The 72089-nt window shown below is 46.7% G+C and overlaps 3 protein-coding genes across 3 annotated transcripts in view; 2 read left to right on the top strand and 1 right to left on the bottom strand.

Annotated features, from left to right (window-relative positions):
• Positions 1 to 1599: 1599 nt before the first annotated feature.
• On the top strand, positions 1600 to 42023 carry LOC139831598 (uncharacterized). Its single transcript, XM_071820896.1, has 7 exons — positions 1600 to 2734; positions 4008 to 4436; positions 4551 to 4773; positions 5165 to 5505; positions 5644 to 5832; positions 40015 to 40211; positions 41790 to 42023. Exons 1-7 carry the CDS (start codon positions 1600 to 1602, stop codon positions 42021 to 42023), a joined length of 2748 nt encoding a protein of 915 aa, XP_071676997.1.
• Positions 42024 to 62845: 20822 nt separating this feature from the next.
• LOC127304814 (phosphoglycerate mutase-like protein 4) lies at positions 62846 to 64484 on the top strand. Its single transcript, XM_051335394.2, has 5 exons — positions 62846 to 63157; positions 63243 to 63353; positions 63475 to 63597; positions 63783 to 63858; positions 63966 to 64484. The coding sequence occupies exons 1-5, from the start codon at positions 62978 to 62980 to the stop codon at positions 64184 to 64186; spliced, it is 711 nt and encodes a 236-aa protein (XP_051191354.1). The 5' UTR covers positions 62846 to 62977; the 3' UTR covers positions 64187 to 64484.
• A 6031-nt stretch (positions 64485 to 70515) lies between these two features.
• Positions 70516 to 72089, bottom strand: part of LOC127299912 (putative transcriptional regulator tpeD) — a 2164-nt gene continuing 590 nt past the window's right edge. The window contains exons 2-4 of the mRNA XM_051329946.2: positions 71407 to 72089; positions 70964 to 71320; positions 70516 to 70877 (exon numbers count right to left, since the gene is read on the bottom strand). The exon at positions 71407 to 72089 is cut by the window's right edge and continues 395 nt beyond it. Of these exons, the coding sequence (XP_051185906.1) occupies positions 70655 to 70877; positions 70964 to 71320; positions 71407 to 72089 (1263 nt within the window). The 3' untranslated portion in view covers positions 70516 to 70654. The remainder of the gene's footprint in view (positions 70878 to 70963; positions 71321 to 71406) is intronic.

The raw sequence follows: 72089 nt of genomic DNA on the forward strand, positions 1-72089 counted from the left end.
TGACGACGTCCTTCTCCCCGTTCTAGCGGGCAGCGGATGTAGTAGATCCTCCTCGGAATCCCGCCAGCACGACGGCGTGGTGACGGTGGTGGTGGAGATCTCCGGCAGGGCTTCGCCGTAAGCGCTGCGGGAGAAGAAGGAGGATGGAGTAGCTAGGGTTTGGGAGAGAGGGGGATTGGGGCGCCGGCTTGGTGCCCCTTGGTGGTGCGGCCAAGGTGTAGCCAGCCCTCTCCCTCTCCCTCTCTTTATATAGATGGAACCCCCAAGGGTTTGCCCAAAATCCGAATAAGAGTCCAAGTCAAAACCTTCCATATGGGTGAAACCTAGGGGAAGTGGGACTCCTCCCTTTCCTTCCCCTATAGCCGGTCATGGAGGTGGAGTCCACCATGGACTTCACTTTCCCCTTTGGCTGGCCGGCTAGGGTTGGTGGAGTCCATCCGGGACTCCACCTTCCATGGTGATTTCTTCCAGAAGGTTCTAGAACATTCTAGTGCCTTCCATAAATGCACCGGATCATTTCCAAACTTGGAAAGTGACTTCCTATATATGAATCTTATTCTACGGACCATTCCGGAACTCCTCGTGATGCCCTGGATCCCATCCGAGACTCCGAACAACATTCGAACACCATTCCATATGCCATATCTACTTAAAACGACATCAAACCTTAAGTGTGTCACCCTACGGTTCAAGAACTATGCGGACATGATCGAGACTCCTCTCTGATCAATAATTAATAGCGGGACCTGGAGATCCATAATAGCTCCCACATATTCAACGATGACTTCGTGATCGAAAGAACCATTCACATAAAATAACAATTACCTTTTTCTCGCGATATTTTACTTATCCGAAGTTTGATCGTCGGTATCTCCATACCTAGTTCAACCTCGTTACCGATAAGTACTCTTTACTCGTACCATGATATGGTATCCCTTGTGAAACAGTCACATGCTTGCAAGATAATTAGATATCATTTCACCGAGAGGGCCCAAAGTATATCTATCCGTCATTAGGATGGACAAATCCCACTATTGATATAAGTGCCTCAACCCTATACTTTCCGAACACGTAATGCCACCTTTATAACTACCCATTTACGCAGTAGTGTTTGGTGTCATCAAAGCATCCGTCCGGTATAGGTGATTAACAAGATCTCATGGTTGAAGGATTAAGTTACTATGTAAATTAAAGCTTGAAGCATATAGAACTAAATGACTTGATCATATGTTACGCTTACTATGGGTGTATCTCCATCACATCATTCAGCTAATGATATGATCTTGTTATTAATAACATCCAATGTTCATGATCAGGAAACCATGATCATCTATTAATCAACAAGCTAGTTTAACAAGAGGCTTACTAGGGACTCCTTTATGTTTACAAAACACACAAGTATTAATGTTTCTGGTTAATACAATTATATCATGGGATGTAAACATTTATCATGAACACTAAGATATAACAATAAACACTTTTATTATTGCCTCTTGGGCATATCTTCAACATGGTGCTCCTCCTGCAACGAAGCTGACCCGTGAGAATTTTCTGTATTGGCAAGCTCAGGTGCTGCCTTCTCTCCGTGATGCCAGGGTCATGAGTCTCCTGGAGGGATCAGATTTGGCGCCGCCTGAAACTGTCGAGGCTGACGATGAGAATCAGAAGAAAATCACCATACCCAACCCGGCCTATGACACTTGGATTATGCGGGATCAACAAGTGGTTAGCTACCTGGTTAATTCCCTCTCTGAAGATGTTCTTCCGCAGGTGCTTGGTCTCACCCATGCTGCTAATGTTTGGACTGCGCTTCATGAGCTCTATTCCTCTCATTCCAAGTCCCGGGTTTCCACTATCCGTGGTGCACTCACCAACACAAAAAAGCTGGACCTGAGTGCTCAACAGTACATTACAAAGATGAAAGGCTTCGCTTCTGAACTTGTTGCTGTCGGGAAACCGGTTGATGATGATGAGCTTAAGGATTACATACTTAATGGTCTTGACGATTCCTACAATGGACTTGTTGCTGTGATCAATGCCCATCCCAATACCAAGCTCAATGATGCTTGCTCGCAGCTTCTCTCCTATGAAACTCGAGACAACATGCTTGCCTCCACTGGCCAGGCTTCAGGAACCTTTATGTCCTCGGTCAATGTTGCTCCACGGCGCCCGCCGCCATCCCCACCTATGCCACTTCGACCTACTCCACAACCTGCCCCATATATGCCGCCCCCGCCACAATATCCCTACTCTCCATATCCTCCATATCAGCCGGCTCCTACCTATCAGCAGCACATACCATATATGCCTCCTCCCATGTACCAGCCGCCCTATGCTCCCCAACCCTACATGCTGCCTTACATGCAACACACGGGCCCTCCACGCCCTCCTCCTTCGCAGCCTCCTCAGCAGGCTCAGCCTCCGTGTCAGGAACAACCTCGCCGTCCTAAAGGAGGTCGTGCCAAGAAGCCTGGGCGTCTTGCCTCTCCATGGCAGGAGGGGGTTCTTTGTCAGATCTGCAAAAAGGAAAGTCACTCTGCAAATGAATGTTGGTGGCGTTATGGTGATGATGATGATGATGGCACTCCCACTGACACAAAAGGTGCATATGGCGTTGACACAAATTGGTATATGGACACTAGTGCTACAAATCATGTTACTGGCCAGCTGAACAAACTCACAGTTCATGACACCTATCAGGGGAGGGATCAAGTTCACAATGCTAGTGGACAAGGTATGGACATTGCACACATTGGTCATTATGTTTTGCATACCCCTCATAGTGCTCTTCATCTTAAAAATATTCTCCATGTTCCGAGTGCTTCCATGAATTTACTTTCTGCTCATAAGATTTCCTTAGACAACAATGCTTTCATTGAAATTCACCCTTTCTTTTTCTTGATTAAGGATCAGGCAACACAACACGTCCTGTTTAGGGGTCCATGTCAAGGTGGCTTGTACCCCCTTGTCCCTGCCTCCACGCCTTCATCAAAGCATGCCCTAGTCACCATCAAGCCCACCTCCTCCACCTAGCATCGTCGTCTTGGACATCCATCCTCTTTTATTGTTCAACAAGTTATTAAGAAGAATAATTTATCATACTCTCCAGAAATAAATGCTCGTGTATGTGATCCTTGCCAACAGGCCAAGACTCATCAGCTACCCTATCCCATCTCCTCTAGTGTATCCATTGTTCCATTGGAACAGATCTTTTCTGATGTATGGGGACCAGCTCCTCTTTCTGTAGGCAAGCATTCATACTATGTAAGCTTCATTGATGATTTTAGCAAGTTTACTTGGATCTATTTACTAAAGAAATGATCTGAGGTGTACCAAGTCTTTCTCAATTTTTAGCAGTTTGTTGAATGAAAATTTGGTAGGAAAATTATTACTATGCAAACTGATTGGGGTGGTGAATATGAAAAACTCAATAGTTTCTTCCAAAAAGTGGGCATCTTCCTTTAAAATTCTGGGATGATGCTTTTCTCACAGCTACATACTTGATTAATCTCCTTCCTACAAAAGTACTTAACTTTGAGACACCTTCCCAGAAGCTTCTTCAAGTTTCTCCTAATTATGAACCACTTCGTATTTTTGGTTGTGCCTGTTGGCCCAATCTTCGTCCATACAGCAAACACAAACTCTCGTTTCGGTCTAAACAATGTGTTTTTCTTGGGTACAGTCCCCTTCACAAAGGAGTCAAATGTCTTGATGTAAATACTGGTCGTGTCTACATTTCTCGGGATGTTGTGTTTGATGAAAACATTTTTCCTTTTGCTTCCCTTCATCCCAATGGTGGTCGCCGTCTCCGTGAAGAAATTCTTCTTCTTCCAAATGATCCACCTCTGCCTTCAGCTTCTTCAGAAATAGCGGTGTGCATACTAATGATCATGTTTTGCAACTAGTTCCCGTTGTTAATCCTCCGCAGGTTCCCGTTGTACCCATGTCCACCGGAGACGTTGAAGAAACTAGCTGAAATTCTGGAGAAACTGACGAAAACTGCACAGCAAATGACACTGCCAGTCCACAGCATTTTACATCTGAAATCTGCAGCGATCCCGAGCAAGATTCTGGCCCAGAATCTGCCTTGGATCACGCGCGAGACATGCAGTCTCCCGCCCGTCAGAGTAGGCCTGCTCCCGCTGATGGACGTGCTGGGTTGGTCCCGCCGCTCGTCCCGTCGCTCCACTCCATGCCTGCCACATCGCCAGCCAGGTCCCATGCTGCTCCCACACGTGATGTTGTCGCCACTGCTGGCCCGGGTGCTGCAGCACCACATGCATCGTTTCCCTCTGCTGGTGACTCGGTCCCAGCCGACGTGATTGGAGATGCTGCAGCTGATGCTGCTGTGGAGGATCCCGATGCACATCACAATGATGACACTGCAGACAATGGTGACATGCATGGTATTCAGGCAGAAGCAGCAGCTGGTTCTGGTACTATTTCTCGTCAGGAGCCTCCAGCGCCACGCACTCGCTTACAAAAAGGCATTAAACAACCCAAAGTATATACTAATGGTACTCTCTGATATGCTCTTTTAACTTCTACAGGTGAACCTTCAAATCTTCGTGAGGCGCTCACTGACGAAAATTGGAAACTTGCTATGCAAGATGAATATGATGCTCTCATTGCTAACAAAACCTGGCACCTTGTGCCCCCATGCCGACATAGCAATATCATTGACTGCAAGTGGGTCTATCGTATCAAGAAGCATGTTGATGGTACTATTGACAAGTATAAGGCTCGTCTTGTCGCAAAAGGATTTAAACAACGGTATGGCCTTGATTATGAGGACACATTTAGCCCTGTGGTTAAAATTGCTACTATCAGATTGGTTCTCTCCATCTCAGTTTCTCGGGGTTGGAGTTTAAGGCAGTTGGATGTCAAGAATGCATTTTTACGTACATGGTATTCTGGAAGAGGATGTATACATGAAACAACCACCTGGTTTTGAGTCTTCCGCTAATCCAAACTATATTTGCAAGCTTGACAAAGCTCTTTATGGACTGAAACAGGCACCTCGAGCATGGTACTCTCGTCTAAGCTCTAAGTTAAGCACTCTTGGATTTGTTCCTTCTAAAGCTGATACTTCTTTGTTCCTCTTTGCTAAGTCAAGAGTTATCATTTTTCTCCTTATTTATGTTGATGATATCATTGTCACCAGTTCATCTGATACAGCCATATCTGCATTATTGAACAATCTGAGTTCTGAGTTTGCTCTCAAGGATCTAGGCAATCTTCACTTCTTTTTGGGTCTTGAAGTACATCAACGTGCTAATTTTTTGCTCTTGAATCAAGAGAAATATGCTACAGATTTGTTGGTCCGTGTTGGTATGAAAGACTATACACCATGTCCTACACCACTTGCTCTTAATGACAAGCTGTCCTTGCATGATGGATCACTTCTTGGCTCTGATGATAGTACAAATTACATAAGCATTGTTGGTGCACTTCAGTATTTAACTCTTACTAGACCTGATTTATCATTTTCAGTAAACAAAGTGTGTCAGTTTCTTCATGCTCCTACGACTGTTCATTGGACTGCAGTAAAATGAATATTACGATACATCAGTGGTACTCTCAAGGTTGGGCTCACTTTTCAGCATTCTTCATCTACATTGCTTAGTGCTTTCTCTGATGCAGACTGGGCTAGTGATCTTGATGATAGACGTTCTACATGTGGCTTTGCTATTTTCTTTGGTCCTAATCTTATTTCTTGGAGTGCTCGTAGACAAGATACTGTCTCAAGATCTAGTACTGAAGCAGAATACAAAGCACTGGCTAATGCTACTGCCGAACTTATCTGGGTTGAAGCACTGATACGAGAGCTTGGTATTTCACTTAAGGAGAAACCATGTTTATGGTGTGACAATCTTGGTGCTACTTTTCTATCTGCTAATCCCGTGTTTCATGCTCGCACCAAGCATATTGATAAGGGGTGGCCCGATCTTCTCAATAAGCAACGGTGGTGATGATGATCACGGGGTGATAGCAGCGGAGGAACACGACGATGTAGTGGAAGATAACTTGTATGACGCAACGAGATCTCTCGATTGGTCCCTGTCGCCAATGCAACAACTATCAACCCTGTAAGATATTCGCAACTCCACACACTTGTGCACGTAGCCGCCGACCACGAAGCGGTAAGTTGCAACCGTCTAATTCCCAATGGAACAGCAGATCACACAAGACTTTAACAGGATCTACACAATATCAAGCAATATGGTGTAGGGAATTCAATACTAGGGTTTATCTTAAACGTGGTCTGAAGTAGCTAGGGGATCGTCCAAGGCACTTATATAGGCGTCCGGGACGAGTTCTGGTCGAAAGATACAAGTAAAACCGACCCAGAATAGATCTGGTCGAGACAGACTCGGACTAGTCCGGTCTGGAATTCGGTTGACCGGGCCTGGACCAGGCTGACCGGTCTAAACCGGGCCAGGGACCGGGCGGCAACCGGAAAGGTCGCAAAACTCCGTCCGGTTGGCCCCAGTACGACGCCCGGTTGGCGCCGGGGTGAATCTGGTCTGCCGCCCGGTTGGACCGGGCCAGGGACCGGGCGGGCCGGCGTGCCGACCGGTCTGACCGGGTGCTGGACCGGCCTGGACTTCTTCTTCTCCTATCGCGCATGCCTCCCGCTCCTGCCTCGCGCGTCCATGAGATATCTTCAGGTCCAGCTCCATGTCCAGCCTCACGTCCTTCTTCACGTCCAGCTGCTCCTCTTCTCCTCGTGCGATGCTTGTCTCCTCTTCATACCTGATGATACATAAATAACAAGACTTAGGCAGTATAAAGTTCTCATCAATCAAGGTATCATTTAGAAACAAGTTCACCTGTTGCTTAAGTAGCTTCGCACGAGCCCTTGTAATAGGTCCAATCCGAACTTCATTGGACTTGAGCTTCACAGCAGGTTCATCTTCATTTATCAATGACGGAGGTAGTGGTGTAGTAGGGATGTCAACATCATCTTCTGGAGCATTAAGATCAACATCATCTCCAGTCTCATACTCATTGTCCTCATTGATAATCATGACTTCACGGTTTGGACAGTCTCTCCGAAAGTGACCTTTGCCACCACATGTGTGACAAGCCATATCACGGTTACGCGCAGTAGACACATTAGAGCCACTCGTACTTGCAGCAGATTCGGACTTCTTTGTGTTAGACACATTGGAGACCGGCTTACTAGGCGGAGTAGAGTAAGGGGCGGAGCGCGTCGAAGGCGCCGGCGCCGTAGATGGGGCCGCGCGGGGTGTGAAACGCCCAGCTCCTGAAGCTCGACCTTTAATCTTTGCTTCGTCAGCCAACTGTGATTCAGCTTCTCTTGCGTGATGTAACAATTGATTCATATTGGTGTAACTGTAGTGACGAACAATGCCTTTGATATCATACTTCAAGCCGTTGAAGAAACGCTGCATTGTCATCTCGAGAGACTCACGGACACGGCCACACTGCATAAGCATCTCCATCTCCATGTAGTATTCATCCACAGTCTTCACACCTTGTCTCAATAGAGTCAACTTATCATATATATTCCGCAAGTAATTTGTAGGCACAAAGCGAGAAGTCATTGCCTTCTTCATGGCACGCCATGTGCGTATAGGTTGCTCACCATCGTCATCTCAGTTACGAACAAAAGCATCCCACCAACGCAATGCATAGCCATCAAATTCGGAAGAAGCAAGCTTGATCTTCCTATCTTCAGTGTAGTTCGGATGTAAGTTCCATAACTTCTCAATCTTGAGCTCCCAAGTGAGGTATTCTTCAACATCAGCTCCTCCTTCAAACTTGGGTATGGAAAACTTAGGCTTACCCAAACCATCTTCCGCATCATGTCCATGACCATGGCGGTCAAGCGGAGCCCATCCTCGAGGACGATTACCACGTGGCGCACCACGAGCATTGTGTGCGTCATCTTGAAGCTCGGGATCTTCGTCTTGTTATTGTTATGCGGTCAAATTCTCAATAGCGAGGCGCATATCTGCAATATTGCGCTGTATATCCGTCACTTGATCAGCTATTGTGGTGACAGTCGCATTAGTAGCATCCAACTTTTGGTTGATCTCTTCAACCTTCCCATTAAGCACATCGTCCTGAGCGCGGAATTCACGTCGCATCTCATTACGAAGAGCTTCAAACTCCCTCCATGTGATGATATTTGCAGCACTCTTGTTCTCCTGGTTAACAATTTTGTGATCACTAGCAGACATGATTAGTATGTTAGTGCACTAAATCAAAAGTATATGGTGGTACTCTCACAACTCACTCAACAACTGATAAGAAAAGGAGATCTTACCATTCCAAAATAAATTAGTGTTGCTTACTGATGTCTACGCATGCTTCTATTCCTGTAGACAGTGTTGGGCCTCCAAGAGCAGAGGTTTGTAGAACAGCAGCAAGTTTTCCCTTAAGTGGATCACCCAAGGTTTATCGAACTCAGGGAGGAAGAGGTCAAAGATATCCCTCTCAAGCAACCCTGCAATCACGATACAAGAAGTCTCTTGTGTCCCCAACACACCTAATACACTTGTCAGATGTATAGGTGCACTAGTTCGGCGAAGAGATAGTGAAATACAAGTAGTATGGATGGTGGTAATATTGCAGGAAGTAAAGATGCAGTAAAAGAACATGTAGCAGAACAGTAAATAAACGGTTCCAGAAAATAGCTTGCTGGCGTGGGAGGCAATTCTCTGTGGTGTAACGTATTCGGAAACAAGGCCTAGGGATCATACTTTCACTAGTGGACATTCTCAACATTGATCACATAACTGAATAAACAAATACTACTTTCTCTACACTCTCTTGTTGGATGACAAACACCATTCATTGTGTAGGGCTACAAGAGCACCTCAATGCCGGAGTTAACAAGCTCCACAACATTCGATGTTCATATTTAAATAACCTTAGAGTGCATAATAGATCATTGCAATTATACCGAGAACTAACATAGCGCACACACTGTCACCATTACACTATGAAAGGGGGAATAGATCACATCAATACTATCATAGTAATAGTTAACTCCATAATCTACAAGAGATTACAATCATAACCTACGCCAAGTACTACATGATGCACACACTGTCACCATTACATCATGAAGGAGGAATAGACTACTTTAATAACATCACTAGAGTAGCACATAGATGATATTCAACTAGATCACAAAGCGCATGATCACATAAAGATCACATGGGAGAGAGAGATGAACCATATAGCTACCGGTACAGCCCTTAGCCTCGAGGGAGAACTACTCCCTCCTCATCATGGAGACAGCGATGGCGGTGAAGATGGTGGTGGAGATGCCTTCCGGGGGCACTTCCCCGTCCCGGCAGCGTGCCGGAACAGAGACTTCTCTCCCCCAGATCTTGGCTTCGCGATGGCGGCAGCTCTGGAAGGTTTCTCGTACCGTGGCTTATTCCTTTAGGGTTTTCGCGACGGAGTCCTTAAGTAGGCGGAAGGGCATCCTCGGAGGGGCCCTGGTGGGGCCACACAATAGGGGGCGCACCCCACCCCTTGGCCGCGCCGCCCTGGCGTGTGGGGCCCCCCTGGCTCCCCTCTGGTCTCTCTCCGGTGTTCTGGAAGCTTCGCGGAAAAATAAGATACTGGGCGTTGATTTCGTCCAATTCCGAGAATATTTCCTTACTAGGATTTCTGAAACCAAAAACAGCAAAAAACAGGAACTGACACTTCGGCATCTTGTCAATAGGTTAGTTCCGGAAAATGCATAAATATGACATAAAGTGTGAACAAAACATGTGTGTATCATCATAAAACTAGCATGGAACATAAGAAATTATAGATACGTTTGAGACATATCAAGCATCCCCAAGCTTAGTTCCTACTCGCCCTCGAGTAGGTAAACGATAACAAGGATAATTTCTAAAGTGACATGCTACCAACATGATCTTGATCAATACTATTGTAAAGCATATGAGATGAATGAAGTGACTCAAGGCAATGGTAAAGACAATGACTAAACAACTGAATCATATAGCAAAGACTTTTCATGAATAGTACTTTCAAGACAAATGATGACCCACAAGTATAGGGGATCGCAACAGTCTTCGAGGGAAGTAAAACCCAATTTATTGATTCGACACAAGGGGAGACAAAGAACACTTGAAAGCCTTAACAGCGGAGTTGTCAATTCAGTTGCACCTGGAAACAGACTTGCTCGCAAGGGTTTATCAGTAATGCTTTTATAGCGAATAGTAGTGAAATAACAGCAGCAGAGTAACAGAGACAACAGTAGTGATTTTAGTAAACAGCAGGATTAAAATACTGTAGGCACAGGGACGGATAACGGGCGTTGCATGGATGAGAGAAACTCATGTAACAATCATAGCAGGGCATTTGCAGATAATAATAAAACGGTGTCCAAGTACAAAGCAATCAATAGGCATGTGTTCCAATTATAGTCGTACGTGCTCGCAATGAGAAACTTGCACAACATCTTTTGTCCTACCAGCCGGTGGCAGCCGGGCCTCAAGGGAAACTACTGGATATTAAGGTACTCCTTTTAATAGAGTACCGGAGCAAAGCATTAACACTCCGTGAACACATGTGATCCTCACATCACTACCATTCCCTCCGGTTGTCCCGATTTCTGTCACTTCGGGGCCATTGGTTCCGGACAGTGACATGTGTATACAACTTGCAGGTAAGATCAATAAACAATGAATATCATGATGAAACAATAACATGTTCAGATCTGAGATCATGGCACTCGGGCCCTAGTGACAAGCATTAAGCATAACAAGTTGCAACAATATCATCAAAGTACCAATTACGGACACTAGGCACTATGCCCTAACAATCTTATGCTATTACATGACCAATCTCATCCAATCCCTACCATCCCCTTTGGCCTACAGCGGGGGAATTACCCACACATGGATGGGGGAAACATGGCTGGTTGATGTAGAGGCGTCGGTGGTGATGATGGCGATGATCTCCTCCAATTCCCCGTCCCGGCGGAGTGCCAGAACGGAGACTTCTGGCTCCCGCGACGGAGTTTCGCGATGTGGCGGCGTTCTGGAGGGTTTCTGGCGACTTCGACTTCTCCCCCGTGCGTTTTTAGGTCGAGGCCAATAAGTAGTCCGAAGGAGGGCGTCGGAGGCCGGCCAAGGGGGCCACACCACATGGCCGCGTGGGCCCCCCTGGGCCGCGCCGCCCTATGGTGTGGGGCCCTCGGGCCTCCACCTGACTTGTCCTTCTGGCTCCGTCAGTTTTCTGGGAAAATAGGGCCTTCTGCATAAATTCCGAGGATTTTCCCGAAAGTTGGATTTCTGCACAAAAACGAGACACCAGAACAGTTCTGCTGAAAACAGCGTTAGTCCGTGTTAGTTGCATCCAAAATACACAAATTAGAGGCAAAACAATAGCAAAAGTGTTCGGGAAAGTAGATACGTTTTGGACGTATCAACTCCCCCCAAGCTTAGCTTATTGCTTGTCCTCAAGCAATTCAGTTAACAACTGAGCGATAAAAGAACTTTCACGAACACATTTGCTCATATGATGTATATATTCTCATGCTATGGCTAATACTTAAGCAGTTCATAATGAGATACATGCAAATAAGATCATCTAACAGCTATGTCAATCATGGAGAGGTACCAACAATTAATAATAAGCATCATGAATCATGTATATAAGCAGGATTGCAATGTTCATAAGAGAGTATGATAAAGTGGTATCTCGCTTTCCTGTATTTGATTGGCAAAACATAAATGCCCGGGCACCTCTGGAGTTCATAGAAAGACTAGAAGTAGTGATTGTCAAAGATAAAAGCATCAAAGTTATACCACAATCAATCATATTTTGAGACAAGCATATTATACTAAGAATGACAGTTGTGCTCTCAAGATAGTGCTCAAAGAAATGATGGAGACACAACATAGAAGTAAAAGATTGACCCTTCGCAGAGGGAAGCAGGGATTAACATGCGCTAGAGCTTTTCATTTTTGAAATCAGGAGTAAAATTATTTTGAGAGGTGTTTGTTGTTGTCAACGAATGGTAATGGGTACACCAACTACCTCGCCAACCGGACTCCCAAGAGCGGCTCCCATGAATTATTGCATATTTATTTGGCACTCCTTCCAACCTTTCTTACACAAACCATGGCTAACCGAATCCTCGGGTGCCTGCCAACAATCTCATACCATGAAGGAGTGCCTTTTTATTTTAGTTTTATTATGATGATGACACTCCCCCCAACCATTGCTTACACAAGCCATGGCTAACCGAATCCTTCGGGTGCCGTCCAACAATCACAAACCATGGAGGAGTGTCTATTTAAGTTAATTAATTCGGGACTGGGAATCCCATTACCAGCTCTTTTTGCAAAATTATTGGATAAGCGGATGTGCCACTAGTCCATATGAGAGTCCGTCAGAAGTAAATGACAAGGTTGAAAGCTAAACACCACACACTTCCTCATGAGCTATGAAACATAAACACAAATTGAGAAGCATTTTGAAGGTTTTAAAGGTAGCGCATGAGAATTTACTTGGAATGGTTTGAAATGCCATGCATAGGTATTTATGGTGGACACTCTGGAATAACTTGGTTTTCATGTGTTTGGAAGCACGAGCAGCGTTCCCGCTCAGTACAAGTGAAGGCTAGCAATAGACTAGGGAGCGACAAATCAAGAGAGCAAAGAATCGTCATAATCATGCTTGCGGCAAAATAAATTAACGGAGGCATAAAAGTGATACAAGAACTCTGAAGCAATATAGATCATCGAGGCTTAATTGAATTTTTGTTCAGTCATATGCATGCGTGAGCATGTGCTAAGTCGATATAAATGAATTATTCAGAGGAGGATACCACAATGCCATACTTACTTATGAATAAAACAATGCAAGCAAACATCCATGACATGCTACTCATATTAATAAATTGGAGCTAAACATGAGAGATCATAAACTACTAGACTTTCTCAAATAACATATACCTCACATGAACCAACTAAGCATGCTCACATGGATGAGTATATGTATAAAAATGAAAACAAATAGAGTTCATACCAGCCTCTCACCACAATCCAATTGTCGTAGATCGTCATTATTGCCTTTTCACTTGTGCAACTTGGATAATATGAAATGAAAACCACGCTCCAGCCACCGAAGACCATTGAACTCATAAAGAACTTTACAAAATCAAAGAAGAACAGCAAATATTTTTGGTGTTTTCGAATTTGAGAACAAGAACAAGAGGAAACAAACAAACAAAGCAAAATCTTTTTGGGTTTTCTTATAGCAAACTAGCAATAACAAATAAAGCGAAACAAATGCAAGAAACCAAAGCAAACAAATGGTGAAGAGAAACAACAGAAATATTTTTGGTCTTTTTATGTTTTGGGAAAGAAACAAAGCAAGAACAAGAAATAGCAAACTAAAAGAAACACAGAAAAGCGAGATGGCAGAAATCTGCCAAAACCTGACAGCAGTACAGAAATCGATTTTTACAAAAATCTTACGTTGCTCAGCTCGAAAAGTGTTCAACTAATGAAAGTTAGATAACAACCTGGGGAACCTGCACAAAAATTGGCAGCTCAAAATAACGTTCTGGCTGTGCGCACGAATTTTTCTAGTAACAGTCCAGAATCTGTTTTCAGGCAGCACTTCCCCGAATATCATCTTCCTCTCATTAGAAAACCACTCAAACGAACAAAACAAATATGTACAAGTATCCAGCAATCATAATATGCAAAGAATGAGTGATGCCGGTATACCTCCCCCCAAGCTTAGGCTTTTGGCCTAAGTGGAGTTCAACCCCAACGAGGGTCGCTGTTTCTCGCCGGTGGATAATTCATGGAGTAGTCATAGTAAAGTTCCTGTGCAGAAGAAAAGCGTGGAGGCTCCACATGTCCAACATGTTGATGCGAGGAACTTGCTGCATCGGATGATGAGTCGAGGTGCTCCTCGACCTCCGTGTCGTCTCTTGCATGTTGGCCTCCTCTCTCTATGTGTGCATCCAGTGCACCTTCTGTGACCGACCAATCTTCCCACTATCCTCTGAGAAACTCCTTCCATAGCAAATCATCTTGAAGAGGTTTAAGAGTTCTTGCGGTGATCCCCTTATCTTCTCGCATGATCCCCATTGCGGTACTCTAATTGCTGCACAAAAATCACTGAATGGCAAGTTGACAGCTTTATTGTAAATTTTATACTGGACCGTGGGGTTAGATCGTGACCAATTGAACTTAAAGTCCTGCACAAAAGACATAGTTAATTTTGCATATTGTCTTGGCTCTCCCTCAACAAAATTACTCAGCCCTACACGAGAAATTAGACTTTGAACATCTTCAAATATTCCCGCGCTTCTCATGAAATCTGCGCATGGGTAGTAGGAGGGGTATACTCCCTCTTCACGGTTCACTCTCATAACTTGTTGGACCTCCAATTCTTGTTGGTTCAATTGATATCTATTCCACTCCATTTTCTGAAATTTTCAACAAACAATATAAAAATTTGATTTGGTGACATATAATCGAGGGGAACTACTATAGGAACTTGCTAGAGTACTAATCATGCATCAAAACTAGTTTATACAACTTAGAACAAGCATGCAAGCTCACTAAACATGTTACCTACAGCAGCAAAATATTCAAGATATACTCAACCAAACAAAATTCTACTTGGATAGGTGGAGGAGTCACATACCGGAGAGCAAATGTGCCAAATTTCAGACATAAATCTGGGCTGAGCAAAGAGATCGAAAAATCTGGAGTTCTTGAGCAAAAACGCGAGTGAGAGGAAGCTGGTTCGAGTTTTTTCGGGAGAGAGAAGATGCTGGGAGAAAGAGATGAGATAGTGGGGCAAGGAGGGGCCCACACCACAGGGTGGCGCGCCCCCCTCCTTGGTCGCGCCGGCCTGTGGTGTAGCACCCTGTGGTGCCCCACAGGTCATCCTCTGGTGCTCCCAGGTGCCTCGTCGAAAAATAGGACCAACGGTATAATTTTTGTGAATTTTTGAAAACTTTGAAAAATGCACATTTCTGGGTATTTAGTTTATTATTACTGGCCAGGAATTTTTTTGGAATCTCCAATTAACTAAGGAACTTTGCAAATTAAAAGTGCTACAGCAACTAGAGCAAGTGGAGGAAGAAAGAGATGTTGTTTACCTCCTCTATGCATATAAAAAGTATTTGTTAACAAGGTTGATCAAGTCTTGCCACCAAATAAATTTTACATAGCATAAGAAGAAATAAACCTCAAATCAATCATGTTACCTTGAATTGTATTGATATGGATCCAATCACGAGAGTTTGATATTCTTCCTTAGGCTCATATATAGGACAATCAATAGTTCCCACTTTGATAGTTCTCACATTAAAAATAGTATTGACTCCACATACTTTATCAATCTTCTTGGGGAAATAGACGGTATGCTCCTTATCATCAACATTAAAAGTAACCTTCCCTTTATTGCAGTCAATAACAGCCCCTGCGGTGTTAAGAAAAGGTCTCCCAAGAATAATAGACATATTATCATCTTCAGGCATTTCCAACACAACAAAATCAGTTAATCTCAAGCAGTTAGTAGTAACTTGAACAGGAACATCCTCACATATACCAACAGGAATAGCAGTAGATTTATCAGCCATTTGCAAAGATATATCAGTAGGTATCAACTTATCTAAATAAAGTCTCTTATAAAGAGAAAAAGGCATAACACTAACACCGGCTCCCAAGTCACATAGAGCAGTTTTAACATAATTATTCTTAATAGAACAAGGAATAGTAGGTATACCTGGGTCGCCCAACTTCTTTGGAACTTTGCCATTGAAAGAGTAATTAGCAAGCATAGTGGAAATTTCCTCATTGGGGATTTTCCTTTTGTTAGTAACAATATCTTTCATATACTTTGAATAAGGAGGCAATTTAATAGCATCAGTCAAAGGGATTTGCAAGAATAAAGGTTTCATCCAATCGCAAAATTTATTATAGTGTTCTTCTTCCTTTGATTTTAGTTTCTTAGCAGGAAAAGGCATTTGCTTTTGCACCCAAGGTTCTCTTAAATTACCATGTTTCTCAGCAATAAAATCTTCTTTAGTGTACTTTTTATTTTTAGCATGCTTTTCAGGTTCATCTTCTACCTCTTCTTTATCAGAAGCATCATTCTTATCATTATCTTTATCATGTTCATTACCACTTTCAGTTTCAGCATCAGAAATAGAAATACTATTAGGATCATTAACAGGTTCAGAGGATTCTACAACATTTTTATGTTTCTTCTTCTTTTTCTTCTTAGAAGGAGCACTAGGTTCAATGCGTTGAGAATCTTGTTCAATTCTTTTGGGATGCCCTTCAGGATATAGAGGATCCTGGGTAGAGACACCACCTCTAGTTGTTATTTCATAAGCATGTTTCTCTTTAGAATTATTCTCCAACAAGTCATTTTGCACTTTAGTGAGTTGATCAATTTGAGTTTGAATCATATGAAAATGTTTAACAAGCATCTTAACATCATTGGAGGTTCTCTCTACAATATCATGCAATTCACTAATAGCTCGAGAATTTTCCATTAAATGATTCTCTACTCTCATATTAAAATTTTCTTGCTTAACAATATAATTATCAAACTCATCTAAGCATTGTGCAGGGGGTTTCGAATACGGAATATCTTCCCAAGTAAAGCGTTGAAGGGAGTTTACCTCAATCATGGACGAAGGGGGAATTATCTCACATATATCTTCTATGGGAGGAAGATTCTTCACATCTTCAGATTTAATACCTTTCTCCTTGAGAGACTTCTTGGCTTCCCTCATATCTTCATCATTTAATTTAATCATACCCCTCTTCTTCAATATTGGCGTTGGAGTTGGTTCAGGCGTAGTCCAATCATCATGATTTCGGCCTATTTTAGCCAATAATTCTTCAGCGTCATCTGGAGTTCTTTTCCTGAAAACACAACCAGCACAACTATCCAGGTATGCCCTAGACTCAATGGTTAGTCCGCTATAAAATATATCAAGTAAATCATGCTTTTCCAAATCATGGTCAGGCCGAGCTCTAATAAGAGAGCAAAATCTCGCCCAAGCCTCAGGCAATTTCTCTCCATCTTCCTGGTCAAAATTATAAATTCTCTGCAAAGCAATATGTTGAGCACTAGCAGGAAAGTATTTACGGAAGAAAACATCAAGCAATTCTTTTGGACTTTTAATAGAATTAGGTGGCAAACTATTATACCAAGTTTTAGCGTCATCCTTTAATGAGAATGGAAAGATTTTAGCAACAAAGTAAGTACGCATCTTGACATCATCAGAAAACAAGCTACTTAGAGTAGATAACTCAATCATGTGTTCAACAGCAGTTTCTTTCTCAGTACCACAAAAGGGTGTTTTCTCAACAATAGCTATATGAGATAAATCAAGAGAAAAATCATAATCTTTATCCTTAATGTTTATATGAGATGTGGCAAACTTAGGATCAGGAGACAGTTTATATCTAACAGCATGTTCTGCAAGCAACTTTTTAATTTTTCTTGCATCAGTAGTAGCATTGCATTTTTCAATAAAATCATCATTAAGCTCCACATAATCTTCATCAGGATCATCACTAAAATAATCAAGTTCAAGTGAATTAACAGGTGTAGTAGCATTAGGAGTTTCAGTATTTTCAATTTGTCTAGACCTAGCAATCGTAGCATCTAGAAAGGATCCCAATGAACCACTATCATCAAGCACAGCAGAAATATTATCAATATTATGAGAGTTTTCAGATTCAGCAGAAGTACCCGCATGTGAAGCATGTGGCGGTGAAACAAGTTTATCAATCACAGATGGTGAATCAAGTGTAGCGGAGGTACTCAGAATTGTACCTTTTCTTGTAGTGGATGGTAATATGGCGATTTTAGAATCGTGAGGTTTACCCATGATGGAGAATTTGCAGCGAACACTATCAATCCAAGTGAACTTCCAAATAAAGCTATGCTCCCCGGCAACGGCGCCAGAAAATAGTCTTGATGACCCACAAGTATAGGGGATCGCAATGTCTTTCGAGGGAAGTAAAACCCAATTTATTGATTCGACACAAGGGGAGACAAAGAACACTTGGAAGCCTTAACAATGAGTTGTCAATTCAGCTGCACCTGGAAACAGACTTGCTCGCAAGGGTTTATCAGTAGTAACAGTTTTATAGCAGTAGCAGTAGTGAAATAACAGCAGCAGAGTAACAGAGACAACAGTAGTGATTTTAGTAAACAGCAGGATTAAAATACTGTAGGCACGGGGACGGATGACGTGTGTTGCATGGATGAGAGAAACTCATGTAACAATCATAGCAGGGCATTTGCAGATAATAATAAAACGGTGTCCAAGTACAAAGCAATCAATAGGCATGTGTTCCAATTATAGTCGTACGTGCTCGCAATGAGAAACTTGCACAACATCTTTTGTCCTACCAGCCGGTGGCAGCCGGGCCTCAAGGGAAACTACTGGATATTAAGGTACTCCTTTTAATAGAGTACCGGAGCAAAGCATTAACACTCCGTGAACACATGTGATCCTCACATCACTACCATTCCCTCCGGTTGTCCCGATTTCTGTCACTTCGGGGCCATTGGTTCCGGACAGTGACATGTGTATACAACTTGCAGGTAAGATCAATAAACAATGAATATCATGATGAAACAATAACATGTTCAGATCTGAGATCATGGCACTCGGGCCCTAGTGACAAGCATTAAGCATAACAAGTTGCAACAATATCATCAAAGTACCAATTACGGACACTAGGCACTATGCCCTAACAATCTTATGCTATTACATGACCAATCTCATCCAATCCCTACCATCCCCTTCGGCCTACAGCGGGGGAATTACTCACACATGGATGGGGGAAACATGGCTGGTTGATGTAGAGGCGTCGGTGGTGATGATGGCGATGATCTCCTCCAATTCCCCGTCCCGGCGGAGTGCCAGAACGGAGACTTCTGGCTCCCGCGACGGAGTTTCGCGATGTGGCGCCGTTCTGGAGGGTTTCTGGCGACTTCGACTTCTCCCCCGTGCGTTTTTAGGTCGAGGCCAATAAGTAGTCCGAAGGAGGGCGTCGGAGGCCGGCCGAGGGGGCCACACCACATGGCCGCACGGGCCCCCCCTGGGCCGCGCCGCCCTATGGTGTGGGGCCCTCGGGCCTCCACCTGACTTGTCCTTCTGGCTCCGTCAGTTTTCTGGGAAAATAGGGCCTTCTGCATAAATTCCGAGGATTTTCCCGAAAGTTGGATTTCTGCACAAAAACGAGACACCAGAACAGTTCTGCTGAAAACAGCGTTAGTCCGTGTTAGTTGCATCCAAAATACACAAATTAGAGGCAAAACAATAGCAAAAGTGTTCGGGAAAGTAGATACGTTTTGGACGTATCAACAAGCATCAATAAGTCTTGCATAAGAGTTAACTCATAAAGCAATAGATTCAAAGTAAAAGGCATTGAAGCAACACAAAGGATGATTAAGTTTCAGCAATTGCTTTCAACTTGTAACATGTATATCTCATGGATAGTTGTCAACATAAAGCAATATAACAAGTGCAATAGGTAAACATGTAAGAATCAATGCACACAGTTGACACAAGTGTTTGCTTCTAAGATAGAAAGAATAGGTAAACTGACTCAACAATAAAGTAGAAGATTGGCCCTTCGCAGAGGGAAGCATGGATTACTATTTTTGTGCTAGAGCTTTTCATTTTGAAAACATAGAAGCAATTTTGTCAACGGTAGTAATAATTCATATGTGTTATGTATAAGACATCCTATAAGTTGCAAGCCTCATGCATAGAATACTAATAGTGCCCGCACCTTGTCCTAATTAGCTTGGATTAACACGGATTATCATTGCATAACATATGTTTCAACCAAGTGTCACAAAGGGGTACCTCTATGCCGCCTGTACAGAGGTCTAAGGAGAAAGTTCGCATTGGATTTCTCTCTTTTGATTATTCTCAACTTAGAAATCCATACCGGGACAACATAGACAACAGATAATGGACTCCTCTTTAATGCATAAGCATTCAACAACAGATAAAATTCTCATAAGAGATTGAGGATTTGTGTCCAAACTGAAACTTCCACCATGATTCATGGCTTTAGTTAGCGGCCCAATGTTCTTCTCTAACAATATGCATACTCAAACCACTTGATCATGAAAATCGCCCTTACTTCAGACAAGACGAACATGCATAGCAACTCACATGATATTCAACAAAGGTGTAAAAGTTGATGGCGTCCCCAGAAACATGGTTACCGCTCAACAAGCAACTTATAAGAAATAAGATACATAGCAACATATTCAATACCACAATAGTTTTTAAGGCTATTTTCCCATGAGCTATATATTGCAAAGGCAAAGAATAGAATTTTAAAGGTAGCACTCAAGTAATTTACTTTGGAATGGCAGAGAAATACCATGTAGTAGGTAGGTATGGTGGACACAAATGGCATAGTTTTTGGCTCAAGGATTTGGATGCACGAGAAGAATTCCTCTCAATACAAGGCTAGGCTAGCAAGGTTGTTTGAAGCAAACTCAAGTATAAAACGGTGCAGCAAGACTCACATATGAACATATTGTAAGCATTATAAGACTTTACATCGTCTTCCTTGTTGTTCAAACACCTTAACCAGAAAATATCTAGACTCTAGAGACCAATCATGCAAACCAAATTTTAACAAGCTCTATGTAGTTCTTCATTAATAGGTGCAAAGTACATGATGCAAGAGCTTAAACATGATCTATATGAGCACAACAATTGCCAAGTATCAAATTATTCAAGACATTATACCAATTACCACATGAAGCATTTCCTGTTTCCAACCATATAACAATGAACGAAGTAGTTCAACCTTCGCAATGAACATTAAGAATAAAGCTAAGAACATATGTGTTCATACGAAAAAACGGAGCGTGTCTCTCTCCCACACAAGCATGAATTTATTCAAACAAAACAAAAACAAACAGACGCTCCAAGTAAAGTACATAAGATGTGATCGAATAAAAATATAGTTTCAATAGAAGAAACCTGATAAGTTGATGAAGAAGGGGATGCCTTGGGCATCCCCAAGCTTAGACGCTTGAGTCTTCTTGAAATATGCAGGGATGAACCACGGGGGCATCCCCAAGCTTAGACTTTTCACTCTTCTTGATCATATATCATCCTTCTCTCTTGACCCTTGAAAACTTCCTCCACACCAAACTCGAAACAAACTCATTAGAGGGTTAGTGCATAATTGAAAATTCATATATTCAGAGGTGACATAATCATTCTTAACACTTCTGGACATTGCACAAAGCTACTGAAAGTTAATGGAACAAAGAAATCCATCAAACATAGCAAAACAGGCAATGCGAAATAAAAGGCAGAATCTGTCAAAACAGAACAGTCCGTAAAGACGAATTTTTTAGAGGCACTGGACTTGCTCAGATGAAAATGCTCAAATTGAATGAAAGTTGCGTACATATCTGAGGATCACGCACGTAAATTGGCAGATCTTTCTGAGTTACCTACAGAGAACCCTGCCCAAATTCGTGACAGCAAGAAATCTGTTTCTGCGCAGTAATCCAAATCTAGTATCAACCTTACTATCAAAGACTTTACTTGGCACAACAATGCAATAAAATAAAGATAAGGAGAGGTTGCTACAGTAGTAACAACTTCCAAGACACAAATATAAAATAAAAGTGCTGTAGTAAAATAAAACATGGGTTATCTCCCAAGAAGTGCTTTCTTTATAGCCATTAAGATGGGCTCAGCAATTTTAATAATGCTCGCGCAAGAAATGAGAGTTGAAGCAAAAGAGAGCATCAAGAAGCAAATTCAAAACACATTTAAGTCTAACCCACTTCCTATGAAAAGGAATCTTGTACATAAACAAATTCATGAAGCACAATGCAACAAGCATAGGAAGATAACACAAGAGTAACTTCAAGATTCTCAACATAAAGAGGGGAAACTTAATATTATTAAGATGCATATAACCATGTTTACCTCTCTCATAATAACTTTCAGTAGCATCATGAACAAATTCAACAATATAACTATCACATAAAGCATTCTTATCATGAGCTACATGCATAAAATTATTACTCTCCACATAAGCATAATCAATTTTATTAGTTGTAGTGGGAGCAAATTCAACAAAGTAGCTATCATTATTTTTCTCATCAAGTGTAGGAGGTATAGTATAATCATAATAAAATTCACTCTCCATAGTAGGCGGCACCAAAAGACCACTATCATTATAATCATCATAAATAGGAGGCAAAGTATCATCAAAGAAAATTTTCTCCTCAAAACTTGGGGCACTAAAGATATCATGCTCATCAAAACCAGCTTCCCCAAGCTTAGAATTTTCCATATCATTAGCAACAATGGTGTTCAAAGCGTTCATACTAATATCATTGCTACTAGCATGCAAATAAGGTTCCATAGGTTTTTTAATTTTCGCATCAAACCATCCATGTCTTAACTCAGGAAATAGAATAAAAAGCTCATTGTTATTTTCCATTATGCCTAACTAGTGAACAAGAAACAAAAAGATGCAATTGCAGGATCTAAAGGAAATAGCTTCGAGCACTTACAACGGCACCAGAAAATAACTTAGTTACCTGGGACCGGAGTGTGAGTACCTTTTACCTTTCCTCCCCGGCAACGGCGCTAGAAAATAGCTTGATGTCTACGCACGCTTCTATTCCTGTAGACAGTGTTGGGCCTCCAAGAGCAGAGGATTGTAGAACAGTAGCAAGTTTTCCCTTAAGTGGATCACCCAAGGTTTATCGAACTCAGGGAGGAAGAGGTCAAAGATATCCCTCTCAAGCAACCCTGCAATCACGATACAAGAAGTCTCTTGTGTCCCCAACACACCTAATACACTTGTCAGATGTATAGGTGCACTAGTTCGGCGAAGAGATAGTGAAATACAAGTAGTATGGATGGTGGTAATATTGCAGGAAGTAAAGATGCAGTAAACGAACATGTACCATAACAGTAAATAAACGGTGCCAGAAAATAGCTTGCTGGCGTGGGAGGCAATTCTCTGTGGTGTAACGTATTCGGAAACAAGGCCTAGGGATCATACTTTCACTAGTGGACACTCTCAACATTGATCACATAACTGAATAAACAAATACTACTTTCTCTACACTCTCTTGTTGGATGACAAACACCATTCATTGTGTAGGGCTACAAGAGCACCTCAATGCCGGAGTTAACAAGCTCCACAACATTCGATGTTCATATTTAAATAACCTTAGAGTGCATAATAGATCATTGCAATTATACCGAGAACTAACATAGCGCACACACTGTCACCATTACACTATGAAAGGGGGAATAGATCACATCAATACTATCATAGTAATAGTTAACTCCATAATCTACAAGAGATTACAATCATAACCTACGCCAAGTACTACATGATGCACACACTGTCACCATTACATCATGAAGGAGGAATAGACTACTTTAATAACATCACTAGAGTAGCACATAGATGATATTCAACTAGATCACAAAGCTCATGATCACATAAAGATCACATGGGAGAGAGAGAGATGAACCACATAGCTACCGGTACAGCCCTTAGCCTCGAGGGAGAACTACTCCCTCCTCATCATGGAGATAGCGATGGCGGTGAAGATGGTGGTGGAGATGCCTTCCGGGGGCACTTCTGGAGGCCGGAACCGGGAGGGTTCCGCCATGGGAAGCTACGACGACAGCATCGCTGTGGGGCGCGTCCTCTATGCCAGAAATCTGCCAATCGTCCCTCCGGATGAGTGTTGGATTCCGGCTAGGCCAAACCCCGTCAAGCTCTCCATCGTCCCAATTGGCGGCATACACATCTTCATCGGGGAAACCGTCGATTCCGACGGAAACCCACTGGTAAGTAGCGCAGACGCGACCGCCACAGAGCTGGACGCAGGAGCTTCCTAAAGAAGACTCCGCCTCGTATCTGGAATTTTCAAAGCCCACCCAATCCGCCCCTGTGCAGGAAACAACGGTGGAAGACCAATGCAGATCCGCCTGGGTTTCCCAGGTGTTAGAAAAGCAGAGGTGCCACTTCGTACACTTCTTGGCCCATACCGCCGGAACCGCCCCTCAAGAAGACGGAGCTGGTCCTGAGCAGGTAGAGGCACCGGAAATCGGCGCAGATCCGGATCAGGCTGAGCCTGCCGGAGGAAGCGAAGTTCCGGTTGAAGAGTCGATTTTGGGCAATCTGAGCCCAACTTCGGGAGATACCCCCTCCATGGAGTCTGATGACTTCGTTCGCAAGCTAGGGGAGTACGGTTTCGGTGATCAGCCTGAAGTCGACTCCGCCCAGCCTAAGCAGGTCCTCGCAACGGTAGCAGCGCTGGGACAAACTCAATCTGAAGAGCCAACCAGCCAATCCGACCCCCAACCATCCCAACAAGGATCTCCAATGTCTCGGGTGCGACCCCACAGGGATTCTTCCTCGGAGGAAATCCTGTCAGCTGAGGAGATGGTGGCGCGAGCAGTTCTTAACAAACCTATAACCCCGGGCGACGCCGCAGATCTGGAGGCTCTAGAGGCCACCAGACAGGAGATGCTGGCCACAGCCAAGAAGCTCGCCGATACCGAAGCCGCATTAAGGGAAGAAAGGGAGCAAGCTGCAGGTCTGGCGGAAACTTTCGACAGACAGGATCGCGAGATTACTGCCACACTCGAGCAGGTCAAGAGCATGGCGAAAGAGTGGGAAGTAAAGATGACTTATGCGCAGGCGGAGGCCGATCGAATTGTTAGAGAAGCAATTCCGCCTCGCAGGATCAACTTCGCCACGCCCGCAGAGCACCGGCCGCTGGAAACCCCAAAGGACAACATGCAAAAAGCTGCGGAGCTGTTGAAGAAGAAGGACGAAGAGGTTGATATCAACTACCTCCGCACACTTGTCGCTTCAGCAATGCAGCAGCAAAGCAAGGCAGATACTTCGCGCAGGTTGGAATCCAATCCGGATAACTGTGTATCTACCGCGCAGAAGGACGCCCGCGCCGATCGGCATCCCGATGACGAATCACATACCGGATCCTCGGAGCGCAGAAGAAGAACCAGGGAACACCAAAATCCGATCCCCGTTCCGTCAAAGACGCCTTCGTCAGATCCAAGGAAGGGAAAGGATGCAATGTATCCTGGAAGAGATAAGTATCGCAACCCCTCTCCTCCGCCCAACGGTTACCCGCGACCCCCTCGCCGCCGTAGTCCAGCCGGAAACACCAGGCCCCCAGGGCATGGTGGAATTATTATCCGCGACAACGTGCTGCCAAGAAACAGAAACAGGGAGCGCTCACCGGAACCTCGCCGGAACCAGAACAATGTTCATGAGCCCGAGCCCAGGAGGAGTCGGAATGAGGAACGCGGCCCAGAGCCTTGCCGGAGCCGCGACCCAGAGCCTCGCCGGAGCCACGACCCAGAGCCTCACCGGAGCCTCGCCGGAACGACCAGGGCAGCCAGCGCCATGGCGAAGGCAGCCACAGGAGCCGGAGCCAGCACCGGGAAGGCTGAGGAGAATCAGATGGCGGAAGCAAGAAATCGGACCGCCCACCTCGCAGGTCTCCATCACCACCACCCAGCGGTGGCGGCGGAGGTGGAGGCGGAGGCAACGGCCGGAGATCTCGCTCTCGCTCAAAGTCTCCTCGCCACGGCCCGCGCGACGCGCGGGATCGCCTTAACGAATACAGAACCGACTACATTGGTCCGAAGTGCTTTGGCAGGATGATTCGAGAGGAACCAAAGCCAAGGATGAACCTCAAGCTACCCGGAAATCTGAAGCATTATGATGGCACCGAAAGGCCGGATACCTGGATTGAGGACTACTATAATGCAGTAACCTTTGCCGGAGGAACCCCTAACATCGCCTGCCGCATGCTCCAGCTGTACCTTGTAGGTCCAGCCCGGATCTGGCTCAGCGACCTCGAGAAGAATTCCATCTTTTGCTGGTTTGACCTGAAGAACGCTTTCGAGAAACACTTCAGGGGCACCTACAAGAGACCTGCCACAACAAGCGACCTGCAGGCATGTATCCAGAAGAAGGGCGAAACATCGAGGAATTTCCTCACCTGATGGTTGGCATGCAGAAACGAGTGCGAGAACGTCGACAACCGCACAGCAATGCACGCTTTCATTGGGGGCTTGCAGCGAGGAGGATTGCTGCGACACAAACTAACTTGCTTGGTCAATGCAAACAAACTGACGTTGGATGACATGATCACCATCGCCAGCGATCACACTGCCGCCGATGACGACGCAGGCGGTGATCTCGCAGCTACAGCAATCCCCCTGCATCAACAAAAGAAGAACCGTGACAACGGTAGCAGTAGCAGCCATAAGCGCAAGAACCCTGATGACCAGAAGAGTGGCGGATCCGAGATGGTCGCCATGGCGTTTCAACGCGGAGGTTCAGGAGGCGGAAGAGGACGCGGACGTGGAGGCGGAGCCGGCAGGGGCCAGCAGCATACCTCCGAGGTCACAGCTGGCGGATCCCGCGCCCCGCAAACCTACGAGGAGTACAGAGACATGCCCTGCCTGGCCCACCTGGATCCGGTTACAGGGAAGTCCACTCACACCAACCGCAACTGCAAGTGGGTCAATGATCTAAAGAACGACCCGGAGGCAGGTTACAAGCGCGCCCGGAAGCACCGCCCACGCGGCAAAGGTGGCAAGGGCAAGAACAAGGACAAAGAGGAAGATAGTTCTGAGGCGATGGATGAGGATGATAACTTGCCGGATCCCAAGGCAGGATCCGCAGGTAAATCCAATCCATTCGATAAAAAGAGCGTGGGGGCTTACCACACTTTCCTCGGAACACCAACGGTACGCGCCTCCAAGTCAGCCACCCGGATCCTAAACGCCATAGTTCCGGCTGTGCCGCAGTACGTCCGGTGGTCGGAAATCCCGTGCACATTTGACAGGAAGGATCACCCTGCCATTGTGCCAAAAGAATGCTACGCCTTGGTTGTAAGCCCCCGCATAGACGGGTATGACTTCTCCAAGTGCCTCATGGATGGCGGAGCCAGCCTGAACATCATGTACCTGGAGACTCTAGAGCGGATGAATCTCACCAAGGAACAGCTCAAACACAGCACCACTGAGTTTCATGGCGTAGTTCCGGGTAAGAAGGCAAATTCCCTCGGCAGCATCACACTTCCCGTGGCTTTTGGCGATGTTCATAATTTCCGCGAAGAGAAAATCACGTTTGAAGTTGTGCCCTTCAAGAGCTCCTACCACGTCATCTTCGGCAGGCCCACCTACCACAAGTTCCACGCAAGAGCGTGCTACATCTACAATAAGCTCAAGATTCCGGGTCCTAAAGGTATGATTACCGTATCCGGAGACTACAAAAAGGCTCATGAGTGCGAGTTGGGCGAAGCCGCCTTCGCAGAGTCTGTGATATCTGGAGAAGAGCTGAAAGGCTATAGAGCCGCGGTGGATCCGACTGAGATGCAGACCACCAAGAAGCAGATCTCCGAGCAGAAAACCTCCTTCAAGGCCGCGATAGAAACCAAGAAGCACGACCTGATCAAAGGCGACTCTTCCAAGCAGGTTTCAGTCGGAGCCAACATGGACCCCAAATAGGAAGACGCGCTCGTCGAGTTACTCCACGCTAACATGGATATCTTCGCATGGCAACCTTCTGACATGTCCGGAGTACCTAGGGAACTCGCCGAGCACTACCTCAACATAAATCCGGGGGCTAAACCGGTGAAGCAAGCTATGCGACGCTTTGGAGATAAGAAGCGCCGCGCCATAGGAATGGAACTAGCAAAGTTACTAGAAGCAGGTTTTGTAATAGAAGTTATCCACACCGATTGGGTCGCGAATCCCGTCCTTGTACCCAAAAAGAACACTGAAATACTAAGAATGTGCATCGATTACTCTGGCTTGAACAAGCATTGCCCGAAGGATCCGTTCCCCTTGCCGCGCATTGACCAAGTCATTGATTCGACGGCGGGGGCGGAACTTCTGTGTTTTCTTGATGCATATTCCGGGTATCATCAGATCCGGATGAAGGAATCCGACCAAAAGGCGACTTCATTCATTACCCCATTTGGTACTTATTGCTATGTTACTATGCCTTTTGGTTTGAAAAATGCAGGTGCCACCTACCAACGTACGATGCAGCGGTGCCTGAAGGACCAAATTGGCCGGAACGTGCACGCTTACGTCGACGACATCGCGGTCATGACCCGGAAAGGATCCGACTTGATCAGCGACCTCACAGAAACCTTCGACAATCTCCGCAGGTACAAGATGATGTTGAATCCGCTGAAGTGCGTCTTTGGCGTGCCAGCTGGAAAACTCCTTGGCTTCATAGTCTCTCACAGAGGCATTGAGGTTAACCCGGAAAAGATGAAGGCAATCATGTGTATCAAACGGCCAACTTGTCTCAAAGATGTGCAACGACTAACTGGTTGCGTCGCAGCAATCAGTAGGTTTGTTAGCCGTCTTGGCGAGAAGGCGCTACCTCTGTACAAGCTGCTGAAGAAAACAGACAACTTCGTCTGGGACGACGCAGTCGATGCAGCTCTTCGGGGGTTGAAGGAAATACTCACCTCCCCACCTATCTTGGCAGCCCCAGCAGAGTCAGAGCCAATGCTCCTCTATCTGGCAGCTACCAACAAAGTCATCAGCCTCGTCATCGTGGTGGAGCGAAAGGAAGAAGGTCATGAATACGACGTCCAAAGACCTGTCTACTACATTAGCGAGGTGCTGACGGAATCAAAGCAAAGATACCCTCACTTTCAGAAGCTAGCCTATGGAGTGTTCCTAGGCAGCCGGAAGCTGAGACACTACTTCCAAGAGCATCCAGTAACAGTTGTGAGCAAGGCTCCGCTGTCAACAATTCTCAACAACGCTGACGCAACAGGACGTACGGCTAAATGGGGCATCGAATTATCCGCCTTTGACATCGCTTACAAGCCTAGGACTGCGGTTAAATCCCAAGTCTTGGCAGATTTCGTCGCAGATTGGACAGAAGCTCCGGATGCAAGTCTGGAGCCGGAACCAGAAACATGGGTCATGCACTTCGATGGATCCAAGCAGCATCAAGGCTCAGGAGCCGGAGTCACCCTGAAGTCCCCTACCGGAGAAGAACTGCAGTATGTTCTGCAGATCCACTTCGAAGCTACGAACAACATGGCGGAATACGAGGCTCTACTACACGGTCTGCGCATCGCTAAGGAAATTGGGATCAAGCACATCATATGCTGTGGAGATTCCGACCTGGTGGCACAACAAGTAGCCGGAACCTGGAACGCCAGAAATTCCGTCATGGCGGCCTACAGAGACGAAGTTGATGAGATCGCCAAGTGCTTCCTCGGATACGAAGTCAAGTATGTCAGAAGAGACGATAACACAGCGGCAGACATGCTATCCAAGCTCGGATCCGGCAGGAAGCAAATTCCGCCTGGCATTTTCCTGGAGCATCTCCGGATACCCTCAGTTAAGGGCGCTAACCCGGAAAACCCAGAGGTGGCAGTATCTCCGGCTAGGGAAGTGATGGCTATCATTCCGGCTTGGACCCAGCCTTTCCTGGACTACCTCATCGATCAGAAGTTGCCAGAGGACGAGGTCCTTGCGCGACAGATCGTCAGACGAGCGAGATCCTACACAATTGTCGATGGACAGCTCTACAAACGAAGTGCAGCAGGGGTATTTCTCAAATGCGTCTCCAATCAAGATGGCATTGAGATCCTCAGAGAGATCCACGCAGGGGATTGCGGGCATCATGCCGCCCCCAGATCGCTCGTTGCAAAAGCTTTTCGGTTAGGGTTCTACTGGCTCACAGCTAAAGAAGATGCTGACAAAATAGTCAAGACCTGCCGAGGTTGTCAGTACTACGCTACTCAACCAAACGCTCCAGCCCAAGAGCTGAAGACCATACCTATCACCTGGCCATTTGCGGTCTGGGGGCTCGATATGGTTGGTAAGTTAAAAAGATCATCTCCTGGCGGTTTTGAATACCTTCTGGTCGCTGTTGACAAATTCAGCAAGTGGATCGAGGCAAAGCCAGTGAGAAAAGCCGATGGTGCTACAACACTAAAATTCGTCTGCAGCCTTGTGATGAGATTCGGCATCCCACACAGCATAATCACAGATAATGGCACAAACTTCGCTCAAGGAGAATTGAGGGATTATTGCGAGACAGTAGGGATTCGACTGGACCTTGCATCTGTGGCTCATCCACAATCCAACGGTCAGGTTGAAAGGGCTAACGGTCTAATATTATCAGGAATTAAGCCGCGCCTTGAAGAACCGCTGCGACGAGCAGCTGGAGCTTGGGCTGATGAGTTGGAAGCTGTTCTGTTGAGTTTACGAACTACCCCTAACAGATCAACAGGGTTTACCCCATTCTTTCTGGTATACGGATCCGAAGCCGTGCTTCCCTCCGACATCATCCACGATTCGCCGCGAGTTTCCGCCTACAATGAAGAAACACCTGACGAGGCCAGACATCTATCTGTGGACCTGATCGAGGAAGCTCGGAACCTAGCTGATCAGCGCTCCGCCATCTATCAGCAGAAGCTCCGACGCTATCACAGTCGTCGAGTTCGGAATCGCTCTTTCATGGCAGGAGACCTGGTCCTCCGCCTTCGACAGGTGAAAGACCATAAGCTGCAATCTCCATGGGAAGGACCCTTCATCGTTAGCAAAGTGCTTCATAACGGGTCGTACTAGCTTGTTGATTTCCGTGAGCTGAAGGATAGACCTGCTAATTGGCACCGGAAACGCAAGCGTGAAGATCGCCCTTGGAACATCGCACAGCTACGTCCTTTCTACACTTAGCATATATTTTCCGAGTTATAAACTCTGTAATAGTTATACATGATCAATGAAATAAAGCCTATGGTTCACTCTTTGAGTCTTTTACCTCCTTTACTTGTTCATTTTTGGATCATGTATGTTTTCCGACTAAAACCGCAGAGCTGGATTTTTTCCGCCTAGGCGTGTATAAAAGTTGTGATTTTCAAAAATCGTCCTTTAGGATGTAAGCTTAAGTTTTCTGATTAAGTTGTTGTCTGTTGCGAACTCGTGGATTCCTAGTAGCGATTTCCGGCACCTATGCTTGGGGGCTTGTTTCCGCGGTTATTGACGGACTGCCATTGGGCTTCGTCGCCGCTGGCGAGCATTTCCGACTAAGGTCTTCCGGCTCGCGGAAGGTCAAGCGGGCAAGCCGGAAAACAACGAAATCAGCACTTGCTTTCCGACTGAAAACGAAACATGCACATAACATTAAACGGATAGCAGGATAAGTGTTTTCGCCCCATGCATAATCGTTTCGTTCCTAGCTACTTAAGAATTTAAAGTCTTATTACAAACCCACTCTGGGGCCAAAATGATGCAACTTGTCTCATTGTTTAAACAGGAACTCTACTCGGAGTCCTCTTCTTCAGATTCCTGGTATGTGGAGCCGTCGTCGCTGTCCCCGGATCCGGCTTCGGAGTCGTTGCCAGAGTTTCCTCTGGAATGCTCGCCGCTTGACCCGGAGCCTTCCCCATAATACTCCGGCTCACCTGCCTCCTCCTCCTCTGCATCAGAAAATCCCTCGGGCAGATCGTGTTTGTTATACCAGAACGAGTGATCCACTCGCCTGACAAACAACTGCTCATATCCTTGGGTTTCCGCAAGGAGAGCACCCATGTCGGAATCCTTGGGGGCTCCGCGTGCAACATCCGCCAAGTTGAGCGAGGGGAAGTGAGCCTTGCAGGTGGCCAAGACTAGGGAGGCGACTCCGCGTGCTGAAGACTTTTGCCAGTCCTTGATGAAATCCGGCACCTGTCGCATAAGTTTGGTCATCGTATCGATGACTGTGGTTTTGGCCTTCTTCAGAGACAGAGCCGTGGCGATTCCGCGACAGGCTTCAAATAACGCGTCAATTGAAATCCGCGCTTCATCGTATGCCTCTGTCCTCTTCAGGTTCGACTCTTTTGACCATTCGAAGCCAAGGCTTGCTGTGGAAGAAGGAGGTCCAGTTCCGTTAGAGAGAAAACATATGAGAAACTCGGAGCAACGACGCGGAAAAACGCTTACGGAAGATAAGTTTGTCGATGGCCTCCGCCTCCGCTTCCAGGACTTTGTTCTTGGCAACCGCGGAAATCACGCGGCCTTGGCTTTTCTCCAGTTTATCATTCAGCTCCGCCAGGTCGCGGGCATGTTTCTCGGAGAGTTCTTTCCTCGCCTCAGTCTCCTTACTGGATGATTCTTGAATGAAGGCTTTGAGGGACTCGTTCTCCGCCTCAAGCACCTTGACCTTGGCGGATAGCTCGTCAAACGAGGAGTGCTTGGCAGTTTCTTCTGAAGGCAGAAAGTTGCACATATTATGCATCCTGAACAACTATGTCAGCACAAAAAGTAAAGACCCGGATCTCGTACCTTGAAGGCGGGTCTCAAGCAGCTGGATATCTTTTTTGCTATTTTCCGCGTGCTGGCGCAGCCCCTCGATTTCCGCGATTTGCTCCAGCACGTGCACGCGCAGATCTTCATGCAGTTTCCGCGTGGTCTACGAAGCAGCAAAGAGTTAGTCGGATATTAAAATCTGGGGGGCTAGCGAAGAATTCAAAGTCTTGGGATAAAAATTTCAAATTTCCGCCTAAAGGTACATTTTGGGAAAGCATCGGCTAATACATGTTACACGGAAATATATCACCCAATGCTTGGGGGCTAGTATCACCTGCCGCACTTCCTTGTGCTTGGCGAAAAAATCCTTCAGGTTGTCCTCCAGGTCGGCGAGCTCTCGCACCTCCTCGTCCGGCTTTCCCCACACTTTGTTCAGCATGGCGGAAACTTCCGCGTGACGTTGTGCAAGGGTAAGCTTTTGAAGGGACGGAGTTGGTTGGAGGTTGACTCGAGTCGCGTTGGTAACTTGAAGGAGCTTTGCCTTTTGCTCCTGTTCTTCTCCTGTGGGCCCCGCGAAAGCGGAGCTTGGCTGATCTTGCGGAGGAATGGGTGAGGAGGTCCCCTTGGCGGAGTCGCCATGGTGAGCGGGATCCTCAGGAAGGTCATCAAGGTCGATGACATCTTTCGGATCCGGCTTGGTGGCGGATGAAGCCTTGGGCGGAACTTCAACCTCAGGAGTAATAGGAATGGAAGCCGGAGATGGCTTGGCTCTTTTCTTCGAGACCCTTGGGGCCTTGGGGGGCTGGCTTCCGGAGCTTCAGAAAAAACACAAAAGTATAAGAGTTTGAGCGTAAAACCGGAACTTGGATCTCGGAAGTACGTGCTTACCCGGAAGGCTTGAAGAAATGCTGGAAGGCAGGCTGCCCCTTGTTGCTCGTATTGATCAGAGAAAGGCGCTTCTTTTCCGCCTCCGCTTTCCGGGTGGCCGCAGTGCTAAGCACTTCGCGGGCGCGTTTCGCATAAGGGCTGGAAGGAGCTGGCTTCTTCCTCTTAGCCGGGCGTGGGGCCTCGGGAGCTTCCGCCTCCGATGCACCTTCCGGATCCGCGTGGCCGGTGGAAGGAACCCGGAGCAGAGTTCCGAGTTTGCTTTCTTCAAGCGCCTCGAGCTAATGCAAAGTTAAACACTTAGACAAAAAAGTTTGAAGAAAGACAATAGACTAAAGTCAAGACGACGTACCGCGGTTCCGGATCCATTCGTGTGGATGTCTTTGTTGCACTCGTGAACATGGAGTTCACGTGGGATTTTGATGAGGACCCGGATCCTCTTGTCGATGGCGTCGGCGGAGAGATTGTCTTTGGTGGCGCGCATTGGGTCGTCGCCCCGTGTAGTGGAACATCAAGCGGTCTCGATGCTGCAGCGGCTGGATCCGCTTGGTGAACCACGAAAGGGTTAAGTCCTTCCCCGACAGCCCCTCCTCCGTGAGCTTGCAGATCCGCCTAACAGCGCGGGTCAGCTGAGGCGAGTCGGAGAAGTGGGGGCACTGTGTCCATGCCGGAGTTTTGCTGGCGGGGCTGTTCTTGAATAATGGAAGTCTCCTGTCGCTCGCCGGGTTGGAGACGTCCTTCAGGTAGAAGAAGCCTCCGGACCAATACCGCGCGGATTCGTGGCGGTCGGTATGGGGGTAGACGCGGCCGGGGCGGAGCATGAAGGTGATGGATCCGCATGTAGCGAGTTCGGCGGATTGCCGGATCCTCTCCTTCTTGACAGTAAAGAAATATTGGAACAGAGAAAGCTCGGGGGTTACCCGGAGATGGCCTTCGCAGAGGGTGACGTGGTTGCAGATGGCAAGCACGCTGTTCGGAGATATGTTGTGGGGTTGGAGTCCATACGCCTTCAGAATCTCCAGGAAGAAGTCCGAAGGCGGAAAGGAAAAACCGCGCTCCACCAGTGCTTTCGTCAGCACCATCTCGTTGTCCCTCGGAGCTGGAGCTAGTTCATTTGGAACTGACCTCCAGCTTCCGGGTTGCAGGAAACCATCCGCCTCGAGGTTCTTCAGCTCCATCTCGGTGGTGGTGCAGGGCCACCACTTCCCTTTGGCTTCGGAGTCTCATTGGCGAGCTTTCGACTTTTTGGCGACCTCTTCCGCCTGGTGTTCCGTATGACCCGCCCCGGAGGCTTTCTCCGGGTGAGCAGAGGTCCCCTCAGCCTCCTTGCCGGAATCCTTTGAAGGATCCAGCCGGATTGGAACGAAGGGTGGAGGGGCGGAGGAGATTGGGGTCGCCATAATAGGGTCTGAAGTCGGAGGCGGAATCGTTGAAGACATCTGAAGAAAAGGTTTTGGCGAAAACATTTTTTAGCCGGATCCAGCATCGTCAACCTAGCTATCATCCCTACCAACTACGGCAAAGGATCGAAGCTCGGAGAACTTACCTTAATGGATTCCGCGGTGGTCGGAGTCGCCGGCGACGAGGTTTACGTGCAGTGGCTCGCCGGAGTTAAGAACACGAAGAACACTGCGGTGGTGAACTCGCTCCGGCGATGCTCCGGCGAAAATTCCGGCGGGTTCCGGCACGGCGGAGGAAGAGTTCGCGAGCGGCGCTGTGTGGAAAGGTGAGAAAGGGGGGTGAATGAGGAGTTAGGTCGACGGTGGATATTTATAGGCTGAGGGACGAGATTCGTGCTCCGCATCCTGTGGTCGGAACGCAAGCGTCGCGCCGTTGGATGCGTGACACGTGTCCCAAACCCTAACTGTAAAAATGGCTAGAGATAAGTTACCGCACAAATCGCGCGAAAATGGCGCCAGAATTGGCGGAACCGTTTGAGTCTATTAAGATTCTGGGTAAAGGCGTGAAGATAAGTAATTCTCATTCACAAGCAGGGGAGTAACCCGGAGACATGTTTGAAACTGTCGATGGATGAAGTCCCGCAAGATGGGGGATTTTCTGACTAAAGGTTAGGAAAGAAGAAAATGTGAAGTTGGAGTTCTTCAAATTTCTCCGCGTTACCAACGATGCCGGAAACCTAAGGTGCAAGCATGGCGGAAACTGCAGGCGAAACTCGGAGAACTCTGGGGGCTACTGTTGTGGGTATACTTCGTGGGTGTACCATCGACAGAGCCTAGATCCGGCAAGCCCGGGTGGCCCACAGATGGTGATGAGGCATGTGGCCCATCGGGCGGCCCAGTTGCTGTTGATCATGAAGGAAGAAGTCCGGCCCAGGATCAGTAAGCCGGATCCGTACCGACATTAGGAGTAACCCGGATCCGCGGAGGCCCATGAAGAACCCGGATCCAGTACGACGTGTATGGAAGGCGGATCCTTGACGTGCACGGCAAGATATTGTACCGTAGCTAGACTATCTGTAATCCGGCTAGGAATCTCCATGTAAACCCTAGATCCGTGCGCCTTTATAAGCCGGATCCTGGGAGCCCTAGAGGCACAACCACAACTCATTGTAACAACGCGAAAGCGCCCAGATAATTCCAGACAAGCAGCAGTAGGCCCTGTCATCGTGCAGGTGTTCCGAAGCTGGGTAACTCGCGTACCACCGTCCCGTGTGCACTCCGCCCTATGGCCCCTACTTCTTCTCCCCCTCGTGAGGATCCCTCCTCCGAGGTACCGTCGATTAGGCAACGACAGGCAGCGTGCCGGAACAGAGACTTCTGTCCCCCAGATCTTGGCTTCGCGATGGCGGCGGCTCTGGAAGGTTTCTCGTACCGTGGCTTATTCCTTTAGGGTTTTCGCGACGGAGTCCTTAAGTAGGCGGAAGGGCAGCCTCGGAGGGGCCCTGGTGGGGCCACACAATAGGGGGCGCGCCCCACCCCTTGGCCGCGCCGCCCTAGCGTGTGGGGCCCCTGGCTCCCCTCTGGTCTCTCTCCGGTGTTCTGGAAGCTTCGTGGAAAAATAAGATACTGGGCGTTGATTTCGTCCAATTCCGAGAATATTTCCTTACTAGGATTTCTGAAACCAAAAACAGCAGAAAACAGGAACTGGCACTTCGGCATCTTGTCAATAGGTTAGTTCCGGAAAATGCATAAATATGACATAAAGTGTGAACAAAACATGTGTGTATCATCATAAAACTAGCATGGAACATAAGAAATTATAGATACGTTTGAGACGTATCACTTACCACTTGTAGTAACAACTAGTGCACGGATGTAGCGAAGCGAATATCAAGGGTATAAGAACAAATCACACGACAAAGCAGGATATATGTGGGGCTGTAGGTGGGCTACCTATTTGCACCAATAACAAGCTCTAGCGCTGACCGTAGACAACCAATGATACTCACACAAGGCGATATAATAGGGCAATGCAACTATATGGAGGAAAGGTTGCAATGCACTAGAGAGACGCTAGCAAAGCTCAACGAGACAGGCACAAGATTGCTCAACTACGGGTGCAGTAAAGTAAACTTAGGCCTTCACTTGATTCAACTAGCACTTCACTTTTCTTTTTGGATTTTTCTTTTTGTATAACACACGCAGCTATGTAGCTCTTTTTTGCTTCTTTTCAAAAAAAAATCTGATATAGGACACAACTCCTTGATAACACGGCCAACAGAAATATGCAAGGCACCAAAACCCTAACGAGCAGCCTGTCGAGCGGTAAAACTAGTCTCTTCTGGGGAAGTTCCTAGTCACTTTATATCGATAGGCTGTGTCTATGGTTGGGAACAAGCACACTGTACGCTATGTGGACTCGAAGTAACAAAACTGACATTAGACGATAATAGAGATTCAAAACCTAACAATACTAGATGCAAGAAAAAGATACGCAAAAACAACTACGAAAAGCAACTAAAACTTGAAATTAGTGCAATCTAAAGCTATGGCAAACCCTAACCCTAATTTTTTTGGCTTTTTCTGGATAGGAAACACTCACAACTCAACTATGGGGTGGATTGCGGATGACTTACCGAGGAAAACTGGAAATCTGATACCAAGATGATAAGGGGTGTCCCGATCTTCTCAGTAAGCAACGGTGGTGATGATGATCACGGGGTGATAGCAGCGGAGGAACACGATGATGTAGTGGAAGATAACTTGTATGACGCAACGAGATCTCTCGATTGGTCCCTGTCGCCAATGCAACAGCTCTCAACCCTGCAAGATATTCGCAACTCCACACACTTGCGCACGTAGCCGCCGACCACGAAGCGGTAAGTTGCAACCGTCTAATTCCCAATGGAACAGCAGATCACACAAGACTTTAACAGGATCTACACAATATCAAGCAATATGGTGTAGGGAATTCAATAGTTTTGCAGAGCAAACAACTAAGAACTAGGGTTTATCTTAAACGTGGTCAGAAGCAGCTAGGGGGTCATCCAAGGCACTTATATAGGCGTCCGAGACGAGTTCTGGTAGAAAGATACAAGTAAAACCGACCCAGAATAGATCTGGTCGAGACAGACTCCGACTAGTCCGGTCTGGAATCCGGTTGACCGGGCCTGGGACCGGGCTGACCGGTCTAAACCGGGCCAGGGACCGGGCGGCAACCGGAAAGGTCACAAAACTCCGTCCGGTTGGCCCCAGTACGACGCCCGGTTGGCGCCGGGGTGAATCCGGTATGCCGCCCGGTTGGACCGGGCCAGGGACCGGGCGCGCCGGCGTGCCGACCGGTCTGACCGGGTGCTGGACCGGCCTGGACTTCTTCTTCTCCTCTCGCGCATGCCTCCCGCTCCTCCCTCGCGCGTCCATGAGATATCTTCATGTCCAGCTCCATGTCCAGCCTCACGTCCATCTTCACGTCCAGCTGCTCCTCTTCTCCTCGTGCGATGCTTGTCTCCTCTTCATAACTGATGATACATAAATAACAAGACTTAGGCAGTATAAAGTTCTCATCAATCAAGGTATCATTTAGAAACAAGTTCACCCGTTGCTTAAGTAGCTTCGCACGAGCCCTTGTAATAGGTCCAATCCGAACTTCATTGGACTTGAGCTTCACAGCAGGTTCATCTTCATTTATCAATGACGGATGTAGTGGTGTAGTAGGGATGTCCTCATCACATATTGAGATAGACTTCTGTTTTGGTCGGGAAAGAGTTGCTAGAAAACAACTTGACATTAGATTTATCTCCAGTAAAGACCAGATTGCTGATGGTTTCACCAAGACTCTTTGTTTGAAGAAATTAGATGAGTTTAAGCGTAATCTAAACCTCTCCCAGGTTTAGCTTAGGGGGGTGTTAGAGTTGTATATCTGTACCTATACGATACAGAGTAGTACTCCGATTGTATACTGTACAAACTCTGTATATACCACTTAGGGGGGTTTTCCCTAACATATAAACATGCAACCGATCACCCTAACGGGTACGATCGTTCTCCTAAAAACCAATAATGACCTCCTCCGTCATCTACTAGCTCATCACCTTGGATGTAGAACCTTGGGGTGTTGCAGCTCATCGACAAGCTGCGCAGAGGCTTCCTCTGGGTTGGGCAAGAAGAAGCTCGTGGTGGCAACTGTTTGGTAGCCTCGCACTCGGTTTGCTAGCCCAAATCTCTTGGTGGGCTAGGCCTCCACAATCTCAGATGGATCAATGCCTCCCTCCGTGCAAGGTGGATCTGGTCACTTCGAACGAGCATGTTAAAACCGTGGCTCTGATTGGACCTGGTTGTCTCCAAGGATGCCCTGGCTATCTTCAATGTCGCGATCCGTATTACGGTGGGCTCGGGCGTCCAGGTGCTCTTCTGGACGGATCCTTGGATCGACAGGCTCAGCGCCACAACCATCGCTCCGGCGGTGGTAGCCCTTGTGCGCCCAAGCCGAATGCGCACGGTCACGGTCCAGCACGGCCTTGAGGCGAACCGGTGGACGACTGATACTAGTGGGCGTTTATCCGTTGATGCGGTGGTGTAGTTCCTCGAGGATCCAGCGCGTTCAGCTAGCCCCGGGAAGTCCGGATACGTTTGCCTGGAAGTTCAGTGCTGATGGCGCTTACTCCACCAGGTCGACTTACACCGCGTGCTTCGCCGGGCGCACGGCGCAGCCAGCCGCTAGCCAGGTTTGAACTCCTTCGCGTCGCCAAAATTCAAGTTCTTCGGCTGGCTGGCGGTGTGGGGCAAATGTTGGACCGCGATCGCCTCCAACGACACGGCCTTGTGAACTATGGGGCATGTCCTCTCTGACTGCGGACGGGTGAAACGTTGGACCACCTTCTCCTCTAGTGCCCCTTCGCCTGCACGATCTGGATTCCTGTCTTCCGACAGCAGGGGTGCTTGCATCTGCTTCCACCGGTGATGGAGTTCCTCACCAATTGGTGGCCAGAGGCCGAAGCAAGGGCAACCCGCAAGCGCAACGTGCTACCAACTCCATCATCCTTCTCACGTTGCGCTCCCTCTGGCTAGAGCGAAACACGAGGGTTTTCGACGAGGCCGTCAGCACTGCCACTGCGCTCATCAACCGCATCATAGACGAGTGGAAGAGCTGGTTGGTTGCCAGATCCCTAGGTAGGGGTGGATCGGTTAGAGGAATAGGATAGCGTGCTATCTCGCTGGCCTGCGTTGCCTGCATAGGGTGCTGCTGCAGCCGCTTTTGTAAACTATGGATCCGTCTCCTTTAAGCTTAATACAATGACCGCAGATCTCCTGCGAGTTCTAAAAAAAAACTGGGTCCTGAAAACTTCTGAGCCCCGACGAAGAGTTGGCTGTTGTTGTTGTTGACAGGGGAGTGGGCGATCGTGGTCTCTCACGTCGCGGCCATAGTGGAGCTCTGCCGGCACAACGATCCCCACAACTCGGTTCGCCGGATCATCCCCAACACCTCGCTGAACGTCTTTCACGTCTCCAGTGTCACCAGGCAGTGTGTCCTTATGAGGGTCGGTGACGGCGACCACCTCGACGGAAAGGGTGCTCTAGAGGATGTATTCGGCGGCGACCGACGGAGTCTTGCGTAAAGAAAATGTTCGTATTGTCATTACATTAGGGCGATTTAAACATACGACATATTATTCTTCCAACTAGCAGCATGGCCCTCGCAAATGCGAGGGCAGCCTCTTCATTTTATTAGTATTTGCAAGCGACTTTAAGTTTGAAGAAGTACTATTTAGATATAGGCTCAAATTTAAAATTTAGCTGATATATGTATCGCCATTATGTGGAATTAATCGATCATTTCATTTTTCTCAATTTCTCGTTCAGAGAAATTATAGTGTCGCTTAGGCTAGGAAACATGTATAGCCATCTTTAATTTTTTTTAACTCAATTTTTTTTTGTTATCAAACTACTCGCTTTGTTTCGTAATGAAGATGTTGTTGGGAACATGAACAAAAGCTGGGACTACCAATATTTATTTAACAATACTTGAGAGTGGATACTCAAAAATCACACATGTATAATTTCTCAAGATCAAATTGGAATGTATCTTTAATCACCTTCAAACGTGTAATTTTTCAGATAACTAATTTTATTTGCTCTGAAAATAAGTACTCTCTCAAGTTCTAAGATACTAATTACTTCAGATGTCGGCTTTGCCTACCAAACTATTTGCAACGATCGCGCATGCCTCCCGCTACTCCCTCGCGCGTCCATGAGATATCTTCATGTCCAGCTCCATGTTCAGCCTCACGTCCTTCTTCACGTCCAGCTGCTCCTCTTCTCCTCGTGCGATGCTTGTCTCCTCTTCATACCTGATGATACATAAATAACAAGATTTAGGCAGTATAAAGTTCTCATCAATCAAGGTATCATTTAGAAACAAATTCACCTGTTGCTTAAGTAGCTTCGCACGAGCCCTTGTAATAGGTCCAATCCGAAATTCATTGGACTTGAGCTTCACAGCAGGTTCATCTTCATTTATCAATGACGGAGGTAGTGGTGTAGTAGGGATGTCCTCATCACATATTGAGATAGACTTCTGTTTTGGTCGGGAAAGAGTTGCTAGAAAACAACTTGACATTAGATTTATCTCCAGTAAAGACCAGATTGCTGATGGTTTCACCAAGACTCTTTGTTTGAAGAAATTAGATGAGTTTAAGCGTAATCTAAACCTCTCCGGGGGTGTTAGAGTTGTATATCTGTACCTATACGATACAGAGTAGTACTCCGATTGTATACTGTACAAACTCTGTATATACCACTTAGGGGGGTTTTCCCTAACATATAAACATGCAACCGATCACCCTAACGGGTACGATCGTTCTCCTAAAAACCAATAATGACCTCCTCCGTCATCTACTAGCTCATCGCCTTGGATGTAGAACCTTGGGGTGTTGCAGCTCATCGACAAGCTGCGCAGAGGCTTCCTCTGGGTTGGGCAAGAAGAAGCTCGTGGTGGCAACTGTTTGGTAGCCTCGCACTCGGTTTGCTAGCCCAAATCTCTTGGTGGGCTAGGCCTCCACAATCTCAGATGGCTCAATGCCTCCCTCCGTGCAAGGTGGATCTGGTCACTTCGAACGAGCATGTTAAAACCGTGGCTCTGATTGGACCTGGTTGTCTCCAAGGATGCCCTGGCTATCTTCAATGTCGCGATCCGTATTACGGTGGGCTCGGGCGTCCAGGTGCTCTTCTGGACGGATCCTTGGATCGACAGGCTCAGCGCCACAACCATCGCTCCGGCGGTGGTAGCCCTTGTGCGCCCAAGCCGAATGCGCACGGTCACAGTCCAGCACGGCCTTGAGGCGAACCGGTGGACGACTGATACTGGTGGGCGGTTATCCGTTGATGCGGTGGTGTAGTTCCTCGAGGATCCAGCGCGTTCAGCTAGCCCCGGGAAGTCCGGATACGTTTGCCTGGAAGTTCAGTGCTGATGGCGCTTACTCCACCAGGTCGACTTACACCGCGTGCTTCGCCGGGCGCACGGCGCAGCCAGCCGCTAGCCAGGTTTGAACTCCTTCGCGTCGCCAAAATTCAAGTTCTTCGGCTGGCTGGCGGTGTGGGGCAGATGTTGGACCGCGATCGCCTCCAACGGCACGGCCTTGCGAACTATGGGGCATGTCCTCTCTGACTGCGGACGGATGAAACGCTGGACCACCTTCTCCTCCAGTGCCCCTTCGCCTGCACGATCTGGATCCCTGTCTTCCGACAGCAGGGGTGCTTGCATCTGCTTCCACCGGTGATGGCGTTCCTCACCAACTGGTGGCCAGAGGCGGAAGCAAGGGCAACCCGCAAGCGCAACGTGCTACCAACTCCATCATCCTTCTCACGTTGCGCTCCCTCTGGCTAGAGCGAAACGCGAGGGTTTTCGACGAGGCCGTCAGCACTGCCACTGCGCTCGTCAACCGCATCATAGACGAGTGGAAGAGCTGGTTGGTTGCCAGATCCCTAGGTAGGGGTGGATCGGTTAGAGGAATAGGATAGCGTGCTATCTCGCTGGCCTGCGTTGCCCGCATAGGGTGCTGCTGCAGCCGCTTTTGTAAACTATGGATCCGTCTCCTTTAAGCTTAATACAATGACCGCAGATCTCCTGCGAGTTCTAAAAAAAAACTGGGTCCTGAAAACTTCTGAGCCCCGACGAAGAGTTGGTTGTTGTTGTTGTTGACAGGGGAGTGGGCGATCGTGGTCTCTCATGTCGCGGCCATAGTGGAGCTCTGCCGGCACAACGATCCCCCCACAGCTCGGTTCGCCGGATCATCCCCAACACCTCGCTGAACGTCTTTCACGTCTCCAGTGTCACCAGGCAGTGTGTCCTTATGAGGGTCGGCGATGTCGACCACCTCGACGGAAAGGGTGCTCTATAGGATGTATTCGGCGGCGACCGACGGAGTCTTGCGTAAAGAAAAGGTTCGTATTGTCATTACATTAGGGCGATTTAAACATACAACATATTATTCTTCCAACTAGCAGCATGGCCCTCGCAAATGCGAGGCCAGCCTCTTCATTTTATTAGTATTTGCAAGCGACTTTAAGTTTGAAGAAGTACTATTTAGATATAGGCTCAAATTTAAAATTTAGCTGATATATGTATCGCCATTATGTGGAATTAATCGATCATTTCATTTTTCTCAATTTCTCGTTCAGAAAAATTATAGTGTCGCTTAGGCTAGGAAACATGTATAGCCATCTTTAATTTTTTTAACTCAATTTTTTTTTTGTTATCAAACTACTCGCTTTGTTTCGTAATGAAGATGTTGTTGGGAACATGAACAAAAGCTGGGACTACCAATATTTATTTAACAATACTTGAGAGTGGATACTCGAAAATCACACATGTATAATTTCTCAAGATCAAATTGGAATGTATCTTTAATCACCTTCAAACGTGTAATTTTTCAGATAACTAATTTTATTTGCTCTGAAAATAAGTACTCTCTCAAGTTCTAAGATACTAATTACTTCAGATGTCGGCTTTGCCTACCAAACTATTTGCAACGATAGCACTTGTGCATATAAAAAGTTATTATAGAAATTAATTATGTTCTGATAACACTCAAGCATATTTTGAGCCAAATCCATCCAGCAGCTGGCCGTTTTCCTTGCTCAATCGGAGCATGGATTCTTATAGGTGGCACCGGCTAACAAATATTGCAGCCACGCAGAAGATAATGACTGATCAGGACAGTATAAAAGAGCCTAAAAATAGAGTTGGCCTAAGTGCCGTATATAATATGGACTTCTTCCCAGGGTCCAACCAATGCACGACCGGCCGGGCAATTTCATTCGGTTTTACCACGTTTCTTTGTCTTAAAAAGTATTCGCGTTTGTGTTTTTCAAGATCGGGTAAGCCTTCGGACTCATTTTGTTATTAACTAGCACAGTGGCCCTCGCAGATGCTAGGGCATCATATATAAATTTAAGTTTTAATATGTCTTCATGCTACCGGGTTGAACATCAACACTTTAATCTATGTCCATTGTCTATACTACGTTAGTAATATCATAACCAACATAAATTTGTGGACTAATGAATGTTATGCCATTTATAAAATCTACATACTTACTCTATGACCATTAGAACATGGTATTAATAACTCAAAAAAGAGCATCGAATCTCTTGAGTTAGCTAGTTCATAAGTGACATTAGAGCTATGAAAAGAGATAAAGTTAGGATTGTGGGCATTATAAACATGGTCTAGTGACATAAATTTACAGTTAACTAAATATAATGTTGCTAGGTGTACCGGATTAATGTTTGTGGTTTTTTTACCAGAGAATTTTCTATCCTTCTCTTCTCTTTTTTTTCTAATACAGGGTACGCTCCGTGTGTTATGAACATATTGAGGATAGAAGTTTAAATGAAAATATCATGAAACTTCCCATAAGGGCGGCCGTCGCAACTATGGTGATATCATTCTTATTGTGTCAAAAGTACTATGAATTGAAAGCCAGTCGTCCTGTAGTTTCAAAGATATTCACACAATTTATATATAGTTCTATAGTCCAAGTAAATACAAAGATAGATATGGTATTCTAATTTATATTCTAAGATTCTAAATTGTTATTTTTAAACCGTTTTTATTAGATATGTCACAATGTACAATCCTATTTCAGTGATCAGTCAATATCATGCCACATGTATGTTTTTTAAACATAGTGGGTGAATAACTGTATATTTAGATAAGAACGTGTTTTTCGGAAATTTGTGACATAGAGATATTAATTTTATATATTCCAAACACTATACATTCCGGCTAAAATTTATACCATTTTACGCTAAATTATTGGAATACAATTAGATATATGTTTGGATTAGAATCATAACTTGAAGCAAAAAAAAAATTCCCCCGTAAACGTGATGGTATGTTTTGTTTTCGAAACACAGTATGTACAGATGCCCTACCATATGGGCACCTCCAAGAAACTCTTTAAAAACCTAACCAGATGAAAAATATCATGAAACTTCTTATAAGTGTGGCCTTAGCAACTATGATGATATCATTCTTATTGTGTCAAAAGTACTATGAATTGAAAGTCACTCATCCCGGAGTTTGAAACATATTTACATCAACTTTGTATATAGTTCTATAGTCCATGTAAATACAAAGATAGATGTGGTATTCTAATTTATATTTTAAGATTCTAAATTGTCACTTTTAAACCGCTTTTATTATATTTGTAATAACGTACAATCCTATTTAGTATCATCTCGTGGCACGTGTATGTTTTTTAAACCGAGAGCGTGAACAACTGGATATTTATATAAAATTGTTTTTTTCCAGAAATTTTTGCCGTAGAGATATTAATTTTATATATTCCAGGCACTCTACATTCCGACAAAAATTTATACCATTTTACGCTAAATTACTGCTGTACAGTTAGGTCTATGTTTGGATTAGAATCATAAATAGAAGCCAATTGTTTTTCCCATATAGTAAACCGTGATGGTGTCTTTTTTTTTTGAAACACAGCATGTACGTAAATACGATACGACCTACACTATGAGCACCTCTGAGAGAATCTTGAGAACCTAACCGGATAGTTAATCATATTTCTTCTTGCATATACATTACATGTGCTTGCCCATTAAACTGAAAAAATTATGGGCGGCTTATTTTTTTCCATTCTTAATCTTAGTTAATGGGATGAATGAGTCCATGTTATTTTCATGAATGCTACATAACACCTCTACATGAAAAAGCAACACAAAAAGTTAGTTTTTTCTCCAACGGATACAGAGTTGGAGTCTAATACGACTCATTATGTGCAGTAATAGCTCTGGACTCCTTCCTTTTCTTAGAGGACGGACTCTTTTTTTTTCGTGAGTGTAGCCTCCCGGCTTCTTATATTTTTTCTTCCCACAGACGGTGGCACGTACGTCGGACTTCTTTAATTTTTCTTTCCCACGGACTATGGTAGGTACGTGTCAAACATAACATATGGGGTACGTCCACAAAATATATACTCGTACATGTTACGTAATTTTTTTAAATCATGTCCGTTAAAATTACAGATCTAACAGTTAAAATAATTCGGATGATGTGGATCAACGTAATGTCTCTATTTTAGATCTCCATATTTTGCTTTTAGTATATAATAATAGATTTTTCTTTGCTACGGGAGGTGGCACATACGTGTTAAGTATGACATATCGTTTCCACCGTGTTACGTAAAATCTTTAAATGTTAACCATTAAAATTAGATCTAACCACTAAAATAATTATGATGATGTGGATTATTAACATGGTGTCTCTATTTTAAATATCCGTATTTTGCTTTTAGTATACTAGTTAAATTGCCCGTGCGTTGCACTGGGTGATTGCATTTTTACGGGTGATTGAAATCCGGTCCGCGTTACAAAATGCTGTTTTGTCCAAAATATTCCGAGCAATTTTACGATAGGTGTTTAGTTTTTATGTGCTAGAATTTGCTTTTGAATGTTTGAGTAGCATCCATCTCTACTAACTATAGCTGGAGACCGGCTTTTGTGAACCTGGGTGTATGTGAACCCACTTTCTCAAAAGTGGGTTTGTGATGTCAAAACATGTTTCAAAAATCGAAACACAAAATGATTGCAAAGATGATCTCAAACATGTGCCCTAGACATGAGTTTCGTTCTGAAAAAACATTTTATTTTGCCTCGGCAAAAAAGTGAAATTTTACAGGGCTATATAGCAGTATATATGTGACGTATTTTGTCTTTTTAGATTCTGAAATAAAAAAGTGGTTTCTCCGCGAAAACTTTCTACGCACACATGGAACATGCATACGTACCCCGATATTTTTATTTCAGAATTTTTTCACATTTCGAAAATGCATTTCCAACCTGGGTTCACGTGCACCCAGGTTCAAGTGGGGCTTTTCCCTATAGCTGTTCCTAAAGTAACTTGCATGCATGCCTCTATAGGGGCTTCGGAGCTAAATGGAACCGAGGACACCTCCCTTTGATTTGATTTTTGCATGACGAGCGACTAATTTGTATGGTGTGTGGGCTTGCGATGTTATGACGGCGTGCCAGCAGCAGTGCAACACGATGCAGCCATCTATCAAGTATACTATGCATAGAGATGTGTGATAATTAAACGGAGTGGATTGCCCCGCATGGTGCTTAAACAGAAGGATTGTCGGCTTCATAGTATGCAACATGGTGCATGATTCACGGAAAAGAGATTTGTAATTCGTTCTCTGCATTCCGTCCGTTTTGTGGATATCAAATGAAAGAAAAACCAAATAAACAGACTCTTTAGGCTCTCTTTTTTAGAATGACAAAATATGCATGTAATGATTTGATATCATTAGAAATAGGGCCTAAACTCTCAGTCTCACTCTGGGTAAAACACAACAAAAGACAGAAGAAAATTCATGCTGCAGCAATCGTCACACTGCACTACCAGAACAAACTCCAGGTAAGCAGGGGAACGAGCAGAGGAAATTTACCGTCCCTGGTAGCCGGCCGCCAAGCCAGGGCCACGAGGAAGGATGTGAACAGTACTATACTTTGCAGGTTGCAGAGTGTTTTATTCAATATTTCTAGATTGGTTTAGCACCATCTAGCAAGCATTTGTGCGCTTCTGATGTCATGCTTTTTTCCCCCAAAACGATACACAGGAACAACAAGATGGGAACAGCCGAAAGAGCGGAAGTGGAAAATGTGGAGGAGCTCCTCCGGCGAGCACGGCTGGCTGTGTCGCGAATCCAGGCCGCATCTAGCTCGACATCCACCGGGAAGCCCAATCCCACACGCAAGCATGGGAGGCGGCGTCCTCAATTCCGATTCCCCTTTTCAAATTTTCCTCCGCAGTTTCTTTATAAGTAATTAACAACTACTGTATTAGCAGACGGGCTCACAGACATGCTGGGAGCGATGGGTGGCAGGCGGCCGAGGTTGGATGTCGTCCCCAAGGCTAAGCGACCGGCGTCGGGGAAGAACATCCTGGCTCTAAGGGGTCGCGTTAATTACTGCGGTGGCAGCCGGGAAGGAGCACAGGGATGCCGCTGTAGCATGTAGACACACGGTTTCCGCCTAGGGAGGAGCTCGCAGCGTCGCGCAGGGAATCGGTGGTGGATCTGGGTGCGAGAAAACCGAACGCATCGGCGAAAGGTTAGGGACGACGGGGGCGATATGTTTTTTTTTCGTGCGGGCGGGGAGACGTTCGGGACGGAAACGGTAGGTAACTCACCGGTGGCATTGCCTGTAAATATGACTGGAAAGTAAGGGCAATTTGAAAACGGACGAAAAAAATGGGGAGAAACCTTCCTTCCTTTATTAGTAGGTATAGATAATAGATAGATAGATAGATTCATATTACTTGAAGCGCGTCCTCGATTTGTTCTCCAAAGCCACGAGCCTTAACATCAACTTTTATTAGAACACTTTTGAGACTTTTTAAACGGCTGTATGCATCTTAGCTATACAAAGATCGGGTGTAATTGATTTTCATAAGTAATAAAGCGTCCATTATAAAAAAAGAATGATCAGATTTTTGCTTCTATGGCCAACTCTTTCGGTTGCACTGTTTCGTCTTTCCCACAGACCTATCTTGGTCTTCCTCTTTCCACCCACAAACTTCGGTTCGCCGATTTTGCCTCCATCATCTCCAAGAGCGATATGCGCCTCTCTGGCTGGCGCGGGCGCTCGCTCCCATCGGTGGATGCCTGCTCCTTGTAATTCTCACGGCCATGATCTCCCATGCCATGAGCGCTAGGGGCCTCCCTGTTGGTGTCATCGAGGCCATCGACAAGAGGCGTCGAGCTTTCCTCTGGACTGAGGAGGAAACATGTAACGGCGGTCATTGCAAGGTCGTCTGGCCGGATGTTTGCACTCAAAAGAATCTTGGAGGGCTGGGAGTCCTCTCTATCCCTGCTCAGAACTCGGTGGTCCTCGCCAAGTTCCTAACCAAGCTTCACTTTGACTCCACTGCTCCGTGGGCCTGCTGGTTCCGACGTACATATGGCTAGGGCAACACCCGGGACCTTGCCGACCGTCACTACCTCGATACCCCCGTCTGGAAAGATATCATCGCTGGGCTTGATGCCTTTCGCTTAACCTCCAAGGTTGTTGTTGGGAATGACGCCTCCACTTCTTTCTGGTTTGACCTTTTGGCTTGGGGCCACCTTCACACTCCCTTTCCCTACTTGTTTTCCCATTCCTCTCTCCCCCAGGTCAACGTTTCCTTTATCCTCCACCATGGCCTCTCTGCTGCCCTCGGACCGCGCCTTTCGAATGATGATGTGGCTGAGCTTCGTGTCCTTACCTCCGAGCAAGGTTCTGTGGAACTAAATGATACCCCGGATTTTAAAAATAGACGCCTCACTAACAAAAAACTTTCAAACAAATGTTTCTATGCCAACTCTTTCAGGCATCTGCAAACTGATGATCTTGCCATCGGGATTTGGAGGAGCGCTGCCCCTTAAAGTGCAAAGTTTTCTGCTGGCTTGCAAGACGTTGGCGTCTCCCAACCAATGAGCGGAGATTCAGGCACAACCTCTCACCTTCGGCCACCTGCCTCTCTTGCCCTAAAGATGAAGACTTGGACCACATGTTGCTCTTATGCCCCCGCGCACAAGAATTCTGGAGCCTCTTCCACCGGGATTTCAGCTCCCGTGACTTTTGGTGCTTTGTTGATATCTGGCTCGCGCATGACCATTCTTATGAGGAAGCCACGGTCAACACCTCCATTGCTTGGATCATTTGGAAAAGGCGGAATGCTCTCGCCTTCAATGGGATTGTGGAAGACCTCCCCCTAGCCTGCAGACGTAGTATTGAGAATGTTAGACTTTGGGCTTATCGTTGTCCCACCCCCTCCTCTACCTCTACTCCTAATTTTTGCTGTAATAGATATGATCGCCCCTGAATCTCCTACACCTCCTTTGCTTCCTCCCTCTAAAACGGTTGTAGTGCTCCTTTGATTGCTTCCTTTGGGAGAGGTTAATATATTGTTCAGGCTGGATACATCTATAAACATAATATATCTAGATATATCTATATTAGTAGCAACTAATATGGATCGGAGGGAGTAGCCATTTCTGCACTGTACTGCCTGAAAATACAAATTTGTGCGTTCAGACTTATTAGTACATGAGCAATCATATGCTTAGTCTCCTAGAAGAAATATTTGCATGTACATGCATATTCTTGCATCAATACTGCTGCCGCCCGCGGGCAGCCCAAACGAGGTCAACATCGAGCACAAGAAAAGCCTTGGCACTCTCCGCCGTTACCAGTAGAGACAAAGAAAACCTTCCCGCCCGATATCTTCAGGGAAACTGGACGGAACAGCGACGCCACGAACGATGCTTGTTAAACTCATCCGAAGTGCCACCAGGTGACACAGCAACTCAGCACAAAGCGCGGAAGGGATGGCGCACGATGACCGTTGGCGTCGACCGCGAGCGGAGAGCCCAGCGCTAGCCGCTCCACCTGACTTGGACCGGTGGCAGCTCATGCTGCTCACGGCCACCCTCACGGCCAGCGTCGCTTACGAGACGGTGCGGAGCACGCCGGGTGGGCTCTGGTCCGACGATGGGGGCATGCGCATCACGGGCGACGCGGTGCTCCACACCACTGCCATTGCGTCGCTGGCCGTGGCTCTCCTCCTCCTCCTCCCGAGGAACGCAGTCAGCTGCAACCGGCGAACCAAGTGGTACGTGCCCCGGGTCGCCATGGCCCTGGGCGTGCTTTGCTGTATTGGCGCCTATGTTGCCGTGAGCTGTCTGAGCTTGATGACCTCTGTTTGCCTGGTCGCGTTGGCGGCGGCTGTGCTACTTTACATTGCTATGCAGATCATAGATCTCATCGTGTGCAAGCCTGCGGAGATTTCGCGCAGCAGTGTGCAAGAATCACAGCCAAAGTGCCCGGAATTGCTTCCCTCCAAGGAAAATAAGTACCTCCTGAAGTTGGAGCAGAAAAATCATCAGCAACAAAACATAGTACGGCCTGGCCAAGACAGTGGCGATGGCAGGCAGAGCAGTCGCGATTTGAACGGAAGGGCTAAGGCCGGCTTTATAGATGGAGCCAACAAGGCAACGACTTCATACAGAAGTTCCAACAAACTTCCACATATTACAGATCAAAGTTCAGGCAGTGGCGACACCTATCAGATACTGAGAAAATCGAGAATGCATATGCTTCTTCTTGGCACACTTACAGCGAGTGTCACGTATGAAGCTGGACTAAACCCACCAGGCCAACACCACAGATACATGGGGGTGTTCTTCTGTTGCAACGAATTGGCCTTCATTTCCTCGCTGTCTATCCTCCTGAACCTTCTCTTCAGCAGTGTGTTCAGCACCCGGGAAACAAAGCACTACCACGCGTTGCAGGTGGCCGTCAAGATGGACCTGGTTTACCTACTTGTGGCCTATGTAGACTCGACACTGGGCCGGTTTCGCCTGATTGAAGCCTATGTCACCGGGAGCATCTCCATGATTGTTGTTTGGCTGTCCATCGAGGTCGCCATCTACATTGCGGAGAAGATGGAACATTGTGTGCATGGCTGGGTCAAGAAGTTGTTTGGCCTGCCGACCGATGGGCATGCGGAGGAGGAGGAGGAGGAGGAAAAGGAGGAGAAGGATGAAGAGGCGGGAGCCATGGAACTGAAGCTGGAGCAGTTGCGCAAGCTTCTGCTTCTGCTTGCAATTCTTGCAGCAATCCTGGCGTACCATGCCAGCGCGAGTCCCCCGCCCGACAGCCTCATCAACTACCGGCGCATGGCATTCTCATACTGCAAGTCAACCGTATTCATCACGTCCATATGCATCATTGCGATGCTGGCGAATAGGAAGCTCCCAGCGGCAAGAGGCATACGGTGGCACATGATACGAGTGTGCGTGATCCTTGACGTGATCAGCCTCACGGGCGCCTTCGCTGCCAGGGGCTATTGGAAGATATTGACGATCGATGTCATTGTTCTGGTATTGGCGGTTCTGCTCTGCATCGCGTTCCATGTTGCGTTGTCCACCTCTGGAACGCCGCGGGGTCTCTTGCAGAGTCTCTTATTAAAGCTCAGGTCACCCCCAATCTTCGCCGGACCGGATCCCTTGCAGGACGAGGGCACCAAACACGATTTTGAGGTGGGTATGACAGGTGGGACGAACGAGGAGCCCCTCGGAGTGGAGATCGCATCCCCGGTCCTAGAGGGTGCGCTCACGTTGATTGTGGCCGTCCCGGTGATCTCCATTGTCGCCATTCCGGTGAAGCTGCTCGTGGGAATCATGATCGCCTCGATCGGGCTGGGCCTTTGGCGGAGGTCGTTCGCTCGGCTACACCGGGCGCTTGCCACTACTCTCCAGCGCCGCCAAGGTACCATGCCGTCGATAGGCTCCTCTTCGTCTCCCCTGGAACATGGAATGTGGAAGCTGATCCACACGCTGTGTTCGGGAACATGGATGTGGATCATAATCTTGGTCATGTGGGTCCCCTCGCTGAGGCCCAACCTCAAGTTGAAGTTCAAGATATCCAAGATATTGGCAGTACTGAGCGAGCTGGTTGACGGTACCCCGATTCCGGACACGGCCACGGGTACTGCGGCCAGTACCACAACTACAGCGACAATAGTTACCCCGAGCACAGCTACCTCTACTGGGGTGGGAACCCTGATCATGATAGCTGCGTCGGGTGGCACCCCGATCACGGTGGATGCGTCGGGCACCCTGACCACGTGCCCGACCACGACAGCTGCGTCAGCCGGCACCCCGATCACGGCGGATGTGTTGGGCACCCCGATCACGGCGTATGCGTCGGGCACCAGCATGGGCCACGAGGTTCAGCCTCTCCAAGAGCTGAGGCCTAGGAGGAACCGTAGGGTGAACAGCCGGGTTATCGGCCCGGACTGGGTCAACTGACCGATCTCCAGCCTCGAGCCACCTGCAGCACAGCATGTTCGCTAATCATGTGAAACAAAGGACAAGCTCATCTGGTGCGCTAGGTTGATGGAGCGGGTGGCGACAGGCTAATGCAAGGAGGAGCTGGGCGCCATGGATACCTCGTTTGGAACTCTGAAGAATCGCCGGATGGAAAGCTGAGGGAGACGGGACAGCAAAGCATAGCAGTGAAAGTGCTGGGATAGCTATCTTTCTGCCTGGGAAACTACTTTCTTTTTTTCCTTTTAGTGGAACATGGGAGTGTTGTGTTTACCTGAGACATTGTAGCTTACGGTTTCAGTAACGAAATTTTCTCTAAGAAAATGTTTTTTTTATAAACAAGACAAAAGACTTACCATTTTCATTGATAAAGAAGAAGTTTTAGAGTTTTACATTCCCATACTTGGCCAAAAGGCCAAGCCAAAAAACCTAACACCTACTCTCACGGAATTACATTACTCAATGCTTTCGCTCCCGCCATACTCCACGTAGCATCCTCATCTTTGATCTTTGTTATTACCATGTCCGTGGTGGAAACTTTGTTTCGGAAAACACGCACATTTCGCTCCTTCCATATTTCCCATGATATCAACATAGCAAGAGAAGCCATGATCTTTCTACCTTGCCTTTGCTTATGGATCTCCTCCGTCCACCATTCTTTGACATTTCTTCTAGAATGCCAAGCACTTGGGTCAACATCAGGACCAAACTCTAATGGTGAAACGACACTTGAAGAGCAAGTGGGAGGCGGATTCATGAACTTGGTTGCAAAGCTTGCACCTTCCACAATTTGGCCATCCCCTCTTTTGGAGCCTATCCGTCGTCCAAACTCTATTTTGGAGATTTTGGATAATCAACCATGCGAATGTTTTGCATTTAGGTGGAGCCCAAGGTTTCCAAACAAGGGAAGGCAAAGATGATTTTGTGTGACCCAAGAATTGCATATTGTATGCCGATTTGGAGGAGTAGCATCCGCTATTGGTGAGCTTCCAAGAGATGGAATCCAGGGTGTTAGAGTTCAATTGCACCGGTTGAATCATTTCCCAAAGGGTTGCAAATTGCGTGATGTGCTCAAGTGTTAGGCCATCATTGGTGTTGATCTTAGAGATCCAAAAATTGCCATCCAAAGCCTTGCTAACGGAACATCTTTTTCCTTGTGAGATTTTGTAGACGAGGGGTGCGATGTCTTTCGGTCTTTTCCCATCAAGCCAAGGGTCCTCCCAAAAAAGTGTCTTCTTTCCATTTCCAATGGAGATTTTTGTCGCCGCGGCGAATAGCTCTTTATCTTGGTTGTTGCATGGGTTTCCAAGGCCAACACACGGTCTTGCCTCATCACTCCATTCATGCCAAAGCCATCTCATGCGAAGAGCTGAAGCGAATTTAGCAAGGTTTAGAATCCCAAGACCTCCATATTCCTTGGGCTTACACACCATATCCCAACTAACTATGCATTTTCCTCCGGTGACTTTATCACTTGCCGCCCAAAGAAAGGCTCTTCGAATGCTATCAATTTTCATGAGCACCTCCACCGGCACATTGAGGACGGTAATGTAGTAGATGACAATGCTAGTGAGGACAGACTTCACAAGGGTGGACCGGCCGGCCATGGTGACATGTTTCCCAATCCATGGCAAGAGCTTGGCGGCCACTTTATCTTCTAACGGTTGGAAGTGCATCCTTTTTAGCCTAGTGACCGAAAGAGGAAGTCCGAGGTACTTCATTGGGAAGCTTGTACAGGAAGCCGGAAAGGCTTGAAGGATGACATTGAGATCAAGCTCCGTACATCTAATCACCGCCACTTGACTTTTTGCGCAATTAGTGACAAGATCGGTTACATCTCCAAAGTGTTGCAAGGTGGTAGAAAGGTAGTTGATGTCATCCTTGTTGGGAACCATGAAAATAGCGGCGTCATCGGCATAAAGAGAGGTGCGAACCGTGGGGGCCTCCCCCTCAACTTATGGAGATGCCCTTGTTCGGTGGCCTTACGGAGAATGTGATGAAGTGGATCAATGGCCAACACAAAGAGGAGAGGAGACAACGGGTCCCCTTGTCGGAGCCCCTTCCATGCTTGATGGGGTCTCCGGCGATGCCATTGAGAAGCACTCTTGAAGATGAGGTTGATAGGAGGGCAGCGATCCAATCCCGAAATTTTCTTCGGAAGCCCAAGTGTTGGAGCAAATCCATCAAGTAGTCCCATCTAACCGAGTCAAATGCTTTTTTGATGTCAAGCTTGAATAGAAGCGTTGGCATTTTGGATCTATGTAATTTCCTTGCCAAGTTCCGAACATACAAGAAGTTGTCATGGATACTCCTTTTCTTAATGAAGGCACTTTGGGCATTTGAGACAAGCATATTCATGTAGGGTGCAAGACGAGTGGCCAACATCTTGGATATTAATTTTGCGATGGCATGAATGAGGCTTATTGGGCGGAAGTCGGTGATCTCCTCCGCTCCTTCTTTCTTTGGAATGAGAGCAATGTTAGCGGAGTTGAGCCAATGGAGGTGATTGGTTCGCAAGCTCGAAAATTGGTTGACCACCGCCATGACATCAACCTTTATTGAGCCCCAACAAGCATTAAAAAAAGCCCCCGTAAAACCATCCGGGCCCGGGGCTTTATCACAAGCGGTTCCATCCACCGCGGCTTTGACTTCCTCCTCCGTGAACTCCCCATTGAGGAGTGATAATTCACAATGTGTGGAAGGAATCGTTGTCCAATTGAAGTTTTTAGATCGCAGAGGGCCCCTTTTGATTATGTTTTTGAAGTGGTTGTGTATGAGAGCATCTCCACTCGTCTCCCCACAGAGCCCCCCACGGCCACTTTTTTTCATCCGGACGGCGAAAAACGGCCCACTCAGGCCCCCGGTTCCTCGTTTTGGTCCGGATTTGAGCCTATTTTCGTCCGGACTCCCCATGCCATCCTCGGTTTCCCGGGGGTCTCCCGGGGACTCCGGATGAAGCTAAACCAACCGCCCACGCCCACGTGTCTCCTCTTTCGTCCGGATTCCCCGAGCCATCCTCTTTTTCCCCGAGAAACGCCGCTTGGGGAGCACACGACTGGGAAACTACTCCTCCCCACGCCAAATCTTCCTCCAATCCGGACGAAAATTTCGCCGGATTTGGGCGTGGGGAGCGCCAGCGAGTGGGGATGCTCTGATGCTCTTCTTTTGATCTTGCTCCGTGACCCACCCATTATTGTTCTTGAGGCGTAGAATGTGATTCTTCCGTCTTCGTGCATTGACACGTAGATGGAAAAATCTAGTGTTCGCATCCCCCTCTTTTAACGTTGTTATCCTTGAGGCTTGTCCCTTCCTTGATCTCTCTAGGGCCGCCAACCCTATGACTCTCTTCTTCAATCTTGATCTAAGCTCTCTTTCTTCATTGGAGAGCAATCTATTTTCTTGCGCCATATCTTGATCTAAGAAAATGTTCGCTAATACTGCTCCGCCTCCATTGCCATGTGAACAGCGGAGCTCTGCGAGCTCATTTATCCCGCCCTATTGGCTGACCAGAAACTTTCGGAAGCTCGGGCAAACGAGGTAAAGCTGCCAAATTTTAGATGAAATTGCTATAGAAAAGAAAATCACAAATCTCAAGTTTTGCGCCATGGCTGTAGGGATGCTAGGTCCGCCCAACCACAACATGGTTGCGGCAGAGCAAGTTACCTCTTCGCTCTCCTCGGGTCGCCCCCTCCAGGCGACCGAGGGGGCGAAACCCTAGCCTTCGTTGCCCAGAGACACCGCCGGTGAAGGGGGTGGCGGGGATCTAAGCCGTTGCCCCCCCCCCCCCCCCCCCCCCGCGCGGTGTCTAGGTGGAGGATCTCCGCGCTGGGTTCACCATGACCATGGTGGCTGCTCGACGGGCTCCCCTTCCTCCGCTGGCCGGCCATTGGCTGGGCCTTAGGCGAGGGTGATCTGTCCGGCGGCTTCCATTGTGGGGGCTCCGGAATCGAGGCAGCGGCCTCGAATGGTGAGATGACGCTGTTCGCGGGGTCGGCTGCGTTTGTGGATGCTGGTGACCAGCGCCCTAGTCCGTGCGGGCGGCAGGGCGACGACAGGTGCGGCTCAAGAGTGGGCGGCTTCGTCTGCTCGCGGCGGAGTCTGAAGGTTAGATCTTCACTTTCCCTCTGGCCTCTCTCCCTCCCCGCAGATCTTGAATGTCGGCTTCGTGCCAGTGTTTGATGACTGGGGAGCGGGTGTGGCGCGCTGGGGCCGGGAGAAATCCTCGGTCTTTGACCACAGTGGAGAAGATGCCTTTGGGGCGCCGTGACATGGTGAGGTGCCACTGAGGTCCCATCCCCTCACCTCCTACCCCCATCCTGGGTGAAAGCCCAAAAGCCGTTGGATTGGATGGTGGCCACGCATGGGCGTCGTTCCCTCCTTGGAGGCGCCGTCTTGGGGCTGGTGGTGTAGCGGCGAGTGATGCTATGGTTGGTGAGATTCTGTTGGCGGCGTGGTTGATGCTCAGCTCCGCTGCGTCTTCGAGTTCTTTGGCTGCTCCCAAGCTTTCCCGTCTCATGGGTGTCCTTTTTGAAGCTGTTCGTTACACCGGTGTGCCTGTCGCGGCGAGGTGGTCTGTGTGGTCTGCCCGGTTGGTTTCCTAGAATGTATATCTCCTTGTTCTAGGGTGAACATCTCCACCCGCCGACGGTATGGCGCTCTGGATCGGATGGTACTCTCTTCTGCGATGGAGGAAGATGTTCCTTCGTTGACATCGTTGGTGATCACTGTGTGCTGCCCTCAATACCAATGCTTACCTGGTGCTGCTACTGCTTCTGTCTTGGCGCCCTTGCGAGGAGGACATCGCTGGCTCAAGCTACGTTCTGGTTTATCTTTGTGTGTTCAAGTTGGATGTTGTGTTGTACGCTGTTTCAACTTTCTTGTATCTATCGGCTCCACGGCTTTATTAATTTAAAGCCGAGCTCATGCCTTCAGTTTTTTTGAAAAAAACAACAACAGCAGTAAGAGCATCTCTAGCGGACACCGCATATCAGCCCGCATATAGCAATTTGGACCGATATGAGGATTTTCGCTGTATTTTTGGACAGGCCAGACACCGCATCGGTGGTCTGGCCTAGATTTGTTTTCCAGGCCGCAACTGAAAACTGCTCTCGGCCGCTATGTATCCTGTTCGGAGACCCGATGCGAGTCAAACCCCATCCACCTCGCCGCCGCTTCCACTCCAGCCGACAAGAAATCCGCCGCTTGCAGACCAGACTCCGGCGAGCAATCGGGCAGATCCCCTTCCTCCCGCGCGCGGCAACGCCATGGTGTCCGGCGGAGGTCGAGGAGGCCGCGACGAAGGGAGAGTGGGCGGCGCCGGATCCCCTTCCTCCCGCGTTTGCGAGCTATCTGCCGCCGAGGAGCTCGAGCGGCAACGTCAATCCTCCGACGCCGCGCGCATTCGCGGCTCCTACCGCTACCTCCGGCAGGGCTGCAAGCCGCCTCACACATTCGAGCGGCGCGAATCGCGGTTCTACCGGGATCTGCAGCGGCCGAGCTCCCGCGGCTCGACTTCGCGCTCCACCGATCCGCTGCCGCGCCGCCGTAGCTTCAGCGAGGCGTCGAGCTCAACGCGTCGCCCCCGGTGCCGTTGTTCGACCCGGGCGGCTACGCGGAGGATGATGACATTCCGATGCTCGCCGCCAAGCTCGAGCACGCCGCCCCCGCGCAGATGGTCGGCGACTTCGTCCCCGACTACATCCTGGGCACCATCACGAAATTGGTGGAGGACCAGACCCACCGCGACGCCAACAAGAAGGCGGAATGGCTCCGCGAGCAGGCGGTGCAGGACTCGATGACTCTAAGTGAGCTGCAACTTGTTCCGCCGATGCGGCATGAAGATCTCCGACTCCGGTGAGCTATATTTTTTGTAGTCAGCGGCCGCAGCGGCGCCATTAACATAGAAAGCGGAGCACTAGGCTCCGTTGTTCATCTCCTTTCTCTGTAAAATGTAGTGAACAATCTGGCGCGAATGTTTGTTTTAAATTATGCGGTTCGGTTTGCAGCTGGTATGTGCGATTGTTTTTCTGTAGTGAACAATCTGGCGCTAATGTTTGTTTTAAATTATGCAGTTCGGTTTGCAGCTGGTATGTGCGAATTGTTTTTCAGCCTGTAAATCTGCTTTGGGTGGCCTCCATACGTGTATCTGAGTTATGGGGTTTAGGGTGTAGTGTAGTCGTGTAGAGATGCTCTAACAAAGGACTTGAACACTAAAAGAAAGGCAAAGCTCAAGAACTTCGTGGACTAAAACAAAGAACTAGCGTCCTTCCCATAATCCCAGTGAACTATAATATACTGTACAAAACATAGAACAAATATCCCCAACCGCACTCCGCACAGAACCAATCGGCGGTGAAAAATAAGTAAAGAGATTTTGGGCGCCCCAGCAGCCGATGCACTTGCCTTTGCCCGGAGTAGATCGCGCCAGCGAGGAAGAAGGGCGCTCGCGGAAGATGGCTTGTGCGCGGAGAAGAAGAAATAAGGGGACCGGTGATTCCTGCTGGGATAATTTCATCCAGCCGCTCGCTGGCGAGGTCGGGCGCACGGAGCAGCTGCCACCGGCGGCCATAGCTCCCTGGTCGGGGAGGGAGGCTGAAAATGGCGAAGGAACGACAGATCGACGGGGGTAATGGCGACGGAATCGGAGACCAAGGCGGCAGGCTTGGAAGGAGTGGGAAGAGTAACGTTTGAGTAAGCTGCCGTCAGGTATATTTCTTTCAAGATCTATGCCCAGAATTATTTTATTTTTTTAACTATCAATATCACATATTTTATAGTAATAAAAAAGTACATGGTAGAGATACAGAAGATGTCTTTAATGATTATAAAATAAAGTCTAAAAGGTACTAGGATTTAAAACTCTTTTTTTCTTTCAAGACACAATGTTGTATGTGCGCAAGATTCATAAATATTGGTTATTGGCGAAGGTAAAGTTTTCAGCGGAACCCACCAAATTCATCTCAATGCCAAGCACATTTGGATGAGAGATAGTACATTTTGAAACTTTTCTCATTTTCTCATGGTTGCCACAATGAGGATTGTCCTCCCGGGCAGACAGTTCTCGACAATGTTGATTCATATTCTCTCCTCTCCAACTACATCGACTATGTTGTTCGGTTTTTTTTCCTAGAATACATAATACTAGTGTCCATACTCTTGCTGATGACCGTTAATTACTTCAATTGTTGTGAGGGTGCACGGTAGCCTTTGCATTGCGGCTCAAATTAAAATTATGGGGAAACCCCTATTGCTATTTACAGGTCTTTGGTCTGACATCTATGTAATTTTTCTGCAGTTGACTTCAGAAAAGTATAACACTGTATTTTGGAAGAAAAAAGAGTTTGAAGAACTCGAATATTTGTTTTTTTAGACTTTATTTTGTAATCGATGAAGATAACTCGTGTATCTCTACCATGTACTACTTGCTACTTTAAATTAATGTTTAAAAAAAACTGCAAAAGGAGAATAAAGGAAGGGACCCACATTTAGGAAATAGGTCGGCAAGTATTCGGGTCCAGTACATATAGGGGAGAAATACCCGAGGATGGTACATGTAGATTGGGCGGATGGAGGATCCTAGTTGGCTAGGGGTACTATAAAGGTTCATGTAGCGCATCTCCAACGGGATACCTAAATCAAACATCAATCCTCAAGGCTCCTTTTGATTCATAGGATTTTATAGGAATTATGTAGGAGTTTGATACTATGATTTTTTTCCTACATTAGTTATTTAATTCATAGGAACATATCATACTAATCCTATATGATACTTATACTCCAAAACCTATAGAAAAAACATTAGGCCATATTTAATGGAAAATTCATTTGGTACAACCAAGAACAACTCATCTTTACATAGGATTTAACTAGTCATGACATCTTAATTCTATGTTTTTCCTATTTCTATATTTTTTCTATTCTATAGACAATTCCTTTGGTATAATCAAAGATAACTCATCATTCCATAGGATTTAACTAGACATGACATCTCAATCCTATGTTTTTTCTATTTCTATATTTTTCCTATCTTATGAATCAAAGGAGCCCTCATTGTTTAAAAAGTTCCCCATTATTCTCAATTGTGATGGAATTTTTTTGAGACACATTTTTGCTAGAAATTGGTTGAAACAGATGTATCCACGATGCTCCGTCCGTTTGAGTGCGTTGTTGGGCCCTTCCCTCTATCCGATGGCCTTGGTTCATTTGGGGTGGTCCATTGAAGATAACCTAAATATGCATTTTACTATGGCAATTCCTATATGACGCTAATTGCTTTGCCTACGGAACGGATGTGTACCCCCTAAGCGGGCATGACAGAAGAAATTCATGCGTGTTCCATTTTCTTAAAAAAACTCTGATCATTTTTTAAAATATATTCTTTCTGTAAAAAATGGAAATTTTAAAAAAATTGAACATTAATCTCGCTGACACCTCGGTTCGTTGGAACATCACCAACACCTCACTCAACGTCTTCCAAACACCGGGTGTCACTAGGCAATGGGTCCTCGTGAAGGTCGGCAATGTCGGGCACCTCGACAAAAACAACACTCTAGAGGATGCATTAGCGACAGGTCTCTGACTGATAAACGAGAGTACTTCCTCCATCCGCAAATAAGTGTGTGTTTTCCTTTTTTAGAAGTCAAATATTTTTAAATCTAACCAATTTTTTACACAAAAATAGCAACTTATTTGACATCAAGTTACTATATTATTCAACTGAATCTAGCTATGTTAATTTTGTGTCAGAAATGATGATACTTTTCCTAGTGAGTTAATCAAAGTTAACAATGTTTAACTTAAGACATGTTCTAACCAATGTTGAGGAAATCGCTTATCGAGGTCAACTCGGTCGGATGATGATTAGCGATTAATAGGCAAATCGGCAAATTAATCAGACGATAAATGAGTTAATCGGACGATAAATGAGTTTATCGGCTAATCGGTGATCACTGAATAGGGATTAATCGGGCGATTAATCGTTGAATCGGACGATTTTTTGAACAATGGTCCTAACACGTACCCTTATTTGCGGACCGAGGGAGTATACATCCGAGAGTGGCATTTGTTCCATGTACGAGATTCTTGCATGCTACTCAGACGTGGTTCCCTTTCCATAAGTAGAAGAGAGAGGTGTTCCGAATCTTGATGCAAATAGACGGTGTTCCTGTGCACGGAACATTCCGTGCGGGAGAAGAACTTTTCTCATATGCATCAAGCTAGTCAAAAGGCAACGTGCCCTTCTTGGTCTAGTTCGTGTGGTGCATGTATTAGAAATGCGTGATGTAACCCGGGTACTCCGGAACACGTTTCACTATGCAGAAATACGTATTTCCGGACCTTCTAAAATTCCAAATCAATTTTTTTTTGCATGTAGAAGATGCAGGTATGTATTCTCGTGCCATTTTTTATACCCAAATTCAAAAAATTATATATTTTGGGTAAAGATGACAAGTTTCAGATAAATACTATGAAGGAGACTTATCCACACAGTAATTTCCGTAACTTAAAGTTCGGGTCAACTAGGTAACTTACTGCTGGATAAGTCCGTAGTACTCTCTAGGTTCCAAAAAAAAATCGCTTTAATACATGTATCCCGTGATTTAGACCTGCATTTTTTATGTATTATCTTCTTGGCGCGTCGTAAATTAAGGCGTTTTTGTGCTGTTCCGTTTTGGTCCCTTGCTGATTGTTGTTTTCTCAGGGAGAGGATCTTCTTCCTAGATAAACCGACTGACTGAGAAGCGATTAGTTGTTGCCCTTGTCAGCTTCCGTTGCTTTTATTAAAATAAGAGCACAAGATTCCGGCCAGGTTTACAGTCAAAGTAATGATAAGATAAACGCAGTGGTTTCTTTCGTAGAAGCTGCATATACCAACAACTAGTAGGAGTAGTAATTAACACCGGAGATATCTTATGCTCGCTTATCTGTAGCAGGTAGTAGACGCCAGCCACACCACCATGGCCGATCGAGCAGCGACGTCTCGTCCTGCTGCTGCCGCCGCCTCATCGATCGGCATCAAGCAGTTGGCGGAGGTGGTGGTGGTGCGGCACGGCGAGACTTCATGGAACGCCTCTCATATTATCCAGGGGCAAATGGATCCGGAGCTCAACGAGACCGGCAGAAGCCAAGCTCTAGTGGTACGCACGGTTCCTCGAATCATGATGCAGGAACATAGCAAAAGAATTTATCTAGGGTCTTGTCTGAATTTGAATTTGATGGAAGGTCGCGCGTCGGCTGTCGAGGGAAGTCAAGCCAGCCGCCGTGTACTCCTCCGATCTCAGGCGCGCCTCCGAGACCGCTCGGATCATAGCCACAGCCTGCGGCGTATCCAATGTACGTATCCATGACACGCTCTCGGTCCATCTCAGTGTGAGCTAGCTAGTAGTTAATCTACTGATTGCTGATTTCGTGGATGTTCTTTCTTGATCCGTTCACTTGCCTTCTTTGGTTTCAGCTGGTGTTTGCTCAGGCGCTGAGAGAGAGGCACATGGGAGATCTCCACGGCCTGGTGTACCCCGACGCCGTGAGAAGGCACCCTGAGATCTTCTCTTGGGATGGAAGGACACAGGAAATCCCCGTAAGCTTCCATACTTCTGTCGATCGAAAAGCTTATTTCACATCTGGAGCTTTTCTCGATTCCTGCAGATGTAGAACCATATTTGTCAAAGTCCGGCATTCCAACAGCTATACAGGACTTCACGTGGGAAATTATCATGCATTGCCTAGAAAATTTTGTGATCAAGCATTCCCCAATTACTGCAGGGTGGTGGGGAGAGCCTTGATCAGCTGTCTCAGCGGTGCGTCTCCTACCTGAACACTGTCGCTGAGAAACACAAGGGTAAGCAGAAGGCAATCCTCACCCTATGACAAGTTGACAATCTGTGTATCCTTGCTCATCAGTTGAACCCAGCAGTAATCCTCACTGGTGCTGCGTTGCGTTGACAGGGGAGCGTGTGATCGTGGTCACCCATGGCGCGAGCACGGAGGAGCTCTGCTTGCACGCCGACCCGACAAGCCCGGTGCGCGGGAAGCTTCACAACACATCGATCTGTCTGTTCCGTATCGGCGACGGCGAATGGATCCTTGAGAAGGCCGGCGACGTCGCCCATCTCAGCCAAGGTGGATTCCTGGAGGACGCGTTCGGCGGCGATGGCGCGTCTGCATGACGGTGTACAGGTTCACACAAAGCCGATTCGACCGGCCAATATTATTGCGTTCCTACATGCTCGGAGTTGCTCCTGGGTGAATTTCCTTTAATCAAATCGTATGGTAGTAAGTGGTAACATAAAGAGACGGTGTTGTGCCCCGTTAGCCATTGCTCACTCTGCCTATCATTTTTTTTTGAAACAAAGCTAAAAATTTACCATTTTTATTGATTAAGAAGAGGTTTTAGAGGTGTTACAAACCAAGACTTGACACAAGGTCAAGCCCAAAACATAAGCATACTCTCGCGGCATTACAACACTTAAGGCCTTAGCCCCGGCTAGGCTTCATATGGCGGTTTTATCTTTTATCTTGATCATCAACATACTTAAAGTGAAGGCATTGTTCCAAAAAAATACTAGCATTTTTTTTCTTCCAAATTTCTTATGAAACTAACATTTCAAGGGACGCTATGGGCTTCTTTTATCTGACTATCATTTTCACTTTGCAATTGCAACGGAGGTGCGTGCTGCTAGAGCGTGTGCTATTATCTCTTTCTCAAACGATTTGCGATCTCTGTGGAGGGTTTCATGGGCTGACTACTTGTGTGGGCACGCTTCAAAGAGCCGCCTCTCTCTTAGTTTTAGAAGGCTTGCTCCATTAGAACCTTCTCCTCCAAACTCAATCAAACCCAACCTCCCTTGTTCAAGTCCATGTCCAAACTAAAATCCAAAACCTTTACCTTCTCACTCTTCAACCTCTGTTACACACGAGCGGTACAAACCCAATAACTCTCATGTATGTGTGGGCGCCGATCACCGCTGCCGCCGGCTAATCGTGCGATCACGACCGTCACCGCAAAGATAGTTCAAAATGGGTCCAGCGAAACTGCGAAAAGGATGCGAGACAATCTCGCGTTTGTCCAACAAGGCTGTTAAAAGAAAGGTGCGACACAGTCTAGCTAGTCTCGTTCCGAACACACCGGATGGTCTGGCTGAAATACCCCAGACTGTCCGGCCATTCATCGTGCCACCGCGCCGCTGTCCAGCCCGCACGCCGCCGCCAACCCCTATGAGGCATTGCCACGACCGCCACCGCGAAAGAGTCTCTTCTAATGAGTAAAGGGCTACGTATACCTGTATAGTATTATACATGTTTAGTATTAATGACAAAGTGGTATCAAGCGGTCTCAGCTATCCTTATATTTGAGTTTGCTCTGAGTTTAGGGAAGGGGATTGTACTGGATCAAACGGCTAATTTTAGATACAATAACCATCTGCATGGAGGAGATATTGCAAAAGATTTTCGCATTGTGCTCGTTCCCACGATGAGGGATGCGAAGGACTTCCGCCTATTGCTATTTTTTTTTTTTGAGAGAACGCGTGTGCTTTATTAATCAACCATAAATAGAGTCATTACAAATTGCAACCCGGATAAACTCCGGGGGCACACCGCGCCACACAGACATACTAGCAAACTCACATGACCGAGCTAAGTTATGCGCTACAAAGTTTTGCTCGCGACCAACATGTCGAAAAGAAACATTTGAAAAAAGAACCGACAGCTTCTTAATATCATGGATTATCGATCCACAGAGCGAACGGTCCCTTTCATCGGCCTTGATCCGCTGTATAACAGACAGGCAGTCAGAGGCCACAATAAAACCATCCAGACCTTCATCCTTCGCCCAGGAAAGGGCAAGCCTGATCGCCATTGCCTCGGCCAGCTCAGGGTTCGAAACATCAGGGGAGCTATCACCGATACCAGCGATGAACACACCCATTTGATCACGTAACACAGCCCCGGCACCCATCCTGGCCGAAGAAGCAAAAAATAGCAGCATCTACATTGAGCTGAAGCATACCTTCCGGCGGCGGAGACCAGGAAACTGCTCGAGAGGTCTCACGCCTATGGCCATGTGAAGGCTTGGATCGATCTGTCAGAATCAGCTCGACATAGGCTTTAATCTTTACTGCAATATTGAGGGGATTAACAGTGCCACCCTCCTCTCTCAGCTTATTACGGGCATCCCAAATATGCCAGAAAGTCACAGCTAGAACCGTAGCCTGCTTGTCACCATTGTGAGTTAAGAATTCAGCAAGCCAAGTTTTACATGAAGTGAAACACTTACGATTCAGGTGAACATCATATTCCCTTTTCACAGTAGTCCAGACCTCCCTTGCAAATGGACAAAAGAGAAAAGCATGTTCCACTGAATCGTGTACTGAACAATGTATGCATGCATATGACGCTGGGATGTGACGACGTTGAAGGTTGCTCTCCACTTGGGAGACAATTGTGTGCAAAATGCCACAGCGTGATAGCATCTTGCCTGGACATGTAATCTTCCACAAAGATTTCCATAGTCTCTCATCAGACGCAGAATCCGATACCATTCCCCGGCCTTTAGTACTCCTTGCAACCAGAAACGATTCCGATTTTGCTAGGTGGTAAGCTGATCGCACCGTGTAAACACCGAAACGGTTGTGTGGCCAAGATACGAAATCACCACCACCATGTTGACTGATAGGGATCTTAAGAACCTGTTCTGCAACAGTCTCTTCAAAAACAGAACGGACACTTGCGTCGTTCCATGACAATGAATTCCCGGCAAACAAGGAGTCCACCGTCTGGCCATCAGTAAGAGGCATCAGAGTCCGAAGCATTTCAGGTCTAGAGCCTGGAATCCAATTATCCTTTGCAATCTTGATCGTTGATCCATTCCCAACACCCCATCTGGCCCCTAAATGAATCAGTTTTCGTCCATAAAAAATACTTCTCCACGTGTAAGAAGCTGAACGTGGACAAGGAGCATCCCAAAAATCACCGTAGGGGTAGTAGCGCCCCTTAAGTACACGAGCACACAAGGACGACGGGTCCGTGAGCAGCCGCCATGCTTGCCGACCTAGCATAGCCTGGTTAAAGATCTCCATATCTCGAAACCCCATCCCGCCCATGGTTTTGGGAGATGAGAGCCACTCCCAAGATCTCCAATGCATCTTCCTTTTGCCATTTTCTAATCCCCACCACTGATTTGCTATCAATTTCCTCATCTGTTCACAGGTGGCAACCGGCAACTGAAAGCAACTCGTCACATATGTCGGAATCGCCTGTATAACCTCCTTTAGCAAGGTTTCGTTTCCAGCTCTTGAGAGGGGACGATCCGAGTTTCGGCTGATCCTCTTCCACATACGATCATATAGATATCTGAATGTGATGATGGGAGACCGACCAACGTCAGTGGGCATGCCCAAATAGTAATCTTGAAGCAGCTCATTATGAACACCCAACTTTTGCTTCACTGCCATCTTGATCTCATTTCGGCACCCATTACCAAAAAATATAGTTGACTTATCAAGATTTATTTTCTGTCCTGAACCATCACAAAAAAGGTTCAGTGTGTGGTGTAACGCATCAACACTCCTTCTATCACTCTTAGCAAAAAAGATGCTGTCATCTGCGAACAGTAAATGGGATATAGAAGGACCAAGTCTACCATTTTTTATACCTTGTAGCTCTCCTTGGGCTTCCTGTTTTTTCAGAAGACAAGACAAACCTTCAGTGCAAAGAATAAAGAGATAGGGGCTGATGGGGTCACCCTGACGAATGCCTCTCATAGGCACCACTGGCTCAGTGAGGTCTCCATTAACACGAACAGCATATCTAGCAGATGTCACACACCTCATCACTGACCTGATCCAAGAATTAGCAAAACCCAGACGCGAGAGACAACCATGCAAGTAGCTCCACTCAACTCTGTCATAGGCTTTCATCATGTCGATCTTCAAGGCAAAAAAGGGCCACTTATTCCTTTGTTGCTTTATTGTATGGAGACATTCGAAGGTAATCAAAGCATTATCCGTTATCAACCTTCCAGGAACAAAGGCACTCTGATTTTCTGATACAACAAATGGCAAGATTGGCTTCAACCGGTTTGCCAGAACCTTGGATGCAATCTTGTACAACACGTTACATAAGCTTATGGGGCGGAAATTCTTCAGATGTTGAGGATTGTTGATCTTCGGGATAAGCACAATAACAGAGTCACAAAATCCAGCTGGAATTTCGTTGCCTGCAAGAAAGCTTCTCACCGCACAACAAATCTCCTCCTTGAGAAATTCCCAATGTGTTTGATAAAAAAGTGCCGGGAACCCATCTGGACCAGGCGCCTTAGTGGGCCCCATCTGAAACAATGCCGTTTTGATCTCCTCATCTGTATATTCCTTGCATAAGGACTCATTCATATCATCAGTTACTTTAATAGGAATGGAGTTCAACACAGCATCACACGAAGGACATGTCTCGGCAGTAAAAATATGCTCATAAAAATGATGCACCATGCCTTTTATCTCACCCATGTCATCACACTTCGACCCATCTTCTCTTGTTAGACATGAAATTTTGTTTGTTCTTTTACGTGATGTTGCCCTCGCATGGAAAAAGGCAGTATTCCTGTCTCCCTCACGGAGCCAGTCCACCCTAGATCTTTGCCGAGCCATGATTTCCTCTCTCTCAAATAATTCACAAAGAGATTTTTCAACTTGTTGGATACCATGGCTATCAGCATCAGAACAACGCATGCCTTTTAATTTGCGTTCCAACTTGAGAATCTTCTTTCGGATGGCCCCAAAAGATTCAGCGCTCCATCTCTTCAAGGAACCGGCCAGCCGATGCAAGTTCTCACACGTGGACTGCAGAGAATGGGTGCCATCCCTGCCTTCCTCCCATGCACGCTCCATCACCTCTTGATAATCTGGTGCTCGCAGCCAAGCAGCTTCAAATCTGAATTGTTGCTGAACCGGCAACACATGAGCTGTTTCCTCCAACGCTGCCAAGGTGATTGACACGGCAAGATGATCCGATGATGTAGTAATTACATTCTCCACACGGTAGCCACTAAACAGCTCGGTGAACGACCCATTTGCAACTGCACGATCAAGACGGACCCGGACTAGATCATCTCCTTCTTGTCTATTGTTCCACGTGAACTTAGGACCAGCGAAACCAAGGTCCATTAATCCACACTCGTCTAGGCATTCTCTGAACATAGACATTTGGGATTCTGATCGGTCATTTGAGCCAAGATGCTCATCTCCAGAAAGAACCTCGTTAAAATCTCCACAACAAATCCACGGTCCCCTCCATTCACCATGAAGCCGACGGAGTAAGTCCCAAAATTCATGCCGGAGTTCTTTGCGAGGTTCACCATACACAAAGGTTGCCCGCCATTGAGCACAATTCTCCTTTGAGACAACCACATCGATGCAATGTGAGTTGTATCCTTTGAGATCAACGGAATAAGGCTGCAACCAAAATAACGCCAAGCCTCCACTGAGGCCCACACTGCTGACAGCAAAACTGCCTGAGTAGCCAAGTGACCACATAAAATTCTGCACTTTAGTATCCTTCATCTTCGTTTCGCTTAAGAAGAGGAAGGTAGGCCGAAAGAACCTCACTAACCAGCGAAGTTCACCAACTGTCGAGTCCGACCCAAGCCCTCGACAGTTCCAGCACAAAAGATTCATTGCGTATGGCAGGGCTGACACGCAGCCGCTGCCTGATCCGCCGATCGATCTGAAGAGCTAGGTGAAACCATTTTCTGCTTTTTGTTTGGCTCGACTACAAAACTGTTGTCTCCATCCACGGTAGCCACGGGAATAGAGGTGCAACCATAAACAATTTTCACGGGCACGAGTGACAAATCAAGAGCGCTGTCATCGGTGTTAGTCGTGGTTATATTTTTTGGGCGATACTCCTTTCTCTTCTGGCCACTAACACGAGCAGGTATACCACTCTTCCCTGGCACAATTGTCTTACCAGCATTCTTCTTTACATTAGCATCTCCTTGTCCAGCATCCTGGTTCCGGGAGGCACGAGGCTTCCTTGGAAATTTGGGTGAGGTAACATCGCCCACCACTTCAGCTCCCTGTTTCTTACGCACAGGTGCAGCAGCTGGCCCATTCTGGCCATGTGCATGATCTGTCTGGTTGCTCGAGAATGAGCTCTGACCGGACCAAGTCGTAGAATTCTTCTTCACCTCTGGGACACAGAGGCGTGCCCCATGATATGGAAGGAATCCCTCTTCGTCTCGTTCTCCTGGGTTCTTGCATATAAGTGATGAATGCCCCAGAACACCGCACGAAAAACAAAACAGTGGAAGACGCTCGTACATGACCTGGTACAAACCTGTTGTCTGCCTCTTCTGTGAAAACACTGACACACAACGTAGCAGAGGCTCCAAAACATTGACTGTAACTCTGAACCTATGTTGCACGGATACGGCGATACGGATACGGATACGGATACCGCGATACGGCGATACGGCAATTTTCCAAAAACACAGATACGGGGATACGTTGTATATATAATAAAAATAAAAAATTCCCAACAGTTCAATAGTGCATCCAATAACGTTGCATAACCAGCTAATAAAAGAGTACGAATTATTCTGCAGCTTTATTCTCTGATGCTTCAGGATCGTCTAGGCAGCTTCATTCGGCTTGAAGATCATCTAGCATTGCCTCTAGCTCTGGTTCATCAAGTGACAGCACAGCATGTTGAAGAAAATCTGCACCACCACCAAATATATCGTGGGTGTCTCCTCCAATGTCCCAAAATCGTGTTGGGCCACTTGAATACTCTGAAGATTTCCTTGAAATAAGACGCAAGTTTTGATGCACAAAGACAAGATCTTCAGCACGTCCAGGATTTAGTCTACAAAAAATTAAATTGAACTCAAATTCCAACTTCCAAGTATGTGGTAAAATAAAGAAAATAATGACTTAAGTAGAATAGAGGACCTGTTTCTTGCTGTACTATGTATGAGACCATACGTGCTCCAATTTCTTTCAGCACAAGAAGAAGAAGATGGCTGGCCAAGTAACTTTAGTGCCAATTTTTGTAGCTCTGGGGCAGAGTTGCCATGGATTCCCCACCATATCTTAGGCTCTAGGTAGGTTCTATCCTCAATTGAATCGAAGGAACTAAATCCAGCTGCAAACAAACTAAAATTACCAAATTGCTGTTTGATCTTGTGCAATTCCGGCCCATCACCAAACATCCTCCTAAAACATTTGTTTCTCTCTGTTGATATCTCTTCATCAACATGTGGAGCTTCACGGCCCTCAACCTCAGCAAGCCAAGCTTGGGTGTAATACCTTGAGATAATAATAACAAAAGGAGCCAATTAGCAACAATATTAGGTACACTAAATAATTTTTGGGACAGCAAGCTAGCATCTTACTTTGGATTAAGTGAATGTGCCAAACAATGCAATGGTGTATTATTTTTTAGCCATCGACTCTGTAGGATCTTGTCAACAATATCATAAAATGGAGAGTGCTCATACTCCTCTTTTCCTTCATGGCGATATATTATAGTTTTCACCTTCTCAATCATGCTATCCCACATCTCATATATCAAATGAAGGCATGGTTTATCTGTGTCAGCTGCACGTATCATAGAATAGATAGGCTCGCTGAAATCAAGGATGTACTTCACTTTATCCCACCACAAATCACTAAGAACCTTGTCTTTCACAAATTGTGCTCTACCTTGATTGTCATCTCTGTAGTCAGACCACTTGGGGCTCACAACCAACAAAGTAAGAGCATCTTTGATCTCATGGAACCTTTTTAGCATAACAATCTGAGAGGCAAATCTTGTTTCAGCAATAGCAAGAAGTTTCAACTTGCTAAACTCGTTGAACATAGACAACCTCATGGAGTGATTCATTACGAAGTTCCGAATCTGCTGTGCATCTGATGAAACCTCGTTGATCCAATTACAGTGTTCATACTCTGGGTCTTCCTCATTCCTGGCTGCACCTATGCTCTTCAAGGCGAGGTTCAAAGTATGGACTACACATGGAGTCCAGAATATATGAGGGTACTTCTGTTCCACCATCAGCCCTGCACCTCTGCAGTT

The sequence above is a fragment of the Lolium perenne genome, chromosome 5 (genome assembly GCF_019359855.2).
Source record: "Lolium perenne isolate Kyuss_39 chromosome 5, Kyuss_2.0, whole genome shotgun sequence".
Classification (NCBI taxonomy): Eukaryota; Viridiplantae; Streptophyta; class Magnoliopsida; order Poales; family Poaceae; genus Lolium; species Lolium perenne.

Bases quoted from the DNA above. Each gene is read 5' to 3' on its own strand.
- LOC139831598 (XM_071820896.1), top strand. From the start codon at position 1,600: ATGAGTCTCCTGGAGGGATCAGATTTGGCGCCGCCTGAAACTGTCGAG. The intron at 4,437-4,550 runs GTACTATTTCTC...TAACTTCTACAG, and splicing joins AGAAGCAGCAGCTGGTTCTG to GTGAACCTTCAAATCTTCGT. The intron at 5,833-40,014 runs GTATTTCACTTA...TGTTGTTGACAG, and splicing joins AGCACTGATACGAGAGCTTG to GGGAGTGGGCGATCGTGGTC.
- LOC127304814 (XM_051335394.2), top strand. From the start codon at position 62,978: ATGGCCGATCGAGCAGCGACGTCTCGTCCTGCTGCTGCCGCCGCCTCA. The intron at 63,158-63,242 runs GTACGCACGGTT...ATTTGATGGAAG, and splicing joins GCAGAAGCCAAGCTCTAGTG to GTCGCGCGTCGGCTGTCGAG. The intron at 63,598-63,782 runs GTAAGCTTCCAT...CAATTACTGCAG, and splicing joins GAAGGACACAGGAAATCCCC to GGTGGTGGGGAGAGCCTTGA.